The sequence below is a fragment of the Quercus robur genome, chromosome 3 (genome assembly GCF_932294415.1).
Source record: "Quercus robur chromosome 3, dhQueRobu3.1, whole genome shotgun sequence".
Lineage (NCBI taxonomy): Eukaryota > Viridiplantae > Streptophyta > Magnoliopsida > Fagales > Fagaceae > Quercus > Quercus robur.
Genome location: NC_065536.1, coordinates 59,396,853 through 59,468,941, shown reverse-complemented (window position 1 = coordinate 59,468,941; position 72,089 = coordinate 59,396,853). Strand labels below are relative to the sequence as shown.

At 34.7% G+C, this 72,089-nt stretch overlaps 4 protein-coding genes across 5 annotated transcripts; 1 reads left to right on the top strand and 3 right to left on the bottom strand.

Moving 5' to 3' along the window:
• The first annotated feature begins 15,673 nt into the window (after nt 1-15,673).
• LOC126718629 (protein COFACTOR ASSEMBLY OF COMPLEX C SUBUNIT B CCB4, chloroplastic) lies at nt 15,674-21,639 on the top strand. Of its 2 annotated transcripts, XM_050420933.1 has the most exons (9): nt 15,674-16,040; nt 17,595-17,694; nt 17,818-17,891; nt 18,370-18,554; nt 18,678-18,748; nt 18,845-18,928; nt 19,570-19,726; nt 21,328-21,361; nt 21,444-21,639. In XM_050420933.1, the coding sequence occupies exons 1-7, from the start codon at nt 15,721-15,723 to the stop codon at nt 19,651-19,653; spliced, it is 918 nt and encodes a 305-aa protein (XP_050276890.1). In that variant the 5' UTR covers nt 15,674-15,720; the 3' UTR covers nt 19,654-19,726; nt 21,328-21,361; nt 21,444-21,639. The 2 variants fall into 2 exon arrangements, with proteins under 2 accessions (XP_050276890.1, XP_050276889.1); XM_050420932.1 differs by having other exon boundaries at nt 21,328-21,639.
• A 70-nt stretch (nt 21,640-21,709) lies between these two features.
• LOC126718627 (glycosyltransferase family 92 protein RCOM_0530710) lies at nt 21,710-23,903 on the bottom strand. Its single transcript, XM_050420931.1, has one exon. It carries the CDS (start codon nt 23,735-23,737, stop codon nt 21,920-21,922), a length of 1,818 nt encoding a protein of 605 aa, XP_050276888.1. The 5' UTR covers nt 23,738-23,903; the 3' UTR covers nt 21,710-21,919.
• Nucleotides 23,904-50,352: 26,449 nt separating this feature from the next.
• Nucleotides 50,353-52,548, bottom strand: LOC126719866 (uncharacterized). The gene is made up of 4 exons (XM_050422375.1): nt 51,756-52,548; nt 51,497-51,667; nt 50,949-51,424; nt 50,353-50,868 (listed from the first exon to the last, which is right to left on the bottom strand). The coding sequence occupies exons 1-4, from the start codon at nt 52,546-52,548 to the stop codon at nt 50,353-50,355; spliced, it is 1,956 nt and encodes a 651-aa protein (XP_050278332.1).
• Nucleotides 52,549-54,674: 2,126 nt separating this feature from the next.
• On the bottom strand, nt 54,675-58,813 carry LOC126718626 (TORTIFOLIA1-like protein 4). Its single transcript, XM_050420930.1, has 5 exons — nt 57,798-58,813; nt 57,209-57,317; nt 56,324-56,910; nt 55,525-56,041; nt 54,675-55,204 (listed from the first exon to the last, which is right to left on the bottom strand). The coding sequence occupies exons 1-4, from the start codon at nt 58,617-58,619 to the stop codon at nt 55,532-55,534; spliced, it is 2,028 nt and encodes a 675-aa protein (XP_050276887.1). The 5' UTR covers nt 58,620-58,813; the 3' UTR covers nt 54,675-55,204; nt 55,525-55,531.
• Nucleotides 58,814-72,089: the final 13,276 nt, after the last annotated feature.

Here is a 72,089-nt window from a genome sequence, read left to right as displayed (position 1 = left end):
TTCATGATATACTTACCGTATAATAAAATCTAGGTTTAGAAGTTGTGATTATGCCGTGTAAACTATGTTTAATAGATCGGCAGTTGCATCAAATTGCAGCAATTTTTTTAAGATAAAAACAACAACTTAATTATCCTTATCAATTTTTTTTCTATTGATGGGACTGACGAACTTACTTCACTTGGACGATCTCATCAAATATACTCGTCCCCTAGGCAGGATATGGACAAGCACAGGGTGACCATTAATGAGAGCCTTCAATGCCGCGAATGGTTACCAATCAGTGGATAGACCGTTAGAGCCTCATCAAAGCCCGTATTCATGAGGTCTGAGATGTTACAAAAAGACATTAAAGCCACAATTAAGGCCCCAACGGCTAGGAACCACGAAATCGTATATATACACTAGTCAGAGATAAACTAGGTGCATAGACTCACCTAAAAGTATTCATAGATATTCTAATATTCAGCCCTTTCTTATTTTTTTTCTCTAAAAACACATGTATACTGACTTTGGCATCGGAGGCATGGTGGTAGGCACCACATCAATGACCGTCTTGAGGAAGTCATTGTTCCACATTTGTAGAGATAGTGACAAGGACCCAACTTCATCTGGATGAGCTTACAAATACTAACGATTTGCACTTCATCATCTACTATCTTATCAATTCTTATAATTGATACAAAAACTTAATTATTGATTAAAAATCTAACTTTTTTATAATTTGAAATTCTATATCTGATGCAACTCTTCCAAAAGTTTGATTGCCAAATATATTTTTTAACGATAATTTCAAAAAGTTTTGTCATCCATATCTTTTTACTTGGTATGGTTTCCTGGGTGAGGTTTGGTTCTAGTGCCCAGTTGCACTGGATGCATTGGACCTAAACCTCACCCTAAGTTGTTTAACTGTAACCCTATAACTAATGCATTGATGTGATGACCTTAGCTTTCACAACTATCATATTATTTATGTGGTGGATAATCCATTCATCTTATGGCAAACCTATTCAAATTCGTCACAATTCAATCCTACTTATTGGGTGGTTAAGTACTTAAAGGTGATGGGATAGCGAAAAATTAGTTCATCTCCAATTCGTCCATAAGGATCGTCCAAGGCCAAGAGAGCAAACAAGATCAGGAATCACCCAAGGAGAAGAAAAGATGTTCATGGACGAGAATATCGCTCATGAACGATGAAGTCTCCCATGGATAATAACGAGGTCATCCATGGACAATGATCAGATGTCCAGAGACGACCAAATTGTCCATACAATGGACGGACGAATGCGCAACACTTAGGAAACTTTCAAAACTTTGGAACGGTTACTAAACCTATAATTATCGCCATGAATTCCTCGAATAAGTTAACTTCCGTTAGCGGTTACAACTTCTGTAGCCGTTGAGGAAGTTATGTCCGGACTCATTGGCTTCCACGAATCTTAGAGAAGTTATTGGGTAAATAACCGTCCCCAGGGTCTCTATATAAAGGACCGGTCTGAACCAAACAAAGGTAAGAACATTCTGACACTTTACTCCCAAAAAGTTGGAACTCCATTCCTGTGAGAGACTAACTTAGCCATTGAAGGGTGTTTGGCCAGTCTACTCCGGTCCCCTTTTTGATTGCGTGTTCATTTTTGTAGGCCTTCCATAGCCACCAGTAGCCCACCGAAGCCAGAGCGTTCAACCTACTGATTATGTGCGATATCAAAAGGCTTAAAATGATTTTTTATTTTATGAAAAAACTTATAAAATAAATGTATAAATAATTATATATTTTAATAGATTCAATAAAGATAAAAGAAAAAATTATCAAGTGTAAATAATTATCTCACTAAAATAAGGGGTAAGATTTCTTCCTAAAACTAAATTAAATTGATAATTCCAAGTTGAATTTTAAATTGATAATTATTTAAAAAAAAACGTACTAAACAATTGATAAATCTAGAATTAATATAATCTTGATAATATTATAAATTAAAATTAAAGTTGATAATTCAAGAATACACGTGTAGAACATCTTCATAATTTGATGTAACATAAAAATCAAATTAGAAAATTGTTAAAATTAATCTATTAATTCTAACCATATTTAATCATTAATTCTAAGACCCTAACCCTAAGCATATAAATTAGATCAAAGCTAAGAAAATTAGTTTAAACAAAAGGCAACCAATACACAAAACCAAATCAATTTAATAAAAACAAAATACCAAAACAAAGAAGGAGCCTTTAGAAACTTAACAGTGTTTTCGAATGTTTTGAATTCATTAATTAAAATCACATGAAGACAAAAAACCAATAATAAAACTAAAGAAAATAAACAAAATGAAAATAATAACAATAAAAGAAGAAAGAATGCATACCTGTATTGTCATGGGATTTAGGCATTTACATATTGAAATAAACTTCACTCCAAAAAGGATATATAAGGTTATATATATTGATAGAGTTCCATTTGAAATATAATTCATTTAAATCTTATTGAAATTAAAGATATCTAATCAATGTGTTTGTTTTTATCCCATGAAAATTGGAATTAAAAAAAGGTCATATGAAAAAAAAAAAGAGTTGATTCAACATAATGTAACATATAAAAAATGGATAATTACAGTAAACCCACCTGAGGTACGACCCATTTTCACTTTGCCTACCCGTGGTTTAAAACTTTACACTTTACCCACCTGAACTTCAATCCGTTACCCACCTCTGTTAAAATTAGGGGTAAAAATGTATTTTATTTTCACAGTTATGTCTCTCTCCTCCGAAAACAAAAAATACCAAAAAAAACTCAAACAAACAAGATCAAAAGGGGGTTTTGTAGAGAAACAAAATGTGTATTAAAACAAGATCAAATGGACAGGACAACACATTTGGTTCATCATTTCTCTATCTCACTCCCATCTCTCTCTCAATCTCTGATTTCTCTCTCTATCTCACTCATCCCTTCTTCCCACAACCCATTTCAAATTCATAATTTTCGTTTTCCATTTGGCTTTCTTGGGAAACGAACATGGAGTAAGTGGGTTTGACCTGGATTGCGGAACCATGCTTGATTGTCAATGAGTTCGTTTGGAGCAGAGAGATCGATCCAATCAATTTTCACAACAGGAGCAGAGAGATCGCCAATGGGTTCGTTTGGAGCAGAGAGATCGTCAATACGTTTGTAGGTGTCATCTTCAACAAATATGGATTCCACGCTATTCCAATCAATTTTTTCAGGTTCCATGCCTTTGAAATTGAAGAACTTATCTACAAAATTGAATAACTTCAAAGAATATGTTGCTGTGTTGCTGTCTTGAACTCATTGCTGTCTTGCTGTCTTGAACTAATACAAAACCAAACCCTTGAACTCAACTCTTGAAACATGTGTTGCTGTCTTTGTCCTTGTTGGCCACTGCCCTATCTTTCTTGCCTTCCTTCTTTCTTGATTATTTTTCTAAGGAATTTCAGAAGAGGACCAATAGTTTGCATAGAGACACAAAATCTCATCATCCAAGCTCTTTCAAAAAAATTCAAACCCTAACTTTTTGATTTGTGTTATGTTATGTTTTGGTTGTAAAAGTTGTTTTCTAACGGAAAAGTCAAAGGTGGGTAACGAATTGAAGTTCAAGTGGGCAAAGTGTAAAGTTTTAAATCATGAGTAGGCAAAGTAAAAACAGACCATACTTCAAGTGGGTTTACTATAATTATCCCTATAAAAAATTAAAAATTATAAAAAAAATTATTAAAAAAAAAAAGAAGAGAAAGAGAATGTGGTTGATAGCTATAAGGAATTTATATATATATTAAATGTTATCAACGTAAAAATTATCAAATTAATGGAGATATATACTGTTTTCTGGAATAGATAAAGATCAAATTATTAGAGATATATACTGTTTCTTGGGATAGATTTATATTAATCACCTCTTGAAGAATTTGGATTGTGCTTATCTTAATAATCAAGTTTTGTAGCTTGATATTTTGATAAAATAATATTAATTTAATAATATTAAAATTTTGAAGATTTAGATGATAAAAATTATCTAAATTAAATTTTTGTATGTTAAATATTATCCCCTAATTTAAGAAATATATCCTAACAAATAAAAAAATAGTGTTAATTAGATGAAAAATATTATTTAGATCAAATTTTTGTATGTTAAATATTATCCCTTAATTTAAGAAATATATCCTAACAAATAAAAAAATAATAATGTTAATCTAATTTTATTTAATGATAAGAATGAATAGAGTCCTAGTAGTATACTATTCATTTTTAGTTCTTTAAAAATCTAAAAATTTAATAAAATTTTTGCAATTTGGTGAAGACATGTGGCGCAACCATGGTGTCTAAGTCTAACTTTTATTATAATATTATTTTTTATTTTGTGGTTAGCCTATTTTTTATGGTTTCCATTTTATAATGAGATGTATTTTTATGCAACTTTCTTCTTGCTTTCATGCAATATTTTGGTAATATGGGTGATATAGTCGTTGTATTTGCTACATTTTATTATGTAATGTGTGTGTATATATAAATATTTTTTTGGGTGATTTATTTTCAGTATGCAGGACCTTGAAAAAGGTATTGTTTCTTAATTCTCTGTTATAAGTATGTGGTTAAATAATTAAATTTACTATTTTTTAACATTTTAAACTTTTGGGACAATTAGTAATTTAACATATTCCCATAACATTTGAATGCTGATGAAGTTATTTTCAATTATCTATGCAAACTTATTGCCAAAGTCTTACTCTTAATAACATGCTTGCAGTTAAGAGTGGCTCAATTTTTGGCTATGATCTTCAAATTTCGATTATCTATGCAAACTTATTGCAACCCTTTTCTATTTTTATTTATTTATTTTTTTATCATTAATGTTCTTTCTATATAGATATAGAAGTGGTGTCCAATGATGCTTTAGGGCGGAATATGTTGTAGGAAAGCGCCTCCAAATAGCACTTCCACCTCAATATTGATTGTGAAAATATTATAACTCTAGAAAGATATCCAAGAAATAAATAATAGGAACGAAGCAAACCCAAACTCAAAAAATAAATAAACACACACAAGCAAAAGAAACACCAAGGATTTATGTGGTTCAGCTTTTGGCCTACATCCACGGGCAATGACAAAGAAATTCCACTAATCAAATATGGAGATATATAAGTTGGTGTATCAATATTCTCACACACACCCAATCCCCCATACACCCAATAGCTCTCTCACAAAAACAAGGAATAGAGAAGACCTTGCATCCTATGCTAAACTAGAGAACTCTCACAATAATATGCGGCAGCCAAAACTCTCTATTGCACTCTCTATTTCTCTCTATTTTATGCTCTTTTTCCCATCTCTACAATTGCCGCAACACCTCTCCTTCTATAGAATATCAAGTCGGCAAAGATGAGTCCTTGTAGCAATAGAATTGTATTCCATGCAACTTCCTTACATACACGTGCAAATACTAATCCAAGCAACTTTAAGTAGAATACTTTGAGCACGTGAGGTCCAACACATTAATTCCAAATTGAATTGGATATTTAAGCCAGTTGGGAATTCAACATGCTATGAAAACTACTCCTAAAACCATTAGGAAGTAGTGTTGTACTTGAAATAGGAAATCAAGGCTTGCATGCCGCTCCAAAGCATTCATGGATTAGGATAAGTCAAGCCACCGACTTCACAGAATACTTGGTTGACTAATCAAAGGCTTTGCTTAAAGGTTTGGATACATATTGTTGGCAGTTTGCTTCTTCTTTTTTGCGTTGGATGTGCCAGTCGGGTAAATTGACCTTGATCTTTATCTTTAATCATCATCATACAAAAACCACTCTGTCTTGGTGCCTAATTATTTAGATTTGCATGTCCAATTGCATTTTCATTTTATTTGGCTTTTTAATAAAGAACTAATAGAAATCATTGATAATAAAAACACAATGTTTAATCCATGAAATTATATACTGCCACAACATTTTTTTTAAACATATAGCTATGGTGTTGTAACTCCAGATAGAATCTAAAATTCTAATTAATGACAACCAGTTATAAATTATGTATTCTTCCTTCCTCTTTTTATGTCATTTCTAAGACTAAGTTTTAATTTGGTTTATATGATTCATTTTTTTTTTTCATGAATGTTTATGTGATTCATTTGTTAATGATGGGTGTAGGAGGAAAAAATTTGTCAAGCCCATTATGAAATGCCACATCGAAATTTAGTGACAAATTCCAAATTAATATGTCATTAAATTAATTAAATCAAATAATGACATGTGTCATCCAAATTGATATTACATTGGCATATTGAAATTTTCTATGTGTCATTTGGCCCACAAGATAAAGATAATTCCCTATTCAAAGTTTATGGATAATTATCTTTATTAAAATAAATAAATAAAATAAAGATAAATTTTCTATTCAAAATTGATGGATAATTATCTTTATTTAAATAAATAAATAAATAAAATAGAGATAATAATTTATCTTTATTGATTATTATCTTTATCAAAATATGATCTTTATCAAAATAGATAAATAGAGATAATTATCTATAAACAAAATTTGGGTCAATCAAGAGTCTACTACATATCTTCAAGCATATCAATTCAAAAGGGAGCTTATCCTCTGAAACTACTATAAATAAAGGACATTCCCTCTCATTTTCACCACGAAGTTTTTCAAGAAGTCCAAACTCTGGAAAAATTCTGTCCCAAGAATCTTTGAAGAACATTCAAAGAACTTGAAGAACAACAAATCTCTAACAAGCTCAAAGCCACCGCATTTATTGTAAAGACCGTTCGATCCATCTTTCTCCCAAAGTGAGATTTCGCGTTCGAGTCAAGATAGAAGATAGAATCAAAGGAGTATTCTTTTGTAAACGAATCAAAACAAAAATTGTACCTACTACTTGATTAATATAAATTTATATTTGTGAAACACTTTTTTTAGTTGTTTGATTTTTTGCAATTGAGAAATTTTGTGTTTACAATGGGTTATTTTACAAGATTCCTTTTTTCGATCATTGCTTTTTTTTTTTTAAATTAGTTTGCCTTCATTTTCTATTAATCTTGCATATAATGGAAGATTGCATACAATATCTACGTATCTTTATTCTATATAATTATATGCTATATAATAAAATTGAGTCCTAAATGTCGCAGTTGTGTTAGGTTGAAATTATGCCTAATTAAATGTCACATGTATATATACCGCTTTTAATAATTTTATTAACAATCTTTTAATCCACGACTTTCATTCAATCTATGTTAAAATTTAGTTTGTTTCTCAATAAAATTATATATTATTAGCCTCATCACACGCGCTTTGACGAGGTTTTTTTTTTTTTGGTTTATTGTCATTATTTTTCTTTTAAAAAAAATTGGATTTTTTTTTTTGGGATAAGTTTATTTTGAAAATATGAATTAGTAGAAAAGTGTCATTTTGAGTGGAGTTGGAAATATATTTTTAACGGGTTATTCTCAAGTTTTTTTCCTGTTAAAAGTAAGGTTTAGAGGTATTTCCGAACCAAAAGTCTAGTCCAAAGAGAGGAATCCTCTTATAAATAGTATTTCTGAACCATATAAAAGTCCGATTCAAAGAGAAGAATCCTCTTATAAATAGTATTTTTGAACCATATAAAAGTCCGATTCAAAGAGAAGAATCCTCTTATAAATAGTATAGATGTAAATTCAAAACCAAAATCATACTATACACGGACCTTCAAGTAAAATATATTTCTGGTAGAAGATGTAACATGATTCATACATGGTTCATTTTTAATACTAATTATTAAATCTTGATATTTATTTTAGTTATTTAATATTATAAATAATAAATAGTACTACTAATTAAATCTCGACATTTATTTAATATTATAAATGATAAATAAATACACAACTGATTAAGATTTTAAATTGGAACAGTTATGTGATCACTCTCTAACTTCTTGATGAAATGAGCCCAAAAAAAATTAAAACATAAAACACAAAGGGACCCCAAACAATATTTTGAGCAAACATATATTTTCCATCAAAGGGATTTATCAAGCTATTCATAGGTATAAGAATACTCCCTTAAGAATCGATTTGTAACTGAGTATTTTCTTCATAGTTTCTGAAAAATCATAACTGTAGTTATGTTCTAACTTTTCCCAAAATTAAAAATCTCTATATAAATCTCAAAAAGATCTTGATACATTTTTAGGTTTGTAATATTTAATTTAAGTAATATTTAATTTAAACCTTGAAATTGATCCAAATACTTTCATTCTAGGGATAATTACAACCAAAAAAAAAATATGGTTTGAGGTTTGGAAAATATACTATTCCATTTTCCTAGGTTTATAATTAACTAGTTTCCTCCTCAAATATACATGATTCCTTGCACTTATATTATTTTGTTAACTATTAGTCTGTTTGGATAGAACTTATTTTGCTGAAACTGAAAACTGAAAATACTGTAGCAAAATAATTTTTTAATGTGTAAATAGTATTGTGGGACCCATTTTTAATGAAAAAGTGACTGAAAAGTGGAATTTGTGAGTCCATGAACAGTGCATCCGTGCACGGTTGTCAGAAAACGCAAACAGAGCCAGTTATAATTCAAATCCAAACTCCCTCTATATAATAACAAATTGTTAGTCTCTTCAGTGGTTAGGTAATGGTAGCTACCATTACGTAACCACTGAGTTATTAAAATCCCAAATTACCCTTAAGCAGTTTAAAATAAATAAATAAAAATTTATTACGAAGAAACTACCTCTCAATTAAGTTGATTGTGGTGCTATTTTTACTCGCTTTCTAATTAGTTAAGTAATAAGATATTGTAGGGACTGCGTTCGAGCACTTCTACAGTTGGATGAGTGATCTCAAGCCCAGTTAGTCCAATACAATAAATTTGTAGAGAATGGGTTTAAGAACTAAGCCTTAGTCTGGATTATAACAACTATACACGGTTATACATGGATTGGATAACTAGGATACAGACTAAAGCGTGAAATGGTGTCCTTGGGCGCTTCATCCGAGGAACTTAATGATTATTCTTCTTTCTTCAGTGCTAGGTTGCAGAGGTTTCCAAAGTCATGCCAATTGCTACTGTCTTCTCCTTTCTTTTCTCCTTGGCCCTCCACCTGTTGATCATGCAGGTCATTACTCGAGTGCTCGTCCCATCAGCCACCTTCCCAAACCCTCTGTGAATTGCGGCAACTAAAACCGCACTGTTCAAGGATCGTCCTCGGCAACGTTTCTAGGCTATTTGGGCTTTCTTTGTCTTTCCTCGGTCATTTCTTCCTCCACGGCATGGGTCTTGGGCTCATTATAAAGTGGGCTGGGTTGTCAAATTCTTTGGCCCCACATGTGTAGTAGTTGTACACATGTGTCTTGGGCTCAAGCTTATAAGGCACATGTGGGAGGCGTCTCTCCCCGATGTGGGATTGAGCAAAACCGTGAAGGCCACGAACAAATCGAGCCTAAAGCGGACAATACCTGCTAATTGGGGGCTGAGACTATGAAACCCTCCCACAGATATAAATATATATATATATATATATATATATATTTTTTTTTTTTTTTTTTAAATATGAGTGATTATGATGATGATGATAATAATTTAAGTGCCTTTGGATCATTATCTTCACAATTGACATATAAAATTAGGTGCCTTTATATTGAAATTAAATTTTATACTTAATATAAAGAAAACACAACAAATAATAATAATAAAAAATTTCATGTGTTAGAAACAAGATATGGACATAATCAATTGGAAAGAAAATAATAACTGATTCAAATAACCCACTGGCAACTTTTTTTTAAAATTGTTTAACAAATAATCATTGGTTATTTGTGAGATTGAAGAAAATAAAGAGAGGGTGAGCGGAATAATGTGAGGAAGGTGAACCTGAGATAAGACTTGAACTTTTCTTTTTTCTAATGAATCCCTATGTGGGTATTTAAGTCTTTTTATTTTTAAGCTACAATTTATTGTAATTTCTTCTACGTGATAATTTTGACAAGGTTAAAACTATCTATAAAAAAAAAAAAAAAAATAGAATGAGCAAAGTATATTTCAAAAAATTGTGGGAAGGTTTTTATAATTCTCCATAAAATCTATCATTTTCCTAATTTGATTCTATCATTTTTTTTTTATTAGGGTATTTCTCACTTTAAGAGTATTCACACCAACTAATGTAAAATAACATAAAATCCAAAAATTATCAACATTAAATTATAACTTGATTACACAAAATAAGATTTTGCTATGGTGTTTGTGCAAACATACAAGTCACTTGCAACTTATGGAAAATGATTTTTTATTGTTTCTTTGCATTCCCCGAAGGTGAAAAAAATGAGTAGATGGCGGTTATTTTGTGTGAAAAAAGATAAATAATTTAAAAAATCAAGAAATTTTAATATTTCAATAAACTAGTGTATAAGATAGATAATCAAATGTATGTGTTTTGAAAATGATTAGCTAAGATTTTTTTCAAAAAAAGTGAATTCTTCTTCTAAAATAGACAATAATTTTTGCATTAACTAATGTGAATGCTCAATAGTCACCAAAAATTATAATAAAAATATAAATAATTATATATGTAAAGTGATTTGTGTAATCTTCATCACAAGGGGCATACTTTCGCCAACTATATTTAGCAGACATGCACAAAATTACATTTAATCTTTCTTCTTTTTCATTTTTTGAGAAGGATTATAGTGAATCTGGTATATATACTTTCGCCAATATCATATAAAGGGTTGAAAGTTAGATGTTTTTCTTCAGCTAGATATAACAAATTAACAAGAAATTGACTTGCAGTTTGAGTATAGTGACATTCCAGGTATCGAAAGAAATATGTACAGCATAAGACATATTATATTTCTTTGAATCAAACACCACCTACATCTTCAGATTTGGCTCACGAACTATTTGACAGATAAAACTTTAATCTTATTTTTTTCCTTAATTCAATGATGATCTAAATGATGGTAAATGTAGAAATGACCATCTCACTAGATCAGGGAGGGAACCACCATTGGACTAGTGGTCAATGCCGCCCTAATTTTTTTTTTTTTTAATATTATTATTATTATTATTATTATTATTATTATTATATATATATGTGTGTGTACTAATTTTAGCAATTTTGTTATATAAAATTACATTTTCTTTTCATTTAACAATATCATTGATTCTTTTAAGAGTAATGCAATAATCATAAACTTTTTTATAACATTTTTACAAACAATTTCGATAACAAATTCTTATTAGTTCACATATGAGCACACCACTCATATCATTTTTTTACTTACCAATAACCACTTATCACATTAGTAATTTATTTTTTTTTTTTTAAAAACTTATAACTCTAGCATTTTCCTCATTTTAGTGACCATAAAAAATTTTATAAATCAAAAAAAAAAAAAAAAAAAAAACTCAGTAACAAAAATTATCAGTAAAACTAAAAACAAAATTAAGTTCAATTAACTAATTTTATAAAAAATAAATAACCCTTTCCTTTAAAAAATTCTAAACAAAAATAATTTTATTCTTGTCCACAAAAATAAATAAATAAAAATAACAACTAAATAACAAAATTAGATATTGAAACCACAGTACACAACTAAGAGCATCTCCAGCAGACCAGCCAAATTTTTGTATTGTTTAGAGAATGAACAGTGACTTTTACCTTTATCTACCCACTTTTTCAAATACACTTTCCAACAGACTCTCTATCTCACTCTCTATCTCATTTAAATATTATTTCTTCATTCATTATTTATTATTTATTATTTTTTTAACAACTACACATCTTCTAACATTTTTTTATTCAACACCCAATTATTATAATATAAAAAAAAAATATTTGAAGAATGAACAGTAGCTCATCAGACCTAATGAGCTATTATTCATTAGCAAAAAAATAATTTGATGTATAAAGAGACTGATGAAGCTCCTTTTTTTTACTCTCGCTCTCTATTATAGAGAATATCTTACACCATTAGAGATGCTCTAACAACAGTTAATTGTCCCTTAACTTAAAGTTCTAACAAAGTTCTGAATCTGTCCTCGTTACAAACAAACACTGTCCCACAAAATATGTGGTGCTAGTATGAATGAAATAAGTGTCATTGTCAAGCAGAGACACGATGCAAGATCCACTACGGAGTTAGAATAAGTTGATGATATTATCCAATTAAGAATCGTTGGCCCTTTCAATCAATATTTGGTCTATGCAGCAATCTTGTGAAAGTTAAGATTTTTGATGGGACGTCTACTTGGGATTGGCGAATAAGATCGTTAAAGATATGATAGATTAATTGCAGTGATTATCATCAAAAATATTACGTGCATCGTCGGCAATTCCTTAATTCGCTTGGATAAATATCTTCTACGGGTTACACCACTAATATGCATTATCCTGTTTCTCATTGTCTCATATTCAAAGGAGATGTATATAATTATCTAATGAGATATTTTCTCCCTTTGCTTGAGTCTTCTTTCTTTTCTTTTTTTTTTTTTTTTTTTTTTTTTTTTTTTTTTTTTTTTTTTTAAAATAAAGAAAGTTGATCTTTCTATGCACATTTTCAAAAAGAAAGAAAATATCAAATATTCTATTATACTTTTTTTTTTCTTTTTATCAGAGAGTTGTAAACTTTATTCAAGGAGAAAAAGAAAGTACACAAGTAGATAGCAATTATCGATGCTAAAAGCATGTTTTATTAACGAATGTGCTGCTGGATTGTTTCCTTGATGCTCCACATGTGAAATTCCAAATTTTAAGCTCCATACTATAATCGAGTGCTCCTTGGATGATTGTCGTAATAGAGGTAGGAGGAGGTAGTTTCCCAGATAGAGAATTAACCTCTACTGGCTAAGAGTTCCCCTCAAGAATAAGATCCTTGCCTACATCCACTGCAAACAAAATACCTTATTCAAAGGCATTGGCTTCAAATTCCATTGCACCCAAAGGCACTGAGACTTTCTTACTCAAAGTAGCAACCACATGCCCTTGAATATCTCGAATAATAATGCCAAAACCTGCTTCTTTTTGTTGAGACTTGAGATAACACTGCTTCATCTATGTTAGCTTTGTAAAACTGGCCCCGTGGAGGATACCACTTCACCACAGCCTTCTGAATCAGTGTTCGAGTCGCGATGTTAACTGCTTTGAATTCTGCGATATATTGGGGATTTGGGATGCCCACACTGCACCACCTTTGCCACTGATTCTTTAAGTTAACCCAAGCTACTGTGATCCTTTTTTCCGAAGTTTCTTTACAACAGTGCCTGTCCTCAACCAAATTCCATACCACATCCAGAAAATCTACATATGGAACCCCACCCTGGGATTGGAAAACATCTGTTAGAGCCCATGTATCTTTTGCATGAGAACAATCCCAGAAGATATGATCCCTTTTTTTTTTCTTTTTTTTTTCTTTTTTTTAAATGAGGGAGAAAGCTCACTTGTTTAACTAGTGATCAACAACATATGTACCAATATAAATATTAAATTTGGAGCAAAATTTGTTACTTTCATATAAATAAATAAATTACTAATAATTTCTTCCACATAAAAGTTTTCATTTCACCATTGAGGTTGTAACTGATAGTTCAATAGTAATAACATTCTTGTGAGAGGGAGAGAGAGACCAATAACGGCGCCACATGGTGTTCAAGGGGTTCATTTCATCATTGAGGTTGTAACTGATAGTTCAATGGTAATAGCATTCTTGTGAGAGGGAGAGAGAGACTAGTGGCGGCGCCACATGTTGTTCAGGGGGTTCTGACTCGTGATTTTTTTTTTTTTTTTTACATATAACATTTTAAAATATTTTTGTTTTGAATACCTTAAAATAAAATTTTGAACCCCTAAAATAAGTCCAAAGAATAAATCAATTCAATACTAAAATTTATCTTGGCCTTCTTAAACAAAAAGAAAAAACCCAACATCAAACCAATTTGATCTAAAATCTAAGGAAAAAAATAGCAAGTCCAACAACAAAAATTAGTAATTTGTAGATCTTAAATCTCAGAAAATACAATTAAATAAACTGTAAAGTGTAAACACTAAAAAAAAATTAAGTGTGAGGCAGTGCAAGTGGGGCGTGAGACAGTGGAGAATGAAGACATTTTATTTTTTTAATGATTGTATCATTGCATTGAATTCTTAATAGAGTAATGTAAAAAACACAACAAAATTCTTCTTAATGAATTACAAAGACCTGTAAGTTGTCACAATTGAGTTGAATTGTTAAATAAAAGAATTGAAAAGAGTAAAAACAAAAATTAAAAAATAATGAATTAGAGTATTCTAAGTAATAATAATTGAAATTCACTTAACAACAATAATTAATAACTTTATTATAGTAATAGAGAATAGATAATTTACAAGATTTAATCTAAGCAATAATAATTAATATTTTCAATATACTAAGAAAATATATGCCCAATGAACTTATAATTTATCATTATTTCTCTTGCTAATACTACAAATAAATTTTTGATAAAAAAAAAATCACATATACCGCAAGATTTATCTCCAACCTAAGATTTATTATCTAAAAGAACTTGCGTTGACTTAAAAAAATCTTATTTTGGATCATAGGTTATAAAAGATCTCATCAATATTATCATAATGATCAAGATGAAAGAAAATTATTTACAAAGAGGTTATTGTCAACCTCTTCAACACGAATTTGAATGACCCTCCTAAAAAATATTCTTGGAGCCGCCACTGAGAGAGACCCATTTTATTCCATCACACGGGAAAAATAGGAATGGTGTTTTGGTATAGTAAAATTGGCTCATTACAAAATAGATTCATTTAAAATTTATAATAGGGTAAGTAAAGTATTATAAAAATTTAAAAAAAAAAATCACTAATTATATTCCATCTTTTATTTTTCTTTTTTGTAATTCTCCTTGTCTGTTATGCCAAGCATTGAGGCACAACTTCTTGGGATCGAACCTAAACTCTCTCTTAGTGGGAAAGTTGAGAATATTGCTTGAAGCCTTGAACTAGGAGGCTTGTAAGTCTATTCGACCTTTGACATTGTAAGATGTTTTGACATGGGAAAAGTAGTAAAGGATGTTTTGGCATAATAAAGTTGGATCATTACCAAATTAGGGATGGCAATGGGATGAAGTGGAGCTGGATTATGGATGTTCCATCTCACAGGATTGTTGCTCAATTTCACTTGCATGTCAATTCAAGCTATCCCATCCCTACTCCATAGGCCCATCTCCTTCCACATTTGTTACAATAATCTAAAATTATACTTTAAAAAATTACAATTAAATTAATCTCATCAAATAAAACTAATTTTTACTAAAAAACTCAATAATATAAACCAAAAGTATTTAAAAAGACAAGAAAAAAAAAGAGTCTTAATATCCAAATATTTTAATACTTAATAATATAAGTTAGTGAGAATAAGGTATTCGGAAATATAAATTGAATAAAGTATATTTTTGTAAATATATGCAAGACGAGGCAGCCTAAATCCATACTTATCTTGTCTTGGGTGCAAAACAATTTAGGATAAAGTTTCTCCCCAACTTAATTTAAAGAGAAATTCTTCAAAATAAATAAATTAAAATTTGTAGGATTAAATTAAATTTTAAGTAAAATTAGAAAATATAATATGTCATTTAGCCTATTTTTTCCCTTTGCAAAAATGAAAAAGAAACTAACAAAAACGGCAAACGCGCACGCACATTAATATTTCGTTTCGATGGAAGCGGGAAGTCTCCTCCATAGTCACATTCCATGGAACCCACCCAAACGCCCAATACGTCGCCGTATTGGCTCCTCTTTCCCGCGCTTCTTCTTCATTTCTAGGGCTTCCTCTTCTTCTTCTTCTTCTTCTTCTTCTTCAAATTCAGAGCGAGGTTACAGAGGACCAAAGCCAAAGAGGGATTGGGTCGCCGATTGGGTCTCCAACAACGACGACGTCGTTCGGAGCTTGCCGATTTACGTCGGTGGACTCTCGCTCTTGGCTGTTCTGTTAAACCGCACCGTTTCGGGTATTGCTCCTGTTGCTGATGCTAGCAGGTAATTGCTCTCAGTCTCAGATATCAAATTTTTGAAAAAAATTTCAGCATTCATTGAATTTGTGCTTGGCTTGTTGTTTTGAACATTTTCTTAGGCATTGTTTAGGTCGAGTAGTTATTTGCTTGATTCTCTAGCTGAATTTTCTTTTAATTGAATCACTTGATGGAATTGCTGTGTTAATGTGGTTGTGCATGTGCAATGGAATGTCGATTTAATTTAATATAGGTTTATTTTTGTGATAATAGCCTGGATTGTTTGGATTGGATTAACTCATATGAGTGTGTATTAAGCGAACATGTGTCGAATTGTAACTTGACTGGTTCTTTCGCGTATAAGCACCCAAAATCGCAGATGTGACTGGTGCTTTTCTTGGGTCGTGACAATTTGGCTATATGAATTGATTTTATTGAGAAATTTTGGTTAGTGCTATTCGGAACCTAAAAACCTCGCCAAAATCAATTTATTTGCACTTGTGTTGTGTTGGCATTCTTTTATTTATTTATTTTTTTTATTAGATGGAGATTGCAAGTGGTGGATAGTGTATATTTGGATCTTCATTGGGGTATCGAACAAACCAGAATGTGTGCTTATCGTAGCATAAAGCTTGTGCTTGCCGCTCCTTTTGCTTCATGAAGAGATGTATTTGTGTGATTTCTTTGAATAATGAATTGCCTATGTTAATATTTACAAACTAGCTTTTATGATTCTAAGGTTCAATACAATGTTTGGTGGTTGTACTTTCCATAAAAACATCCTAGAGCTGTTGGATATCTTTGTTCCGTTTGCAAGTAATGCCTTCTTGATGAGTTTGTGCGTGTGCACGTGACTCTGTGTCACAGTCATAGTGTTCAGTTTCATAGCATGTTTAGTGTGTACTTTTCAGACACTTGCTTGCATTAACTGGGATTCAAGTATGTTCCAATTCAAGATAGAGAACTTGTAAAAAGTGAAAATTTTACACTAGCTCTCTCAACCTACCCCAATGCTCCTTCTAGGCTTGGGATCAACTGTGTACAAAAATTTAAGACAATGCTTGCCACTTCATTTGCTTCATGAAGAGATGTGTTTGTGTTCACTGATCAAAAAGAGTGACCCATGTTAATAGTTACAAGCAAGCATGATTATCCTCAAAGTCAATACAATCTTTGGTGGTTTTGCTTTTCATAAAAACGCCTTATAGCTGCAGGAACACTTGGGATTTCTCTGTTCAGTTTGTGGGTAATGCCTTCTAGCTAAGTCTGTGTGTGCACGTGCATGTGACTCTGTGTAGTGGGCATAAAGTTGGGTTACATAGCATGCTTGTGGCTAACAAAGATTCAAAGCCCTGACACATTCAGAATTGAAATCAAGCTGGGACATATTGCTTCTTATTTTTTGAAGAAGACTATACATCAAATAAAGTATGCTTATTTTACTTTTATAGAAGATAGAACTTCCTCAAAGTTGTCTTGCTCTGATTTGCTGGCTTACATTTTTCTCAAGCACGTTTAGACTAAAATCTAATCATTTTCTTTATTATTATGTCCTCATATTCACGTGAGATCTATTCTGCAGTTCACAGTCAAGATCTGATCTTTTGACGCTTGGTTTGGCAGTCACTAACATCCTAACTGGTCTGGTATGGCTGTCAATCCGACCAAAATCTATATCTGTGGTGAGGGCTTCACACCTGCTTTTCAACCCTAATTTCTCTCTCATTTAGCTGATTGGCTCACTAGATCTAATTTTCAATCGATTATATCAGAGTTTGCTTTTAATAGTTTTGTTCTGATTTCAGGTAAGTCCTCAAGGGGTTGAATGTCAGAGAATATGTTCTAATCTCCCTGATTCTGTGGTTTCTGAGTTACTGTGGTAATACACATTATTTCACATTTTCTACAATGTTCAACGACGATATTTATTCTCTAATAATCTGCTTTATCATTTTTTTTTTTACTCTATTGGTTTGTGCTCACTTGTAAAATTCATAACCATTTTTTTGTTACAGAATAACAGCTACTTCTCTTTTATATCATCTTATCAACTGAGAGAAGACAACAGATATCATACAGCCAATTTTATTCTCTACAGTGCTAATTTTCAAAAGATAGGGACTTAAAATGCGAATTGGATGTCTCACTTGTGATATTTTAATTAAAAGCCACTAGCCCCAAATCCCTGTTTCTTTCAAATAATGGCATGGTTTCCTAATGAATAAAGAGATATTAAATAGTGAGCCAATCTACAGGATAATGATGTCTTGCTGTTATCAAAGAAAATTTCTCATGATTTGCAGGTAGAGAAACTATTCAGCCTGTTTAACATGTGCTTTTCATTGCTTATTCCACAGGGTATGGGAGTCTATGTCAAATGTGACATGCTGCAGGTCTCTAATTGTTGTTTATGATGGCCGTTGTATCCTTCAAATTGGTTGTGCAGCCAAATCTTCATTTGGTGATGGTGAAGCTGTGGCTGTGGATGCCAATAAACTAATGCAAGGATCACTCTGTCAGGGTGTTATAAAATCTGGAACTCGTAAGTTATTAACTTCATATTATTCATTGGAGGTTTCAAGTATATAGAACGTGACATAATTATTGCAAGATGTCCACCAAAACATATGATCTTAAAACCACCCATTTGCACCTAATTTTGCAGAGAGCTACTTGGCCAACCTATCTCTTTATCCTGGGAAGTCTGAGCTGCCATTTCTGCCTTCAAATACACAGGTATCCCGCATGTACTCAGGTTGATTGTGCTGTGCAACCACAAGCTTTAGAAAGGTTCATTTCAAAGTTTCACTATTACAAGTCTCACTTTGCTAGGCAGTAATTCTGCAACCGCTTGGAGAGAAAGGAATTGCAATAATTGGTGGTGACACAATCAGGGGTTTCACGAGTTCTGACCAGGTGTTTCTCTGTTAGCTTGCAAATTCTAACCTCCGTGTATCTGTTTGTCTTAAGATACTTGGCATGACAAATCGCAAGTGTTATTATCATTCCATTCCTTCAGACTTTTGACTAAAAATATTCTCAAAAAAGAATTGAGGTAGCCCTGACATTCCTCTTACCATAAAGCCTTGATGTTCATATTCGTATTATGAGTTATCACTTGGCTGAAATCAAGTGATCTTGGGGTCTTTATCAAACTTTTTTTTCTAGAACTTGCATATTTTGGTCACTTTTACATGCTTGTCTGCACAGTGACACATCATTGTGATCTATATAGGCTCTATCCCTATTTCAAGAGTGGCAAGTCCATTCATACTCGTAATTTTTTTAATCTTAAATCATTTTCAGTCCTTTTGATAGAGGAGACATGAATCAACAAGCTAATGGAACCTGCTTTTTGTCTTTCATAAATGTGATTACGCATGTTGCTAATCTTTTCTGAAAAAGAACTTTGGAATCAGATAACTTCATTACGCCAGTTGATCAAACTTGTTAACACACTGGAATCAATTTTGTGAACAGGATTTTATTTATTATTATTATTATTATTATTATTATGTCTTTGGTAGTGATTGGAGTAAATATTTATATGATGACAGGCATGGATTACGTTAATTGGAGAGAAGCTGGATGCTACGCTTGCAAAGAACTTGAATAGCCTCCCATTGGGCATCCAAGATTGACTTTGAAAGAACTACCGAGTTAAAGCTTATCAATATCATGTGCGTATAACATTTGTGTGGCCTTTTAAGCAAGGTAATTTTTCATTCTTGTTTTGCTGCATTTAAGCAAATTTTGTAGTTGATGTTTCAATTGATTACTTTAAGAAAGGGGGTGCAAAGTTTGATACAGTGCATCTTGTCCTGTACTTTCATGAGATAGTTTTTCCTGTGATTATGAATTTCTGCTTGGGCAAACACAAAAAATTAGAAGATAAAAACCAAAATGAAGAAGATTAAACCCAGTACTACCCAGTACTTTTTCTTCTACGAAAAGACCTCTTTGATATCAAAATTTTAAATTCCATTATAAATTAGTCTATGCAATACATTTGAAAACTTGAGGTCTAACATTTGAAAATTCCATTATAATCTGAAAGTTTGCCACTTTTATTTTTTTTAGAGAATCAAAAGTTAGCCACTTAAATATATTTGACTCCCTCCTTTCCCTTGCTCCTGCCTCTATGTCTAGATGTACCTATAGCAACCTAGCTAGCATGGAACATCAGTGGCAAAACAAAGACTTAATCTAATGTCAAATACCCAAGCTGTTGGTCAAATCATTAGAACTCTTCTGAATATGTGAAATTCTCCACACACAAAAAAACCCATAGTTGTTGAAATTTTTAAGAATGCTTTCTATTCTTGGCTTATTGACCTGGTTATCTTCACTGCTAGTGTAGCAGATATAAATAGATTCTTACCAAAGTAGGGAAAAAAAGACTCTTTAGTGTCTTCCAAATTAAGTTAATTGTGGCCTCATTTCAATTGTTTGCCATCACAAGCTGTACTTGTACTCCACCTATCCAGTAGTTAAAAGCATAAAAATTCTTGTTCAGATTATTACCATATACTTCCCTTTGAAATCACTTCAATGTATGCTGGATCACGTCCTCTCTCTCTCTCTCTCTCACACACAAAAGTTTGAGGTGTGTTATGCTTTATTTGTCTTTTTTAGATTTTGCAAGCATCAGTCTTACTTTAAAAAAGGAGTAACTTGCTTTGAAATTTTTTTGAGGTGAGGTGCTATACTTTATTTTCCTGTTGTAGATTTTGCAAGCAGTATTCTCACTTTAAAGAGGGGAATAACTTGCGTAGTTAATCTATTCTTTCTAAACTTTTGCATTTCCTTTCTAACAAATGTACTTAGACAATTTAAAAAAGGAACTCAAACATGTTGTTAGGTGTTGAATTATTGAATACCTAACCCCCGCCCTCTTACCCCCCCCTTGGTGCACTGAACTTTCTTATGTTTCCCTTGTATGCATGCATGTTTTGTCTGCCAATGTTATATATGAATATGGTCAACCCCAAGTGGTTGGCCTAGTGATTTCCAACTCTCACGACATCCATAAATACTTGGGTTCAAGTTTCCTAGCCAATACCTTTGGGCTACCCCCAAAGGATTCTTCCCTGTGAATAAGTACCTAGTGTGTGTGGGACCAGGGAACTACTCACATCCAGGAAATTAGTCTAGTGCTTTAAGAGTCCTAGACACCCACGTGACACATCAGCAAAATATATATATATATATATATATGAATATGGTTAAACTGACTGCATGCATGTTTTGTTTTGCCATGTTATGGATGTAAATGGTTAAACTGACTTGAATTTATGCCTATCTTCCACTTCCAGCGAACCTAAATGCAACAACTTGCAAACTAGAGTGGTAAGAGGCACATCAGATTCATTCAAGAGTGTGTTCAAATTTCGTACCTCACCTGCTCACCATAGCTTGTATTTTTGTAAAGGTTATGATCGTGCTCTTCAATGTCTTGAGCTGCAAAACTAGTCCATTCATTTTTCCATTTCCTAGGTACCTGCTTTAGAAACCTATTGCATATTGTATTATCTAATGTACAGAACATGTGGCACATTAAACACACTGCATTTATTTCTTAAGTTCTTCATCAGTGGAATGACAAGTTGTCCTACTTTTTTTTTAAATCTAAAACTCTAGCCTTAACATGGAACAAAGAAAAGGAGAAATAAATTTTTATAAATCATTCCACAAGTATAGAAGCAAAAATTGATAAACTTTCATTTTATGTCGTCACAAATTTACAACTGTATGTGATCCCTATAATGATTCATGACATGTATAAAAAACAAAAACAATAGAAAAAATTAAGCTATGAAAAGGCCAAAAAGTAAAAACAATGAAAAGAATCAGTAGCTGCTCATATCTGTTGTATATGCCCTAAGCTGCATACCCGACTTGTATTTGTCACAGCAGAGTCCTCTGCCAAGGCAGTGACCCGGTTACAGGGTCAGCCAAATATGCCAGAACAAAGTCCCTCAGGCCAGTATCCCAAACCTCGCAGAAGCGTAGCCGCCAGTTTGGAGGTTCAATGGCCTCAGTCCCTAACCCAGGTGCTCTATCTTTTGACCCTTTATTCTGGTCCTTCTGCCAGTCAACAACATAGGTGGCAACCCTTCTGTAAAACTTGGCTTTAAAGGTATCCCACACCTGGTATTTGTAGTGGTTTATAACAGCCCTCCTTTCAATCACATTCAGGTGCCTAAACCCTTCCCTAAGCAGAAAGTGATGCACCACATTAAGAAGAGAACTGTCGAGCAAATCCGGACGCACAATAGATTTGTGCCGCTCAGCACTCTGCAGCCGGCAAGTGTACCCAACAGTTACCCCCTGCTCTGGAGGTGAACTCAACCCGGATGGCCCAAAACTATGACACTCCGTTCTGATCTCTGCAATTGTCTTCGAAGATGAAAAATTCGCGACCATAGACTTGAGATAATTATGACCCGGAAGACCCTTTCCTTTCAAATGCCGAAAGCCATACGGGAAGTAAAAGAATTCATCAACATCAAAGAATCCAACCCAATTGCATTCATCCCTTGCTTTCAAAGCACAATGCGAAAAACCCGCCTCTTGTGCCTTAATCCACGGCCAACTCTGCCTACTAACATTGTAAAACTCGAGCTCCTTAATCACATCCTCAATCCCATCATCACTATTGTTATCATAGATAAACCACCTCTCAACACCGAGCCAAGCATGGTACTTAATCCACTCCCTTAGCGCCTGAGCTTGGTTCCACACCATTGTGCACACACAAAGCTCATACTTCCTCTTATCTCTCCTCACCTCCTCAGCCTTTGGACCATAAATCTTAGCCACAGAACCAATAGGCTGCTCATGAACTTTAGCTCTACTACTATAACGACTAACGGTAACCCTAATTCCCTGAGCTCTCTCAGGCATGTTCTTTATACTACGCGGCAACAAACACCTAACCACCTCTTGAGCCGCCGTGACGGCATCGGTCGTCAGCACAAACCCTTCATTCTCACCGCCCCAATTGCCAAACCCGAAATGGCAGCTGAAACGGGTCGGGTCGGATCTTCTATGCGGTCTGAGATTCAGCCCCTTAACGAACAAAACCGCCGTGTCCCCATCCAAAACCGCCTCATAAACCACCTTCTCCCACGAATGCACCGTCTGACTACTCTGATTGCTTTTCACCCTCAAGGACCAATCAGACTCCGCCACGTCACCAACTCGCCTCCTCAAATCCACAACGCCCGAATAATTCGCCTCGGGAACCGGACACCTCACGATCGAGCGAAACGCGCCGTATTGCTCAGCAGACAGAGCCGGCCGAGCTTTAACCACTTCATCATCAGAGCCGTTGAATTTGCTGTAGTAAACGCAGTCCAAGTCTTGAGCTTGGAGGACTTGATTGGAAACTATTAGCAGCACATGGTCGGGGAACAAAACGCGGTCGTTTACTAGGATTGGCAAGAACCGGTTGTTGTTGCTGTTGAAAGAATCAAGAATTGAAGAAGAAGAAGAAGTAGTTGAAGAGAGCAAAGTGGAGGCTTTGAGAACAGGATGAAACGACGCCGGACCGAGCAGGAAACGATCGGAGGACAAGAATAGCAAGAAGACCAAAAAGGACAAGCAAAGAACGAAAGATCTAAGCGAGAAGTAGTGCGCTTGTGAATAAAAGTAGTAGTACGGCCTTCCCACTCTCTTTCTTTTCCTTCTTTGCTCCGAAGAAGAAGAAGAAGAAGAATCCATTGAAAGCAAAAGAGATGAGATCTGATAATGTGGTGCCAACACAGTGTTTTGTGTTTGTTTGGTTTGATAAATGTGTCGCAGAGAGAGCACGCGTTTAATGGGTTTTTGGATTTTCACTTTTTTAAGGGCCGCCAGGGATTTTATTAGTTTTAAAGAGCTTATTTATGAAGTTGGAATGAGGTGGCGGTGTATATAACTTTGACGTTGTTCTTGCTCTCATTAATTTTCTTTTTGTTTTTTGCCTTTATTTTGGACTATAAGGGAATATAATAAAGTGGGCTGTCATTATGACGCTTGTCATGAGTCATGACCTTTTTTTTAATACTACTACTAACTAGCCTATGTTTTTAATTGGCTTACAATGAAAGTTAACATTTGGGATTGGGGGTGTATTGAATATTGATTTCTTTTGTGGCAATGATCGATGACACTAATTTAATTGCGTTTCTTTGTATTTAATGGTTCATTATTTCTTTCTCTCTTTTTTGTTCTTTTGCTTTATTGGCTTTTATGGGTTAAAGTGGTGATTTAACTCTTTTTGTAGATTTATTAAAGTGGGGCTTGTTAGGGCCGGCAGTCAATATCTTTGCAAGTCAATTGCTCATATACTTGGTGGAAATGTTCCTTGCTTGTCTTTGTTTATTTGGGTCAATTAAAGGATGCTCTTGCTTCATTTGTTAACGATATCATTTTAGAAAAGTTTTGATACTATTACAAAAAAAACTACAAAAAAATCAAAGGTCAATAGGTCATGTTAACAAGTGCCTTTAGATAATTGTTAATAAATCATATTAGGAAAATTTTGTCACAATTTTCATGCGAAATATAAAAAGCTGTTAATAAAATTAATTGCTTTCTTATTTTTCCATAAAATGTTTATAAAAATAGTTCTTAAACTAATGCCCTTAAGGAAATTTTTGACATTTCTCAAAAATCAATTACTTTTTTCTTTTTTCATAAAAAGTTTTTGAAAGTATTTCATAAACCAATGCCTTTAGGATATCTATTAACTTTCTTTTTTTAGTGTGCCATTTTACTTCCTAGAAATGTTAGTTTCATGTCTTTATTTTTTAGGCTAAATTGTAACTTACACTCTTAAAGTTTGGGAGTGTTTAGATTTTATACCTAGAAGTTTTAGAATTTGGATTTTACTCCTTAAAGTTTGAAGATGTTTGGATTTTACATCCTGAAGTTCTATTCAGTTTGTATCTGTAGCCTCTTTGTTCATATTTTCCATTAAGTGTCATATAAACTTACCACAAATATTTATTTTATCCAATAAAATGAAGTTTGGCAGGGGTGTTGATTGTAGTTTACTTTATTTTTTCTTTTTCTTTTTTGGTGTGCCATTTTTTTGCTGTGGTAATTAAGTGGTAAAGTACATGGTTTGGCAAGGTAAGGTGCCTTTAGCTCTCTACTGCCAGTAATATTTTTTTGTTAGACAAAATTAGGTATATTGTTTGGAGTATTATGAACTAACCAAAACGAACTGAACTGCAACTTATTTAGGCCAAAGTATGATTTCTACTTCAAATTAAATTTTAAAACTTTAATTACAGTAATACAAATCTTATTTTTCTTAAATTGTTGCAATTTGGACCCTTAGTGAACTTCCTTCAACTAAAATAACAAAAATCCTTTTAAGCCGCTTAAAATCTATATGACCACCAAAAGTTCGTTCATGTGAATCTCATATAATTGATAGGGAAAAAATTTATGAAATCTTCAATCTTTCGCATGTTCAATGTCCACAATATTTCTTAAAAATTGCATATTCGACAAACACTACAACTTATACAATTCACATATTTTTGTACGCTCAAAATTTTGCACGTCTTAAAAATCCTAACAAATAAACAAAGTTGAGTGAAGTTACATAATGACATGATAATCAATATGATTGTTGATTAGGGTAAAGATAGCAGTCTGCCTAATACAATCTCTTTTCTACACAAATCATGGGCATGTATTGCTGTCTAATTGAGCAGGTTTGATTTCGGTGCATATTATAGCTGGCAAAGGCATAGGAATTGGAATACAGGATAGGGCAAGCAGTATTTTTCAAACGAATACCGTGTAAAGCACTCATTAAGCTGTCTCTGTTTCTTTTTAAGGTGTCTGTTTTTATTTATTTATTTTTAATTAACACTCTTTTTAAGGTGTCTAGTTTACTGTCAACATGTTCTCTTCATGATAAAAAAAGACCACCAATTTTTTATCATTAGTTGCATCTTTCAATCATTCATCCATATGGTTTTCCTTTTCCTTTGAGAAAAAACACGAACGTTACGTGCTTCATATTTGGTCAATGTAGCCATTTAATACTCTTTTTTCTTTTCTCTTTTTTTTTTTTTTTTTGCAGTTATGGGCCCAATGATTTTAAAATAGAAAAAAGTAGATGAATACTTTAAGCCCTCGTTTGGGAGGAGAGAATGGAATAGCCATGGAATTGAAATGAACGAAAAGAATAATTTTAGAATATTTTTCTCTTCCGTTTTTTGAAAATTTTAATGAAGAGAATGAAAAATTCATTCTCTAATTTGAGAGTTTAAATGAGAGTGAATGGAATGGGTAGAAGAGAATACTCATTCGATCTTCTCATTTCCCTTAAAATCTCAAATTTTCATTTCTTCGAAATTAGAAGAAATAGAAAGGAATGGAATTAGATTTAATGAATTTTTTACTAGAACTCCTAAAATACCCCTATATATTCAACTTTTTTATTTTAAAATAGAGGTCTAATAGTAATATTGTCATAAAATGATTTCATTCCATTCCATCTATGTTACTCCCAAACAAGATTACTTACATTCTATTTATTTTCATTAATTTATTTTAAAACATCAAATTAAGATTACTTAATTTCATTCTATTTCATTCATTTCTCTTACTTAAATACATTTCATTAATTTTCATTCCTTTATAATCATTCTATTTCATTCCTTTATAAACTCTAAAACAAAAGGGCATTGGTTTATAAAATATTTTGAGAAACTTTGATAGGAAAAGAAAAGAATAATTAATTTTTTTGACGGTTTTTATATTTCTTATAAAAGTTGTAAGGACTCAATTTGTAACGACCCCCAAATTGGTTTATTGGGTTCGAACGTTAAAGGTCCAAACAATAAAATTTGTAGAGAGTGGGGTAAAAGGCTAGGCCTTGGTGAACGGACAGTAATTAGTCATGGTGTTTACGATGATTGCACAAAAATGTACTGTGCTTACCCAAGAAGACTTTCTCCTCGGCACGGCCTGAGTGGCTCCAGTCCTTGGACCTCGTCCGAGGAGCTTAATATTCTTATTATTCTTTTTACGTTAGGGTTCAATGGCCCTGGAGACGATCTGCCTCCCTCTTTTATACTAGCTTTTCCACTCTCTCAAACGTCCACGTGTAGGTTCCGCTTTTTAGGGATGATACTTGTCTTGTCAGCCCATACCCAAAGTGGTTGGGGATGGTTGTAAAAGCTGAAGAGCATGGCCCTGTCAGGCGTAGAGTACTTAATTGCAGTATTGGCAGCCTTTTCCTTGAACCGCTCCTACACTGTACTCGCCTTTTCTTCTAGGAGCGCTCTGGGGGTTGTTTTTGATGGCGTGCCATTCTTTCCTTCTAAGTTTTGGGATGCCGAGGACAAGATCGTCCTCGACTACACCTCTAGGCCATTTGGACTTTCGTTGCACGTCCTCGACAACGTATCTCCTCGGTTCGGGCCTTAGGCCCTAATATAAAGTGGGCCGGGATCACAAATTCTCTGGCCCCACAATAGCCCTTCAAAATCCTGCTATCCGGCCCCTCAGACGGAAAGGAAGGTTTTGGTGACATCGGGCCTATGTCACGGCTTGCCAAGTCTTATCCTTCATCAATGTCGAAGCCTCTTCGTTTGCCTAAGACACACTCCCGGTTATGAGACATTCTTTTAGTTTTACCCACGCAGCGTTCCTGCCGTTTCGGTGCACATAGCGCGTCTTTAATAAGGTCTCTTTACGAGACGACGCAAATCCAACGGCTGAAGTTAGCTTTGGGAATTGAGCGAGACTTATATCGTTTGTAGTTTTTCTTGGAGATTTGTACATATTAAATGCCGCCAGGCTTGCCCCCCATATAAGAAGCACGGTGAGGGGTCATTTCCTTTATTTGCAGACCATTTAAGCTTTTCAAATCTCTACCCCTCCAGTTGTACCCATAATCCCCATTACTAGTGTAATTGAGCCTTAGGGGGTGATATGGTCAAGGCCAGGATGGGGGTGAAGGGGCCACACCCTCTCCAGAAGCCTTGGGTTTCTTCGAGACTCAAGATGGCCTGTTCAGGGCAAGGGAGACAAAAACTCAAGACACTTCTTCCCCTTAATAAGGCAAGAAAGGAGCCTCTTCTTCCTTCAGCCAAAATTCGAAGCAGGTGGAGGTCGCATCAGATTTTTGGTGCGACAGCACTGAGATTTCTCATCGCCGATACCATCCACTCTCGCTCGATTGCTGCTAATATGATACTTGCTCGATTGCAGTCAGAGCTGGTACGGGGATTTGGCATCCCCGCTTCTTCCTCTCTTCCATCACTGATGCCACCTAGGTGCTTCTGCTTCTTCTTCTCTTCCATCACTGGTGCCATCCGGACGTGCTTAGTCGATGCTAGAGCAAAATTGAAGGATTTATCGTTCCCATGTATTTTTATTTTTATTATATATATATATATATATATTTTTTTTTTTTTTTGTTCTTCTTTTTGCTTCTGTAGTTAGCTTCTGGTATAGGCTTGGTTAAGCCCCTTATTGTACGCTGTACTACTTCTTTATCTAATAAAAGATGACTTTATCCCATTTTGCGTGTTCTTTCTTTTCTGTAATAATTATTTTGCGAATGGATGTGCTGGTGCCCTTTTCTTTCGAACAGTACTTAGGGTCGATGCCGTTGTTAACAAAGAATTATCACTTTGAACTTATTAAAACTGACGGGCACAACAATGCCAACTTCAAGTGGGTTAACCATATGAGACTAATTGGAATGATAACTGAATGTTCTGCATCGCATATGAGGTGATCACCCGAGGACGTGTAACCTAAAATGAACTGTCCGAGGGGGTCATCGGGCACTGGGGTACTTTGCCATGTTTCAGACGATATTCATAGTCTTAAGTTGTTTTGGGCATCCAGTCTGAAGACCGAGGTATGACTGTACCGGATCTAAACACTCGGTTGTGTTAGTTTCCTTAGAGCTGGGGGTCCGAGGACCGCACAAGATTTCCATTTTGTCTAAGACTTAAGCCATTTTCTAGTAGCTAGTTTCCCCATAGGTTTGAGTCCGAGGACCATGCAAGACCTTGGTCCTGTCTAACACTTAGATTTTTTAGTGACTAGTTTCCCCATAGGTTTGAGTCCAAGGACCATGCAAGATCTTGGTTCTGTCTAGCACTTTCTTTTTGTAGTAGTTGGTTTCCCCATAGGTTTGAGTCCGAGGATCATGCAAGACCTTGATTCTGTCCAAAACTTTCTTTTTGTAGTAGTTGGTTTCCCCATAGGTTTGAGTCCGAGGATCATGCAAGATCTTGGTTCTGTCCAAAACTTTTTTTTTTTTTGAAGTAGTTGGTTTTCCCCATAGGTTTAAGTCCGAGGACCATGCAAGACCTTGGTTCTGTCCAAAACTTATATTTTTTTGAAGTAGTTGGTTTCCCTATAGGTTTGAGTCCGAAGACCATGCAAGACCTTGGTTCTGTCCAAAACTTATATTTTTTTTGAAGTAGTTGGTTTCTCTATAGGTTTGAGTCCGAGGACCATGCAAGACCTTGGTTCTGTCCAAAACTTATTTTTTTTTTTAAGTAGTTGGTTTCCCCATAGGTTTGAGTCTGAGGACCATGCAAAACCTTGGTTCTGTCCAACACTTATATTTTATAAAAGTAGTTGGTTTCCTCATAGGTTTGAGTCCGAGGACCATGCAAGACCTTGGTTCTGTCCAACACTTATAGGAATTCGGTGAATCGGGCTACTGGACCCGCGAGGATTAGCCCCTTGACAAAGGTGTGGGGCATAAACTTGATGTTAGAAGCCCCTAGAACTGCCCGTGCCACTGGCGCTTCGAAGTGTAGCCTTGAGTGGAAGCTGTGTTAGGGCAACAATCGCGTGTTGCTGGAAATGATGGAGTGACTTTCGCATAGCTTGCACCACTACCAAAATTATTTCTTTCAAGGGGCCCTTGTTGACAGGGGTTTGATCCTTCCATGACTAACCGCCGCCTGTGCCAACCCACAAGCCCTTCCCACAGACGGCGCCAATTGTAAGGACTCAATTTGTAACGACCCCCAAATTGGTTTATTGGGTTCGAACGTTAAAGGCCCAAACAATAAAATTTGTAGAGAGTGGGCTGAAAGGCTAGGCCTTGGTGAACGGACAGTAGTTAGTCACGGTGTTTACGATGATTGCACAGAGATGTACTGTGCTTACCCAAGAAGACTTTCTCCTCGGCACAGCCTGAGTGGCTCCAGTCCTTGGACCTCGTCCGAAGAGCTTAATGTTCTTATTATTCTTTTTACGTTAGGGTTCAATGGCCCTGGAGACGATCTACCTCCCCCTTTTATACTAGCTTTTCCCCTCTCTCAAACGTCCACGTGTAGGTTCCACTTTTTAGAGCTGATACTTGTCTTGTCAGTCCATACCCAAAGTAGTTGGGGGAGGTTGTAAAAGCTGAAGAGCATGGCCCTGTCAGGCGCAGAGTACTTAATTGCAGTATTGGCAGCCTTTTCCTTGAACTGCTCCTACACTGTACTCGCCCTTTCTTCTGGGAGCGCCCTGGGGGCTGCCTTTGATGGCGTGCCATTCTTTCCTTCTAAGTTTTGGGATGCCGAGGACAAGATCGTCCTCGGCTACACCTCTAGGCCATTTGGACTTTCGTTGCATGTCCTCGGCAACGTATCTCCTCGGCTCGGGCCTTGGGCCCTAATGTAAAGTGGGCCGGGATCACAAATTCTCTGGCCCCACAAAAGTAATGTCAAAACTTTCCTAAAATGGTTTATTAATAATTGCCTTAAGACCGTTAATAAATTCCTTTAAACCACCGCATACTCTTGGTGCGGTGGTCACTCTACGAATATAAATGCTTGTGAGGTATAGGGGGCAAGGGTCAGAGTTCAAGTCTCTAAGAGAGAGTTTCACACATATATACGCTTAGATTATATTATAATAGAAATTTTATATGGTATAAGAAAGAAAAATAAATAAATTCCTTTAAAATATTAGCAACGGTAACCCATCTGCCATCTTGATAATCTAAACAAAAAGTATCACATGCTTAAAAAAGTTTGCTTTAAAAAAAAAATTTAATTACACTTTACATCCCAGTGATTTGGGTTGAGTCAGACAAAGTATACATTAACCAAGAATAAATACAATTATATCTTAAGTGGGTAAAGCTAATTAAGGTAGATAAACTGATAAGTGATAGAGTGCTAATTTTTCAATGAAAAGAATAACAAATTAATATGGTATGTGTTATCAAAATTATTACAGAGATTCCAAATACATCACAAGTTCAACAGTGTTAATGAAGTTTACATTATAAGTTCAACAGCATTAATGAAGTTTCGACGAAATGATCAAACGTAAAATGAAAGATGATCCTACATACTTTTTCTTTTTGGGGGGAACCTGCTGTTGACATTTACGTTGAAATGGTCTCAAAGGAGCGAATGTGCGAGCCAATTCATAGGCAAAAGTGCAAAACGAGTTATTATTGCTTGAAAGTTAAGTTTTTTTTTTTTTTTTAATAATAGAAACTAGTTATTTTATTTCAATAAGTAAAACCTGGGAAAACAGAAGTAGCGTACCAAGCTGTAGGGGAAGGAGTTATAATCATCACAAGAAAAACAACTATTACAAACAAAAACTAAAACTAAATTAAAAAAACAAAAACAAAAAAAAAAAAAAACACTAAAAACAAAAAACAAAACAAAGCCTACAAACTTTGTAAAACTTCATTTAGAAGCGGTGACTTGGTAACCAAAAAAAAAACTAGAAGAGGTGGTGGATTGTAGATTAACGAAATTGAGACAAAAAGTTAAGATTTTAATAGACTAACTAACATTTATTGACATAGGGATTTTTTAAATTTCACCGCCGCATACTCTTAACGTAATGGGCACTCTACAAGTATAAATTCTCGTGAGATGGGAAGGGAAATGTTAGGGTTTAAGTTTCTAAAAATGAGTTTCACAACCATATTAGGTTAGAATAAAATTTTTATTTTCTATTAAAATTTATTTAGCCAATAAATTGTAGACAAGAGCATAGAAATTTCTTTCTTTCTTGCTTTTTCTGTTTTTTTGGGCAATAGAGCATTGAAAATTTCTTTATGCTATTGTTATTGATAGTGATACCATTGTTTGTAGTTTATAACAGAAATGTCGGGTCCTTATTTATTTTATTTTTGCACGCGGCACAAAAAATTTTTAGATAGGCAACATACATCATACATGTCAGGAAGAAAGAGACACATACAAATTTTCAAGTCATTGAAGTAGGAGAGGCGTGGATCCCATTGGGAATGGGACTCGGTCAATCAGATGCACCTGCATAGGATAGGTCGACCTTTATAAGTAAAGAAAAATGCTTGGCTACTTAATAGATTATTATAAATAAGGACATTTTAGAAATTTATGGATAGATTTTAGTGGACTTTATGTTCTTGAATTCTGAAAAATATTATGATGATCACTTTTTTGGTATGTTTTTTTTGGGTATATTGTGCAATAGCAATACCACTCCTTAATCATTGAAAATGAAAAGTATGAAATTTTTAAAATAGAAAGATAGGTTCAGTTAATAGGTGCGTTTAGGCCATTTGTTAATAGACTAATTTAGGTAAGTTTTTAATATTTTTGTCAAAAAATTAATTCTTTTTTCCTTTCTCATAAAGAGCTTCTATAAACATTTTTAAAACCATACCCTTAAGATATTTATTAACTTTTTCCATTATAGAAAATGACATTTTATAAATTTATGGATAAATTTGAGTGACTTTTAAGTTCTCAAATTCCTAAAGATATTATGATGGACTAGTTTTTGGTATATTATTTGTGTATACCATCCAATAGTCATTTTTAATCATTGAAAAAAGAAAAGTATTAATTATTTGAAATAGAAAGAGAATTGTCCAAACGAATACCATGTAAAGCACTCATTAAGCTGTCTTTGTTTTTTTTTTTTTTTTAATTAACGTTTTTTTAACAAATGGAGTATCCAAACCTCTTCGAGTATCTAATTATTTCATCAGGTGTATGCAGTCTCCCCATTTAACATGCACCAAGTTGTTATATGGAAGAATCCCATGAGAGTGGTCTCAAGATGTTGACAAGATATTTCGAATCTAGAATCTCATAGATATCATGAGGCTTTAAGAAGTAAGAACTACTAAGCCAACTCCTTGATTGATTAACATTCTGTTTAAGGTGTCAACATGTTCTCTCCATGATAAAATAAAAAAATAAAAATAAATAAAAAAAAGACCACCATTTTTATATCATTTGTTTCATCTTTCAATCATGCATCGATATGGTTTTTCCATTGAGACTGACCGAATGTTACGTGCGTTATAGTTGGTCAGTGTAGCCATTTACTACCTTTTTAATTTTCAGTTATGGACCCATTTAATCATTTTTTTGTTTTCTGTTATCGGGTTTTAAAATATTGGCAACGGACCAACGGTACGCATCTGCCATTGTGATAATCTAAACAAAAGTATCGCATGCCCAAAAAATTTTGCAATAAAAAATGTAATTACACTTTCCATCCCAGTGATTTGAGTTGAATCAGACAAAGTATACATTAACCAAGAATAAATATAATTATATCTTAATTGGGTAAGCTAGGTAGATACATAGACTGATAAAGTGCTAATTTTCCAATGAAATTAAAAAATAACAAATTGATATGGTATGTGTTATCAAAATCATTACAGAGATTCCAAATACATCACAAGTTCAACAGTGTTAATGAAGTTTACATCACAAGTTCAGCAGTGTTAATGAAGCTTACATTACAAGTTCAACGAAACGAAGCTTACATTGCAAGTTCAACTGCATTAATGAAGTTTCGACGAAATGATCAATGTAAAATGAAAGGTGTTTCTGCATATAGACTTTTTCTTTTTTGGGGGAACCTGCTGTTGACATTTACGTTGAAAATAGTCTCAAAGGAGCAAGTGTGCGAGCCTATTCTTAGTCAAAACTGCAAAACGAGTACTAATCATTGCTTGAAAGTTAAGATTTTAAAAAAATAATAATAATAGAAAGTAGTTATATTTTATTTCAATTAGTAAAACCTGCACTTTTAAAAAAAAAACCCTATGGCCAGCGCTTTATCTTATTAGGGTCCACCCGTCGCGAACAGTGATTAATCTCTGCGGGAAAGGTTTGAGAATACAATTTAGAAAACCAAAAAAAAAAAATTAGTAAACCTGCAAAAACAAAAGGTAGCATACCAAGCTGCAGGTGAAGCCGTGAAGTAGTTATAATCATCACAAGAAAAACACCTCGGGCAAACAAAAACTAAAAACAAAAATACAAAATAGAACAAAGCCTGCAAACTTTGTAAAACTTCAACTAGAAGCGGTGACTTGGAAACAAAAAAAAAAATAACTAGAAGAGGTGGTGGATTGTAGATTAACGAAATTGACACAGAGAGTTAAGATTTTAATAGACTAACTAACATCTGTTTACACAAATTTTTTTAAAATTTCACCATCGCACAACCTTGATGTGATGGTCACTCCATAAATACAAAATTCTAGTGAGATGGGAGGCTAGGGCAGGGTTCAAGTCCAGTTCTATCTTGTATTGAAAAACAATTTTTTAATTTCTTTCAATGAATTTATTTAGCCAATAAATTTTAGATAAAGAAGTGCATTGATTTTTTTTTTTTTTTTTTTTTTTTTTTTGGCAATAGAGCATTGAAAATTTCTTTATGCTATTGTTATTGATAGTGATACCATTGTTTATAGTTTATAACAGAAATGTACGGGTCCTTATTTATTTTATTTTTTTGCACACTACACAATAAATTTTTAGATACGCAACATAAATGTCATGAAGAAAAATGGGACTCAGTCTCATAAATTTTTAGACACATAAAAAATTTCAAGTCATTAACTAGGAGAGGCGTGAATCCCATTGGGAATGGGACTCAGTCTCTCAGATACACCTGCATAGCATAGGTCGACATTTATAAGTAAAGAAAAATGCTTGGCTACTTAATAGATTATTATAGATAAGGACATTTTAGAAATTTATGGATAGATTTTGAGTGGATTTTATATTTTTTTAAATTCTTAAAAGGGAAATAATAACCAATGCTCTGAGGGCATTGATTTAAGAATTATTTTTTAAAATATTTTATGAAAAAATGATAAAGTAATTAATTTTGTTGACAATTTTTTTATGTTTCTCGTAAAAGTAATGTAAAAACTTTCCAAATATTATTTATTAATAATTTCTCTAAAAGCATGCTTTAACATGACACTTCTTTAAAATATTAGTATGATAAACACTTTTTTTTGGTATCTTCTTTGGGTATAGCGTGCAACAACAATACCACTCCTTAATCATTGAAAACGAATAGTATGAAAATTTTGAAATAGAAAAATAAATCCGATTAATGGATGTCCTTAGGTCATTTGTTAATAGACTAACTTAGAAAAGTTTTTATATTACTATTATAAGAAAGAATGAAATATAAAAAGTTGTCAAAAAAATTAATTATTTTTTCTTTTCTTATAAACAACTATAAACGTTTTTAAAACCATGTTCTTAAGACATTTGTAAACTTTTCTCATTATTGAAAATGACATTTTAGAAATTTATGGATAAATGTTTCTCCAAAAAAAAAAAAAATTATGGATAAATTTGAGTGACTTTTAGGTTCTCAAATTCCGTAAGATATTATATGATGGTCAAGTTTTTGGTATATTCTTTGTGTATACCATGCAATAGTCCTTTTTAATCATTGAAAAAAGAAAAAAAGTTTTAATTATTTGAAATAGAAAGAGTATTGTCATAGCACATTGCCACCTGTGTTTATATATATTAAATAATGCAATCCATTAAACAGCAAAGTAATATTAAAAAGAAATAATAATTTTGGGCTTTTGAAATTATGATAAGCCTGTCCATATAGTTCGGTCCCGAATGGGACCGTTCTTAGCTTTGAGCTCAAAAACTGCCAAGCTTTGCGCTGCTTCGAACCTTCTGATCTAATTGTTTAATGGGTAGCCTTTTTGGTAAGCCATCTCAGTCATTACACATCACTGATCGATGTGTTGGTATTTTTATTCCAAACATTGGTATATTTCATGACCTCACAACATTATTTTTTATTTATTAAACCTTTTTAATTGACTAATGAAATTGACATTTTTTTGACACATTCATTGGCTTAAGTTGACAGATTTGGATTGAGTGATTACATTGACAACAATTTCAGAGTGCTTTCGAATTTTTTTATTCTTTTATTTTTATAATTTATATAGTTTATTTGCATAGTACTTATTAATGTGTTTTGTTAATAGGTGCTCTTTGAGCACTTGTTAAAAAATTATTTTAGCAAAGTTTTGATATTATTTTATGAAAAATAGAAAAAGTTATCAAAATATTAATTATTTTTTCTCATAAAAATTTTCCTAAGATGATTTACTAACAAATACCCTTAGAAATATATATATATATATATATATATTTAAACAAATACCCTTAGAGTATCCAGTAACATTTTCCTTTATTAATAAATATCATTTTTTATAATTTTTATATTAAATGTGTGACAAACAGTTAAAAGTTAGTTTATTTTCACGCAAAAATAAAATAAAATAAAATAAACTTTAAAAAAATTAAAAGTTTAATTATTTGCAACCAAAAAAAAAGAAAGAAAAAGAGACAAAAAGCAAAAGGTATGCAAAAACCACCAATCACACACTTAAAGTTAAAGGTTTAAATTGCAACTTTTGACGTTCAAGGAACTACAATATGAGTAACACAAAAATTTGTGAGATCAAGACGTATGAGTCACAAATTCAATTGTTTTTAGGAGTTTGTGTAAACTATGCAGAATAATTTGTGTGCAATAAATTTAACCCAAGTTATAAACAACTATCAACAACACAAAAACTTGAGTGATCAAGAAATATAAGTCACGATTTCATTTGTTTTTAGGAGTGTGTATAAAACTGTGCAAAATAGTTTCTGTGCAACAAACTTAACCCAAGTTACAAACTAATATAAGCAACACAAAAACTTGAGGGATCAAGAAATATACAGAAGTTAGATTTAGTTGTTTTCAAGAAGTGTGTGTAAAACTACGCAAAACAATTTGGGTGTAACAAATTTAACCCAAGTTACATTCTAATTAGTTAGTACTTAGTACTCCATGAATGCATGTATTTGATCTACTTGTCATGTTAATAATAGGCCAGGGATATGTCCAAGTTTAGAAATTAAAGGCCATGGGTTATTCAAGTGGAGCCAAGCCGAACATGACATTACACTCTTATCCATTGCTAGGCCCAGCTCAGATTTGTCCGTAAGAAATACACGGAACTACGCTTTCAAGTGTTTGGTCGGAAGTTAATTTATTAGTTATGATTTGTTGGGACGTCCGTCCATGATTTAGGCATGGCTGGGAGACAACGAACTAAAATAACTAATAATTTGGTAAGCAGACTTTTCTTTTAGTTTCATGAATAGACCTTTTTTTTTCTGAATAAAATATGGAGCCTCCAGAATGGACTCATAAGATTTTTTTTTTTTTTTCTTTTTTGAGTTAGATACTTTAGAACTCAACTTGATTTGATCTACCAAATTTCTATGTTCTAATTATTTTCGCATAATTGTTAGAGTATTTGCATTCAGCTTTTGCAAAAAAAATTAAAAATAAATAAAAAATTGTCAGTTTTAGTATAAGAATTTTTTTTTTCTATTTTATATACTCACTTTTCAAAACACTTTACATCAAATTATCTATTTTACTTTACATTTAAATAAAATATAAAATTTTCTTATTTTTTTAATTATTTCTCTTTCTTCACACACAACAACCATTATCCACTATTTTCTTTCATCCTTGAGATGCGTAAAGAAAAAATAAACAATTAAATGCAAAATGAATAGTGTCAGTGTAAATTTACACATTTGTAAATTTGTACAATTATACATGAACTTATATAGGTAATTTGTAGAGAAAATTGTGTAAATTCTACCCATTTTCTATTATACACGGACTGATTTGAACGCTTTAAAAGTTGTTGCAACTAGTAGGGAAATCCTCATGTCACTATATATTTATTATTGTCATATATATTCATAAACAAATATTAAGTATCCGTTTGGATAGCACATCTAGCGTCTAGCGTCTGCCAGTGGGTCATGTGCACTGTTCACGGAACCGACAAACCTCTTTTTTTAGCAAAACTTTCATTAAAATGGGTTACACGGCACTATTTACACATTTAAAAATTATTTTGCTATAATGTTTTCAGTTTTCAATTTTTAACAATAAGCGATATCCAAACAGACCATAAATAGTGTTGAATTGTCTTCCATATTGTATTCCAAACCAATAAAAGCAAATTTCTTCATATGAAAATTACCATTTTTCATGTAACCTTTTTATTTATTTATTTATAGAGTTTCAATCAGTTTTTTATGTAGGTAAAAATTGAATCTCAAATCTCTTATTCAACTATCAGAGACTTTACTAGTTGAGTTAATTGTAACCCACCTTTTTCATATAACCTTTTTTTTTCCCCTCTAAAGAAAGATTTTGTTTTTCTTTGTGCAAAGTAACGAGTATATAATAATAACTAGTCGCGGACACACGCATTGCGCGTGATAATATTTTTAGAATAGTTTCATTAATATATATATATATATATTTCAATTTGGAATAATTTAATAAATATTAATGTAATTCATAATCATATTTTCATTTATTATAGCAACAATCACAAATGTAATACATATAATTTTTGTCGTACCAAAATCAAAACAATACAATTTTTTTCAAGAATTAAAAAAAGTAAGTTAGTGAAAATATTAATATTTTAATAAAAGTTATTTATAATATTTTGTGTATCGTCAAAAAGTATATAAAATTTGGAAATTATTTTTTTAGTTTTAAACAAACTTTCTCAAACCCAATTTTTTCTACCATACAATCAAAAACATCGAGAAACTTAACTAAAAAAATTAATAAAACTCATCAAAACTACAATTTAAAATAAAAAAGAAAGGGAAAAATAAAAGATTGTAACCATTTTTCCTTTAAAAAAAAAAAAAAAACAAAAAAACAAAAGAGTACAATTCCAAAGGGGAAAAAAGTAGAGCAATTTTTTTGGAAAAAAAAAAGTATTGTGTTTGTAGGGACCGAAATTGGATTGGACCCAAAATAGGATTAGGTTCTAGCCCAAGCGGCCTAAACAATAAATTTGTAGAGCATGGATGAAATAACTAGATCTATTCCAGAAGAAAAACGATTAAATTTGATAATTTAAGACTGTTAGACACAAGTAGGATGAGAAAATCTGTCCTCGAAATAACTCGAGGAGTTTATATTATATTGTCTGGTTGAATAATAAAATTACACAAGAGTTCGCAGTCTTGTTCTCCAATTACTTGATTTTTCCCGGTCTTCCCTTTTAGTACATCTTCTCATGTTATATACTACGATCTTGGTATTATCCCTACCACACACGTGTAGGTTAGATTTGGGAAACTCATTCCTGTCACATCCAACAACTCCCAGAACCATCAACCCGTAGTTGTAAGGCTGCTTGATCACTGTTCAGGCATCACTTCCACATTAATGCGGCCAGAGAATTAGTTGAGGGGCATTTAATGCGGAGGTAGCAGCTTTTGAAAATATTTGTTTGCCCTTTTCTTTTCTTACCCCTTGTCCAATGTCCAATCCTTAGTTGTGATGTAACTTTGAAGAAGATCCATGATGATATGGCACTCTTACTGACCTCGGACACTTGTTACCGGGATGGCTTTTCTCCTCGGACATTCGTTGGACTTATCTTTTATTATCTCTACTCTTCTCTTTATTCCGTTCCCTTAGTAATTTCATTTGAACATCCTCGGATGGTCCAATGTCCTCGAATTGGGCCATATGCCCAACTAGTAAAGCCTTAACAGTACCTTCTCATTAAATGACCCCCACAGTGTTAATAATGTCATAATCTAATCTAACTTCTAATCTAATATTTGAAAGATAAATAGATAAATAAATAATTTTAAACACAAAATTGAATTTGTTTTCTAAAAAATCTCAAAAAATACACTAATAAGATAAGGAAGATGAAGAATAACAAAGAATATTTGTAAACATTTAATAAAAATTACTCAAGCATCTAAGAACATCATATAAAAAATACGTAACAATTTACTAATAATTTGTTAAACAAAATATTTTTAAATAGTGAAAGGAAATTACACAAAGACCATTGTCTTTAACTAAACTAACTGTTCTTCATCAACTTGTTCAAACTATCCTGTAATTTTCCAAATAAGCTAAAACCTGACAACAACACAAAATATAACATATTATAATGTGATTTTTTTTCCAAATTAGATCAACGATAAACATCATTCATTAAAAGTATTTTAGTGTTGTAAATAAAATGATAAAAAAAATATTTGCATCAAAGAACACATGAATTAGCCAATAATAGGATAATGAGGGTACATACTTGTAGTTGGAGATCCTCCTATGGGCAGCTATCAGATTGTATCTTTTCTACTATCAATGATTAAGTAAGACCTGTGAATACATTTTTTATAGACAATTTTTTAAAAAAATATTTTTTATTTTTCATTGATTTCATTTTTCAATTATAAACAATTAAAAGTAGAATTCTAAAAAAACACAAATATTCATCAATCTAAGGTAGAAATGCAAGAAAAATAATAATAATAAATCCAACAAAAAATGAAAAAAAATTTGTGAGAGAGAGAGAGAACTTTTTTTGTATAGGAAAATATGCATAGAATGGAAGAGAGTGACAAATTTATAGTAAGAGGATGAGAATCAGAAGAAAAAAAAATAAAGGAAGATAAAAGGGAAAAAATAATATTAAATTTAAAACTGTCCAAGAATAATATATGTAGACAACTATTTTGTTTTGATTTTCCATTAATTTATTATTTAGTTATAACATCAAAATTAAAATAGATGAATATGTAAAGTTAAAACCGCATAAAATGAATTTGTAAAGTCAATATATTTATATAGTGAGTATTGTAAAAAAATTAATTTTAAAAAATAAATATGAAAAAGACTAATGATGTGGCGGATGAGGTGACTTAATAGGAGCATAACAATAATCAATGTTACGCTTCAGTTTTTAGATATATATATATAATATAAATTCCATATATTGATCTCTCTTCTTCTTTTTTGAGGTATTTTTGGTTTTTCAATTCCATTTTTTGTACCTATTTCCTTTATTAATGTCACAAGTGTGGCCATTCGGTCTCTTCTGCAAGAAGAGTATAACTTAGTAAGTGTTAGCGTAGGTGCTAATTAGTTGGGCCTTTGGGCTAAGTAATTATACCTCTTTGATCTTGGGCCATCCCATTCAAGCAGACCTCTTTTGGAAGGCCTAAAATAAGGGATACCAATGGTAACTGGATTCTTTGCTTTGTCTTACATATTGGTACACTACAATCTATTTGTGGGAATACCCATCTATTTCAACAAGTGGACTTTAGGCTATGCATGATTACATGGCCTGTCTTTAATTTGGAATTTACCGACTCACATATATCAACTATTTTTTCATAATACTGAAACTAGAAACCGATTCTTGTTATAGGTTCCAGTTAGCTTAACTGATAAAATCTCTTGTTGATATTTTAAAACCATAGGTTAAAAACTCTCTCCAAAAAAAAAAAAGTCTGGCTGTTCATTAGCTTTCAAATTCTCATACTTTATTTCCCCTTAATTTAGCTAATCTAATCCTTGATTATAGGTACTTGATCTAGAGCCCATGAGAGGTCATCATTATTGATTAGGCATATATGTCGACAAGAAAATTTGTGTGCTGACAGGCTTGCTGCAAAGGGAAGTATTCAACTGAAGCGGGAAATACATTTTTGATACAATCTTCACTTTTTTGTTCGACTGTTTCTATTGGGACATGTTGGGCCATTTCTACCGATACCACAAAATGTCCTCTTATTTGGTCTTCTGTAATCTAGTAATGTCTTCTACCTTGGTTTGTATTATAACTGTCAGTCCTAGCCTTGTCTGTATTATAATGTCCTCTCATCTCCGAGAATCTGAGCTCATACACTTTAGCTTTATTTGATGAAAAAACAAAAAAAAAACAAAAAAACCTCGTGTTGTGGGTATCAGTCCAGCCTCCTCTGGTTCTCACCTTTTATTAAAAATAAAGTGGGAAAAAAAAAAAACGATGCCTCAGTGAGTTGGATTGTACAGAAACGAAATCAAAAAGATGCCTCGAAATTAGGCAAGCCAAATTGTTAAGGCTAAGTGAGTTGGATTGTTTGAGTTGAAAGCACAAACCCTAACCTATGAGGTACCGAAGCAACAACCCATTATTGTATAACTACAATACGCGCTTACTTTGAGTTATTCGAAATTTTTAGGTTGAGATTGTGTCTAATGCATTAGTTACACTGGACACGTTAAAATGCAAACTCATGTCCTTATTCTAATGTTTCCTAGTCACAAGTCCGAAATTTTAGGTACTGTTGCTTATGGGAAGTTTGGCTAGCCACAAGCTAAGCTTGGGTCATGGTCAGGTTGTGTTGAGTTGCTCACGACTTTTTTTCTGCTACAATAAATTAACTCGTAGACGCTCAAAGACACAAGCCAGATTGAACCTGTAGTAGTGTCTTACCAGTTACCACCATCAAGGATGGAATCCAAGTTGAGTTTACAGTCTATTAGCAAGCTAAGGTCAACTTACCAATCGAAAGAAGTTAAGGTCAACTTGTGCACACGATGACCGGAAAAGTATATACCTCTAATCATACAAGTTACAACACAACACCTAACATATCAAGTCAAAAGGACAAAATCATGCACCACCTAAGGTTTTTAGATCATGATGAACTCGGTAGGTGGGAATCCTTACATGTGAACTCCTGTCACTTTCAATAAACTCTTTTTGTTTTTTTGGTTGTGTACTTTTAATTCTTAATTAAAGAAAGAAATATTTAACTTTCGATAGATATAGATAGGTTAGGTTAGGCTTCTGTAAGTGGATGAAGAAATACAAATCATGTCTCATTTTTTTTTCTTTCTGTTTCACCAAATGATGGCATGACTTATGTCTAATTTTTTATCCTTTTTATGCTTAGGGTATTTTATTAAAAAAAAAAAATGTGACAAGTTGTAATTAGTAGAGTATAAAATAAAATACAAATAGTAAGAACACATGATTTGTATTCGTTGAGGAAGTATTATTAGTAACCATGGCATGTGACATCTCCTTTTATATGGGAGTGAGTTAGTGAACCCCAAACTTATAGAATCTAATTTTATATGAGAGGATGTTGCATGTGATATGTTACACAAAATAATAAATCTAATTGCAGAGGCATTAGTCCTCACCCACCTCAATTTTCATTCAACCTAAGACTTTGAAAACCAAGCACAAAGCAAGCTCCAAAATCCCAACCTTAAGAAAATAAATATATAACTTTGCCTTTAGGGTAAAACTTAGGTACATATACAGTTCCTTAAACGAAGTACAATAAGTTCTTCAATTTAATTCAAACACATATCTAAATTATTCTTCAAAATGATAACAATTTATGTGCTTAATTGATCAATGTAATCATATGTTTAGATTTGATGGTGTCACAAATAATCCCAAGTCCATAACTCGTCCATATGTCTCGTCCAACGACAGAAGCAACAATAGGCGAAGAGAATTGCAAGCGTACCAGCGACCCTCGTCCGTATATGGACGAGCTTAATACCTCAAGATCTACTCGTCATTTATGAACTACAAGCCTTCCAAGATGATCTCGTCCGTCTTTCACTAAAAGTGGACGAGATCATCCTGGAGGTCTCGTCCATCCTTACTATGGATGGACTAAAAGTGGACGAGCTCCACATGAAGATCTCGTCCATCCTCACTATGGATGGACGAGTTCATCGGCCCGTCCGACCTAGGTAACTTCCACAGCGGTTACTCCCAATTCTCCGGACTCCTCGACACTGGGAACGGTTACCAAACAGATAACCGTTCCACACACACACTATATAAGGCTTCTTCGATGAAGGAAAAAGGTATTCAGACATTTTCTTACTTTTAAGAGAATACTCCTTCGTTACAGAGAATTCAAAGTAACTAACTTGATCATCGGAGGATTTTTGGCCGGTCATCACCGGTCCCCTCTGATTCTGTCTTTGGTATTATAGGAGATAGCCCGAAGATCAACGTTCAAGTCTTATCAACCCACTGATAATCAAGGAATCATCAGTTGGCGCCGTCTGTGGGAAAGATTGTTTTACAGTTTGTTTCTCCGTGACAAAGGGTTGATGGTTCGGACTAGATCAAGGGCTACTAGCCCAGGCCATCAGGGAAGCAGCAACCCGCTTCGCGATCGCCAGTCTGCGCCGGTCATGCAGTCATCTGCCCAACATGCACAATCTATGGAAGACGCTATGGCGGAGTTGACTCGCCAAAACCAAGAATTACGAATGGAGATTAATATGAGGAGGCAAACACAAGAAGAACGTGAAGGAAGACAAACAGATGGTCATGGTGGAAGAGAGAATACCGAAGTCGGAAGTCAGTTTAGAGGCACCACTTCGCGAATGGTACCATACTTGAAGGAAGAAATGGACCAAATGAAGAGAGTTATGGAGGAGATGAAGGAGAATATGAAAAGAGCAAATCCGATAGAAGACTTGGTTCACAGGACTGATTCTCCCTTTACGGTCTCCATCAACGGTCACCCACTACCATCAAAGTTCAAGTTGCCTTCTCTGGATTCATATGATGGAACACGTGACCCGTTTGATCACATAGCCACTTTCAAGACCACCATGCATCTTCAAGGAGTGCCTGATGAGATAATGTGTAGGGCCTTCCCAACCACCCTTAAGGGTTCGGCGCGAGTTTGGTTTAGTAAAATACCTCCAAATTCGGTGAGTTCTTTTGAAGAGTTGAGCAAGTTATTTGTTAACAATTTCATTGGAGGACAAAGGCACAAGCGTTCCTCGTCCAGTTTGTTGACGATAGAGCAGGGAGAGAACGAGAGCCTTCGGTCATTTATCACCCGTTTTAACAAGGAAGCTCTCAGTGTGGACGAAGCAGATGATAAGCTTCTACTGGCAGCCTTCCACAACGGGGTGAATTCAGATCTGTTTATACATAAGCTCTACGAGAAAGAGCCCCAATCCATGGCCGAACTCGTCCATTCGGCTCAAAATTTTATGAATGCAGAAGATGCAATCATTGCTAAGAAGAGGAAGAGGTCCGAGAGAATGGACGCAAATCCCAGTCGTCAGCACGAGCAGGGTACTCGTCCAAAAAAGGGACGGATAGAGGAAAGGAGAGATCGAGAAAGTAAGAAGCCAGGTCCTCCAGTACGGAACCAGCAGTATACCCCTTTAAACGCCCCACTGGAGCAAGTCCTTATGCAAATCAAGGATGATCCTTCCCTGAAGTGGCCGGAGAAAATGAAGGGTGATCCCAACAAGCGCAACAGGAACAAGTACTGTCGTTTCCATAGGGATCATGGTCATGACACGGACGAGTGTTTTGACTTGAAGCAACAAATTGAAAATCTCATAAGGCAAGGGAAGCTGAGGGGTTTCCTTGGACGAGACCAGAGGGACGAGAAACAAAAGGGAAAGATGGAAGATTCATCGCGACCACCACTCGGGGAGATAAGAGTCATCATTGGGGGAAGTACAACTGGCCAGTCGTCCAAGTCCAAGAAAGCTTACTTGAAGGTAGTACAAAGCGTCCAGCTTTCTGGACGATCACCAGTAGCAAGATCCACGGACGAGCGGGCAATTACTTTCACGGACGAGGACGCTGACAGAATTCATCACCCTCATGATGATGCCCTCGTCATCTCCTTACTAATTGCAAACTACACAACCAGAAGAGTGCTTGTGGACAATGGAAGCTCAGCAGACATTTTATATTATCCAGCTTTTCAGCAGATGAGATTAGGACGAGACCAGCTCCGTCCAGTGAACTCCCCCCTAGTAGGCTTTGGTGGGATGAAGGTGCAGCCAGTGGGTACCATTTCCTTATCCGTGATAGTGGGGGTATATCCACGACAGATTACCAAGGATGTGAACTTCCTTGTGGTAGACTGTCCATCCTCTTACAATGCCATCATTGGGAGGCCAACTTTGAATAGTTGGAAAGCTGTTACCTCTACTTACCACTTATCAGTCAAGTTTCCGACAGAACACGGGGTAGGACAGGTACAAGGTGACCAACTGGCAGCAAGAGAGTGTTACTTGGCCATGCTGGCCATGGATGAACAAGTTCAAGCAATGAACATTGAAGAAAAGAGGGTTGTAGCAGAACCTACTGAAGCATTGGAAGATATTCCCTTGGATGAAAATAACCCTGAGAGGTGTACCAGGGTTGGAGTAGATTTAGAAGAGAAGATTAAGACGGACCTCGTCCAATTTTTGAAGAACAACATCGACGTATTTGCGTGGAGTCACGATGATATGCCGGGTATAGACCCTAGTGTCATTACTCACCGTTTGAATGTATGTCCTTCCTCCAAGCCTGTTCGGCAAAAGAAGAGGGTGTTTGTCCCAGAAAGAGATAGTGCAATCAAGGACGAGGTCCAAAAGCTGATGGTAGCAAAGTTCATTCGGGAAGTGTACTACCCGGATTGGTTGGCCAATGTAGTAATGGTCAAAAAAGCGAATGGAAAGTGGAGAATGTGCGTTGACTTCACTGATCTAAATAAGGCTTGCCCCAAGGACAGCTATCCGTTACCGCGCATTGACCAGTTAGTAGACTCAACTGCAGGCCACAAATTGCTTAGTTTCATGGATGCCTTTTCAGGATACAATCAGATAAGAATGGACGAGGCTGATCAAGAGAAGACATCTTTTGTCACCAGTCAAGGCTTATTCTGCTATAAGGTGATGCCGTTTGGCTTAAAGAATGCAGGGGCGACATATCAGAGGTTGGTCAACCACATGTTCCGTCCGCAGATTGGGCGGAATGTGGAAGTCTATGTAGATGACATGCTGGTGAAAAGTCAGGACGAAGGAAGACATCTAGACGACCTGCAGGAGACATTTGAGACATTGAGGCGGTATCACATGAAGCTGAATCCTAGCAAATGTGCTTTTGGAGTATCATCAGGGAAATTCCTTGGCTTTATGGTATCCCACAGGGGAATTGAAGCAAATCCAGATAAAATTCAAGCAATACTGGACATGAAGCCACCGCAAAATACCAAGGAAATCCAATCCCTCACTGGACGAGTCGCTGCGCTTAACAGGTTTGTCTCTAAAGCTACTGATAAATGTTTGCCATTTTTTAAGGTTCTCAAAAAAGCATTCGAATGGACCGACGAGTGTCAGAGAGCTTTCGAAGATTTGAAGGTATACCTTACCAGGGCACCGCTGCTAAGTCCATCAGTGGAAGGAGAGGAACTATATTTGTACCTAGCGGTAACCCCATATGCTGTGAGCTCAGCATTGATAAGAGAGGAAGATAAAGTCCAAAGACCTGTGTATTATACAAGCAAGGCATTGAAAGGAGCGGAAGGACGATATCCACAAATGGAGAAGTTGGCCTTCGCACTAATCACAGCTTCAAGGAAGCTGAGGCATTATTTCCAAGCACATGTCATTAATGTTATGACAGATCATCCTCTCAAAAAAGCAATGAATAGACTGGAAGCTGCAGGGCGATTAATCCAGTGGGCTGTGGAGCTAAGTGAGTTCGATATCAGATATCAACCAAGGCATGCCATAAAAGCTCAAGCCCTAGCAGATTTTATCGCAGAGTTTACCCCAAGTCATAATGAGGCAGAGGACAGCAAGAGATGGATCGTTCACGTGGATGGTTCGTCTACACGGCATGCAGGAGGAATTGGTGTGGTCCTGCAGTCCCCAGAGGGAGACAAACTGAAACATAAAGTACGTCTACAGTACCAAGCGACAAACAATGAAGTCGAATATGAAGCCCTCCTCAAAGGGCTAGAATTGGCGAAGTCCGTGGAAGCCAAGTCCATATGTGTCATGGAAGATTCCCAACTGATCATGGGGCAAGTGAATGGGATGTATGAAGCGAAGGAAGGACGAATGAAGAAATACCTTGGTAGGGTGATGCGCCTTGTGAAAAGGTTCGAAAAAGCTGACTTCGTTCAAATCCCCAGGGAGGAGAACGTGGAAACTGATACTATAGCAAAAGAGGCCTCAGCAGATGAATCATTAGAGAAGTCAGATGAAGTTCAGTATATGCCGAGTATAGATGCCCAGGAAGTACAGCAGGTGGATAACAGAGAAAATTGGATGACTCCGATTATATCATATTTGAAAGATGGACGACTACCAGAAGAAAAGGTTGAGGCCAGAAAGGTGAGGATGAGATCAGCTAGATACGTCCTTATGAATGAAGTGCTATACAAGAGAGGCTTCTCTCAACCTTACCTTAGGTGCCTAGCTCCGGACGAAGCGAACTACGTGCTGAGAGAAGTTCACGAAGGGGCATGTGGCAATCACTCAGGAGCCAGATCACTTGTCCACAAGGTCATTCGTGCAGGATATTATTGGCCGAACATGCAAGCTGATGCAAAAGCATACGTTAAAGTCTACGACCAGTGCCAGCAATTTAGCAATGTCCCCAGGCAACCATCGGAATACCTCACCCCAATGGTAGCACCGTGGCCTTTCGCACAATGGGGATTGGACATTTTGGGTCCCTTCCCTTTGGGAGTAAGGCAGATGAAGTTTTTAGTTGTGGGCATCGATTACTTCACCAAATGGGTGGAGGCAGAACCGTTGGCAAATATCACACAACAGAATGTTAAGAACTTCGTGTGGAAGAACATTGTCTGCAGATTTGGAGTGCCGAAGGTATTGGTGTCTGACAACGGACGACAATTTGACAATGCACTCTTCAAGGACTTTTGCTTACACTTTGGAATTCAGAACCATTACTCCTCGCCTGCACACCCCCAAGCCAACGGCCAGGCTGAAGTAGCAAACCGATCCTTGTTGAAAATCATCAAGACTCGGCTTGAGGGGGCAAAGGGAATATGGCCAGATGAATTACCAGGAGTTTTATGGGCATACAGGACCACTGTGAGGACCCCTACAGGGGAGACCCCTTTCAAATTAGCCTATGGAAGCGATGCAGTCATACCTGCAGAAGTGCATATGGCTAATCACAGGGTGATGACGTATCAAGACAAGGATAATGAGGACCAGCTTCGTCTGAACCTCGATCTAATAGACGAGGTAAGGGCAAACGCAGAATACAGGGCAGCAAAGTATAAGAACCTCATGGCTAGGCAGTATGATGCGATGGTGAAGCCTAGGCGTTTCAATATAGGAGATCTCGTCCTGAGAAAGGTCTCTTTGTCAACCAAGAACCCAGCACATGGGAAGTTGGGCCCAAACTGGGAAGGACCCTATAGAGTAATCAACTGTAAAAGGCAAGGATCCTACTACCTGGAGGCCCTGGACGGGAGAAAATTGGAACATCCTTGGAATGTGGAGCACCTGAAGAGGTACTACCAGTAAGAGTGAACCTATGGACGAGACTTGGGTCTTATCTGTCTACTAGCGTACTATTATGAGTGATGCTGTTTGATACTACTATGTTTGGTATTGTTTGTGTGTGAAGTTTGAAACTATGATTTACTTTTTATAGTTGTGTTGTGGTTATGGACGAAGTCATGAAGTATGTATTTATTAAATAAAAAGGCATCAGTGTGCATGTGCCTTGTCTGTAAACAATATTTATGTTATGTACAAAATGTTGTGTGAATTCTCCATGATATTGTCGTCCAATTCAATCCTCAAGAGGGTTGAAAGATCTAAGACGAACAAAATCTCTGGACGCGGAGATGTAACGTCTAAATTTTCTTGAATAAAAGAAACCACATCCATACTCGTCCAACTCATGGACGAGGTAAAGCCAACTGAAACAATCCAAATTCTGGACGAGACAAAAAGTTGGCAAAATAAGTAGATGGTATGTAAAATTAGTTTGCAAGTCTTAAGACGAATCAAGCTAATTAAAAATACTACCTGCTAAGACGAGTTAGACTACATGAAAAATATGTATTCTCGACATGGATGAGCTAGGAGTAAAATAGCTTAGCAGCATCCGTCCATGCAAAGAAAATGAAATCACTCGTCCATACAAAGAAAATGAAATCATTTATCCATGCAAAGAAAATAAAACTTCATTCAAAGGGTGGACATCCTACGTCCAAAAACCCTTGATTAGTTTGAAAAGCAAAAATAGTATACTTAAAAACCCGTCCTAAAACCATGGACGAGTATAATGTATTCTTGTTACATAAAAAAGGTCCAAAAACAAAGGACCAAACACAAAAGTTACAAAAAGAAAGAAAAAGCAAAGCTACAAAGGTTAAAGTCTCGTCCTAAGAAGGGGGAGCATTCATAGCAGGCTCGTCCTGAGGAGGCTGAGTACTGGCGTCGTCTTCCACGTTGACGTCATCAGAGCCAGTCTGGAGGAGAGAGCTTGTGGCAGCAGTAAGGTTAAGCTTGATTGTGCTGAAGTCAACTTCAGGAAAGTTTTCAACAGCGTCCATTCTGAAATCTTCAAAACCAGCTGCATAATTGCGATCCAAAGTGTCTGTATACTCTTTGGACGACTTGAACTCAGCCACAGCGTCCTCTCTTGCCTTGGAAAGACGAGCATTCAACTCATTGTTCATCTGTTGTAAGTGATCAATGCGCGTTTCCTTCTCCAATGCATCCGTCCTTAGCTCCTCAATCAACTTGTTACGCTCTTTGACCTCGTCCTTAGCTTTTTCAGCAAACCCAGCCCATTTCTTACAATCAGCGTTCACCTCCTGAATCCTTGTCTCCAACAAGACTCTCGTCTTGTCCAGCTCCGTTGCCTGTCTAGACGCTGCTATAAACTTCGACATGGCCTGTGAATAGACACAACAACATAGAATGATTAGATGAGGAAAATTTAATAACTGAACAAGGACGAGGGATACTGGCATACCTTGAAGAGGTCATGGACGCCTGAATGTTCAAATTCCTTCAAGCCCATGTTGTAGCACATGTTTATATCCTCGTCCTTGACGGCTGTCTGGAAACGTTCCCAAGCCAGATCTTCGCTCTCAATAATGTTCGTAGAAGGCTGGGACGAGCTAGGCATAGTAAACTTGGCTGAAGGAGTTCTGGGCGGAGTCTTGGACGGAGTGGATTCAACTGGAGTGGACGAGTCCACGTCGACTATCTGGACGGCAGGCTGAGTCTGAGGAGGTTTTGACTTAACCACCTTGGACGAGCCCTGCTTAACCCTTTTGTCTCTACGACTGGGGAGCCCTTCCAGGTCAATACTCTTTGGCAAGAATTTTCTTTTGTCCCCAGCCGTTGGACGCATCTGACCCTCAGGACGATCCTGGGCTACACCCTCAGGACGCTTCCCTTCTCCAGCAATTTCCTTCCCTTTGTTCTCTTTCATGGTTGACATTCCTAAGACGAGATGAACAAGTTAAGAAATGTATACAAAAAGAAAAGGGAAAGGAAGTTTAGCTAAAAACTTACTTTTTCGCACAGTAACCTCGTGAGCTATAGCTTCGTCTGAAGGCTCGGGACCTAAACCCCACTTGGCTAGACGTCTAAGCGTGACAAGAGAATGGAAGCTCCTATCTGCGTGTAGACGAGCCCTGTGGACGCGGTCACGGTGAAATTTGCTCAAGGACGGACGTTTGGCAGCTACAACACAATGAACAAATAAAGGTTAGAAATTGTAAATATACCAAATAGGAGTAAGAATAAAAATAGACAAGGGGAAGGGACGTACCTTCTGGACGAAGGTTCCCTAAGTCCCCAGTGTAAGGGGGAAAGGGATCCCTGCCAACGTCCACAGGGTTCCCTGCCCAGAAGCCTGAAAGAAAAATGAACTCCGTCTTCCACTTCCTATCAGACGAAGCTAGGGACTTGATCAACCTACAATCATTCCCTCTAGCAGTAAACTGATAAAAACCTTCAGACTGACTTATGGCAGAAGGTTTATAACAATAAAGGAACTCGTCCACTGTAAGAGGACGGTCCCCACCAAAAACTTCCCTCCACAAAATTTGCATGGAGATAATTAACCTCCATGCATTGGGATTGAATTGACAAACACCTAAACCTAACTTGACTAGTAACTCCCTAGCAAAGGCATTTAAAGGAAACCTAAGGCCACCTAAGAAATAAGATTCATAGACGCCTATTCCAAAACGGGGCTCACAACACCACTCTCCACGGACGGGTAGCCTAGGGTTAAACTCGTCTGGGATTTGATACCAGGACCTAAGGTTACCTAACCTTTGTTCGTCCGTCTTAGAATGGACGCCTACAGCGCAACTAAAGACGGTCTCTACCTCGTCCGTAGGATTAGACGGAGAACCAGCTTGAGAGCCAGAAGCTCTCCTAAGCTGTTCTTGGACGACTTCAATAGGGAGCCCAGGGGCCCCAGAAGAGTAGTTCTCGTCCGTGCTTCCTCCACTCTCATCACTAGCACCACTAGAGCTAGACCTATCACTAGTATCATCACAATACTCGTCTATAACCTTATTAAGGCTATCTGTAGACGAGGAAGCGACAGACATCCCTAACAAGAAACTTAAACCTAAAGACGAGAAAAAGAAGAGTACCTGGCTCTAGACGGAAGAAGACTCTAGACGCAGAGAACTCCTAGACGAGGCTCTAGACGATGGATGTCAAGGAAGAAAATTTCTGGAATGAAGAGGGTCAAGGGAGGCATTCCACTATTTATAGGATGCTGACCTGGGTAATCGAAACGACCCAACCAATACAGAAGCAACACGTGGCATCTACCTCGGAAAAATAAATCGACGGAATCAGTTTCTAATAAGAAAAAGACACGTGGTACAGTAATTATTAACCAATTGTGTCCAAGAACATTCAACCTTTTGGACGACTCACATGGACGAGGGGGCAGCTGATGGTGTCACAAATAATCCCAAGTCCATAACTCGTCCATATGTCTCGTCCAACGACAGAAGCAACAATAGGCGAAGAGAATTGCAAGCGTACCAGCGACCCTCGTCCGTATATGGACGAGCTTAATACCTCAAGATCTACTCGTCATTTATGAACTACAAGCCTTCCAAGATGATCTCGTCCGTCTTTCACTAAAAGTGGACGAGATCATCCTGGAGGTCTCGTCCATCCTTACTATGGATGGACTAAAAGTGGACGAGCTCCACATGAAGATCTCGTCCATCCTCACTATGGATGGACGAGTTCATCAGCCCGTCCGACCTAGGTAACTTCCACAGCGGTTACTCCCAATTCTCCGGACTCCTCGACACTGGGAACGGTTACCAAACAGATAACCGTTCCACACACACACTATATAAGGCTTCTTCGATGAAGGAAAAAGGTATTCAGACATTTTCTTACTTTTAAGAGAATACTCCTTCGTTACAGAGAATTCAAAGTAACTAACTTGATCATCGGAGGATTTTTGGCCGGTCATCACCGGTCCCCTCTGATTCTGTCTTTGGTATTACAGGAGATAGCCCGAAGATCAACGTTCAAGTCTTATCAACCCACTGATAATCAAGGAATCATCAAGATTTAATTGAAAAACATGATATGTTGTACATAAGGAACTGTTTTTAAGTCTTGACCTCAATATCATTCTCCATTTATGGTTTTTTTCCCCCAAATAGGAATAAACTTAATATTCTACCCCTTTTCATTAAGGGAACGGGTGTTACTCCTATTTTTGGGAAGAATGCTTAAGAGAACATGGAATGAAGTGTATTTTTCTTCCTAGTCATTCCATCATATCTACTAAAACTTCCAAACAATGGAATGGATGAAATGTGCCTTTAAGTTCAATATCAATCCATTCCTTTTCCTCTCCCAAGAGAGAGGTAACTATTCCAATATTGTTGGTACTTGGTTTCAACCCATTGTGTTCACATGTAAAAAAGTTAGTTGATTTTACAAAAGCTTTCAAGAAAATTTCTCCAACTTCAAGCAAATATATATAACACAGTACTGACCTGTGTTTTACCTGTTAGTGAGCAATTGAGCCCATCAACCCTTAGCAGATACACCATTCTTGGGTACTTCTAGCCATAGCTAGCGAGTTGGTGATATGAATAGCAATTTATCAGTTTGATGGTATCAGGACATGAAAATACTTATGGTTGCCTTACCATTTACTAAGTCATTTTTGCTTTATCAACAAATCAACATGGGTCTTCATTGTCTTTGAAAATTTGCCTGCATACTGAGGGGCTGTTTGTATTTGTTGTTTCTATAACTCATAACTCTGTTTTCATCACCCATAACTCAAAAATGATAGGATCCACAGCTGAAAAGTGTGTTTGGTTTTTGTTTCTAGATTTTATTTTCATCACTCAATTCTTTGATTGTTGAGTGATAAGTTATGAAAACTGAAAACACATTTTAGGTTTTTTGATTTCTAAAACTCAATATTCAATGGCATTTTCGTAATAAACCCACAACTTTTCAAATGTTCAGCCGCAATGTTAGACTTTTTTGGTTTTTTATTATTATTATTATTTTAAACGAAGCACAGCCGCATATCTTGATGTTTTTTTTTTTTTTTTTTTTTTAAACAAAGTAACGACAGAACTGAGTGATGAGTGCCAAACGGGTAGGATTAAGGAAATTGGGATATTTTAAGTGATGAGCGACGAAAATTGAGTGAGGAGTGAGGAGTGATGAAAAAAAAAACAAAAAACCAAACAGCCCCTGAATATTGGAGTGCTAGTCCAAAGTTTTATATTGTCACATCTGTATTACATTTACAAATAAAGGATGGAGAGAACAAGATTGCATAAATAGCATATTTCTAGCGTTTCTGTGAACTAGATAGGCATTAAATCCCAATAAATGGAAGCTTATTTATCATATAGAACCAAGTAGGAACAAACCGAGGAAAGACATGTGAGACTCTTATATACAAATTAAGCTTTTTCACCAGGGATGGTATTGGTACAGGTATGAAATAAAAATCACAAATGCAAAGGAGACTGGCACTTGTATGGCATTTAAAACTGGATGCTGCCTCTGATAGAAGCTTTACAAAAAATAAATAGCCCTACTCTCCTGCTTTGAATCGGATATGTTGCATTCATACACCTCTATTGCAGACTTGATCAACAGCCAGATCCGTTCTCTGTCATTTTTAAATTTATGACCAATAGTGCTTCTCTCAGCTGATATCTGGCATTCTAACTCTATTCCAACCAAGCAGATTATCTGTAAATAGCAGTCAATAAAATTGGTTTTAAAAACCAGATTCTTTAGGGGTAACATGCAATTCACAAGACAAATAATTCCGAGACATGATGGAAGTGGTATAAGATCTTAATATAAATATTTTTTGGCTGACTACTACATATGATTACTAATAAGTACACATGCATCATAAATGGAATTATTAAGCTGTAGTAATATATTCAAACTGAGTGACTATTCCTAAAAAGGAGTTGTACTATTACAAGATGCAACAATATAAATAGTTACGATGCCAAACCACTTGGTAGAGAATAAGTATTATAATATAAATGTAAGACTACCTGTTGCTCAGATTCTCTGTGCTGTGAAACTGGCAGGTGAAGCCCCATTGAACCTACTGGCATTGCAAACTTGTACCCTCTCAACATCTTGGACTGTGTTCTTTGGCATATTGTTTGAGTAACGCCTTAAAATCCTCCTTGAGTCGTCACGTTCATCTGCCAATGGGTTTGCAACAGTTTCAAACCTATTTTGGTGTTGAAATCTTTGGCTCACCCGTTCATACGATTCAGTGCTACCATCTTTATTAGGTATGGTACGCATGGCACTGGGTGATGGTATGCTTCCAGAAGATGGGAACCTTGAAGAAGAATACCGGCCTTCTGCCCTCCTCCAGAATTTGGAACTCAAGAATTCTGCACCAGGCAGCTTGCAACATGTGTTTTCTGCAGAATCACTGTTTGGGATCCTTCCACTTGAAAGTGCCAAATCATGCGAAATTTCATCCAGTGCCATCTCTAGGCCATGTACACGCGACTCTAGGGAATTGATTCCAATCTGAGAGCTCCCAATGAATCTCTGGATTCAAGTAAAGCAGGAAAATATGAGTACAAAATTCTTCAAACATTTATCAGGCACAATATTATTGACAAAGCCTTCACGAAGTTGGCAAAACAGTATGAAAGGAGATGGCGTTCCAGGAGCTAAGTTCAGTTGACATGCTGCAACTCTTACTAATAACAAAGTCAAATAACTGCAGTAAAACCTGCAGGCCTAAATGTGCCCTTAAAATGAAATTGACATTCAATTGAGTGAATTACTATGAAGGGAGACAAGTGATACCAAGCTTTGGCAACATACCTGGAGAAGTTCTAACAGATTGGATTGCTGGTTTTCAATTTGAAGAAGTTGTTCACGGATCAAAGACACTTCCTCAGCCTCTTTGCTATTCTCATCAACCTCTTCAACTGTGTTGCTGACTACATCACCCAAGTCAGCGTCCTGATCATCTTGAAATGGGACCACACGAGACCCTGATCTTAAACCACCAAATTTATGCACTTTTTCATCTCGGATCTTACCAAACAGGACACGCTTTGTTTCCGGCTTGGAATTCCCACTGTTCTCATTCTCTCCTGATTCCAACCTCTCAAAGTCACTCCTTTTGATATCATCTTCACAAGCCACCTTCAATGAGAGAGAGTTTGGTACTGCAACTTCAATTTTCCAACCTGAGGGTTTCTTGTGGTCCACCTTACGGATCATGGCTGCGCTTGAATTCCTGTCATTACTCTTCGGCGGACTCTCTCTCTTGGGAGGGGTCACTATTGAATCATTCGAAGGAGGGGACCTGTTTGTGGGGACTGTTTTCTTCGGTTTAGGGGTCTTATATCCATCATCATTGGAACTATTGGATATGGAAGGGAAGCATCGACCACTACCATTATCTGGACCCATGTAGAAACACCCAAAACATAACCACATGGCATTAGATAAGGTTCATCAGTGTAGAAAGAAAAGGCACAAAACCGTACAAATGACTGTAACCTTGAAAGCAAAACACTATAATTGGACATATAAATGAAAAAACCTTTATGGTTCTTTGTGCAAATTTCCAATTGTGTTGCATTCACTCCAAAAAATTCTAACAGTGGCCTCAAATTTATTTACACATCATGAAGTACTAAAAGATTGAAAAACCAAGCAAGACAAAAACAATTAAAATTGAAGTTCTAAAATGCTAACCTGGTGAAGAAGATTTAGACTGAGATGAAACAGGGACCTCCTCAGATATACCAAGAACATCCTTCCACAACTCTAAGGTTAGATTCATCGTCTCCCGGACAACCTTGACCTGTTACACCAAATTTAATCAGACAACAACAACAACAACAACAACCAAGCCTCAGTTGTAAAATTTTGGGGTCGGCCATAGATCATCAAAGTCTAACTCGAGTCGACCCCATCTATTCATTTCCGTCATACTATTTTATTTGAAGTCATACTCTCCGCTACCGTATTACTTCCTAATTGGTTCAAAACTTAACCAGATTACAATTTTATTTTATTTTTTATTTAAAAAAAATTAAATTAAATCCACTTTTGGCTTTGATTTCCATATCTTCAAAAGATCAAATATTAACCAATCACTTACTATAAACTTGAGGTCCCATGATATGACTAAAGTTCCAAAATTTTCTGTTCCCACCTTTTTTTTTTTCTCACCAAACCAAATATTCTTTTCCTACCTTTTTTATTTTTTTCTTAGTAACCAAAAACAATCCAAATTATTTCACTAAAAGAATATACATACATAAATACATTACAAACGTACCTTATCAAATCTCCGACTCTCCAAAGAACTCAAACACAATGCCTTGTGCTCCGCCGCCAAATCCTTCTCCGCCACGGCCACTTTTCCCAACGCCTCCGCCGCCGCCTTCCTCACCGCCCAATCCTCACTACTCAAAAACTCAACCACGCAAGGCACCAACCAATCCAACACTCCTCGACTCGAAGCTCCGCCGACTCCGACCACGCTTCCGATGAGAACAAGCAGCGCCGCCTTGGCCTTAAACCCTTCGCTCTTCGCCAGTTTCCCCAGCCTCGGCAGGCTCTTCCGAATCACCTCTATCTCCGGCTCCGGCGAGGCCTCGATCGCGGCGGCGAGGCACAGAGCGGACCCGATCTGAGCATTGAGGTCTTGCTCGAGCGAGACGGAGTCGATCAAAGGCTTGAAGAAAGCGGCGAACGGAGGCTTCGTGATTTTCAACGACATGGCGGCGACCGCGTCGACGCAGGCGGATCGGACGGCGGAGTCGGGGTCGCGGAGGCGGCGGAGGACGGTGGAGATCATCTTGGAGAGGAAAGGAGAGAGAGAGTCGCCATGAGAGTGAGAGAGAAGAGCGAGCAAGCTCACGCATTGTTTGCGAACCGGCGACTTGGACGACGCGTCGGTGTTGTGGAGGCAAGAAAGGAAGGGCGAAAACGACTCGCAGTTTAGGGACTTGGCTATGGACTCGAGCTCTGAAGTTGCGACGGCGAGTGTGTCGCGGTCTGAGAGCTTGTTCAGGCACGTGATGACTCGGTGCTTGAGTTCGTGAGTTGACCCGCCGGGTTGCGGTGGACTCGGTGAGGACCGTTTCGTAAGAGACATTTTGTAAGTTTAGTTAAATAAATTTGAAAAAACAGAGTGAGTGTGCTTTTTTTGGCGGTTGGTGGTGGTGGCGCCACCGAGTGAAGTGGTGGTTTTGGCGGTTTTCGGTGAAGAGTGTTGCGTTTGAGTTTGTGGTGTGAAAATGTGAATGAAGGAGTTGAGAATTGAGGAGGGGGTTTTTAAATGTTGAGTGGGAAAAGGGAGTAGTGCTGGTTTGGTACTACTGGCACTGTTTTGGATTTTTTTTTATTTTTTTTTTTTAATCCAAGCGCCAACTGCCAACTAGTTAATGAGCGAGTAAAAAGAGGGAAAAAAAATATATATATGTTGGACAGTTTGAGAAAAAAGAATATATGATTTTTTTTTATTGAAAAAAAATATAATTTAAGAATATAGGAAATAAGTATTTAAATTAAGAATTACAAATTAGACTGCATAATGGAGGTTCACCACATGTTCATAGGGATAATTATTAATTAGTACAAAATAATTAGAATATTGTGAGTGAATTGCATTACTAGGCTTCATTAATTTGTTTCGCTACAAAATGTTTTCAGAATGTAAAATCTATTTTTAAGTGTATGGTGTGACATGTAAAATTCTCCAAGCACAAATTATCAAAATTAATGACTGACAGACACCAAAGTCGCTGGTCCAGTTGTCAGAGTCGATAGTTCAATAACCTGATTATCGGCATCAATCATGAGGCGTGCGACCTAGACACAAAATGGGGGGTAGAGCCAAAAAGACTTACAAGTTGCAGATGATTTTACATCAACGAAAAATATTTTTAAGTTTAACCAAATTTTACAATGAAACAAAAATATTAAAATTATTTTATAATTTATAGCGAAACAAACATAACTAAAGACTCATTTAGTAATGTTGTTCTAATAACGTTGTTTAAATATTATGAAAATATGTATAAGTAAAAAAATGTTGTGAAAATATAGCACAACCAAAGAGACTCTAATTTAGACCATATACTCGTATGCCCAAGTGTTTGTCAAAGATAGGATTATAGATTCAAGACCTACTAAATTCACGTGTAAAATTTAGCAATGAAAAGTTGATACTAATTGTCTCTCTTTTTGTCCTTTTATATGGTGACTTTTTTCTTTTATCAAATACTTTATCTTAGGGGCATTTTATCAGTAAATCAGTGAACGAAGAACGCAGATATACAATGGAGAATCAACATGAAAGAGCTTTATAACTATAGCTGGCGCCTTACTTCAATGAATCTTGGTTTAGATTTTGGATATGATTGATAGGAGAGCAGCTTTCTTTTTAAAGAGTCAATAGGTATTAAAACAAACACTTGGTAGTTGAATTATTTAGTTCTATATTCAGCTAGCGTAATCTGAATCTTTTTTATGATCCACAGCACAGAAGACTTGGACGCTATATGAGTTATGACCAGTAGATGAGAATAAAAAGTGAAACAATTATTAGATGGACAATGAGCAAAAGCCAATCAGTTTGTGAATAGCATGATCTCAAGCTGGACGTTTGATTCAGCTAGCTTCTTATTTGTTAACTGCTTATCAACAAAACCTTGTAACATGCTACGCATTAAGAAGAGAATGCAGCACATGACTACATGAGCAGCCACATGACACAAAGAATCTCTTTGTTAATGTGTTTTTCTTTCCTTTTTTTTATATAGATTTTTGGGTTCGATTTTCATATAGTCGTAGACTCATATTACATATCCATTGGTACAAAATGAAAAAAATAATCATTAATCCTTAGAAGCTGGTAGTAAAGAAGAAATACCTCAATGTGGGGCATGTGAGCTTGTGAGGGGGATAAGGGAGGCAACACTGTTAAAAGTGCTATAATAAGTACAGGCAATCACGTGACACTATATGGATATTCAATGAATTGAGTCTAAAAAGTTTCCTCTAGTGAAAGCAAATTATTTGGATTTGCTTAATTTAGGGGAGAATGTAGAACATGCTAGCTCTCTGGATTCAAATTTATTTACTGATGTAATATTTTGATATTCTTCTTTTTCTCCCTATATGATCTCCAAGGACATTGTGCGATGGTAAGTGTCTTTCATCCAAAACTACAGTTTGAGAGTTCGAGAATTAACTGTCTAACAATTTTTATATTTTATTTTTTAAATGCGTGATAAGGTAAATATATATGGAAACTTTCTACATTTGGTACTACTTTTTTTTTCCCATCAAAGAGCAAATCATTTGCATCCAAGCTGTTTACTAATTTGGTAGAAGAATTAGTTATAGTGCCCAACTTGTTCAAAGATGTAATCCAAATGCTAATTTAGACTGAATTTTAGTTTATGTAATAGTTTCATGAAGCTACCATTTCATAGTACATGGGATTCACACACCAATGAATTTCACATGTTATGAGATGATGATTTTATATCGCCACTTCATAACATACCTCCTCTCCTTAGACATGACATAAAAATGTGGGGCTTATCATTGTCATATGACTCATATCCATCTACCTATAATAAACCTACACTGATTGTAGGAGCACTGTTATAGCATCTGAACTTTTCAGCTGAAAGATTTGGCTAAAAGACCAATTTGGTGTAAAAGAATAAAGATGCCCCCGTGAATTAAGTTAAAATGCAATAATGATATGAAGCATGAAGAGGGTGACCAAAATAGAAACGGGGAGAAGTGTGTTGTAGTGGCATGATACCCCTAAATCTAAGGGGGAAGATGGTGACACTAATTAAGTTAGAGTCCATGTGACCTCTTTGATTTTTTATGACAAACAGTTTGGCAGTTTTTGGCCTTGTGCTGTTGTAGTGTTGTTATCAAATTAGTGCACCACTGTTTTATTTTTGTTTTTTTTCAGATATGATATAATTGTAATCTATTGTATCTAGTTCATGATAATTACTCTTATTATCAGACTAAGATACTAATCGATTTTTTGTGTTAGCAGATTCGAACATGATTATTTTTACTAGTAGAGTTAACTGAAACCCGTTACGGTACCACTATTTAGATTCAAAGAAGCAGCCAGTTATTATTTTTATTAACATGATTATTTTTTAAACTTTTATTTTTGTAGAAATTAAGGAGAGAAACAATTTATTAGTATTACAAATGTTAGGTGGACATTCTCATTCCATGTACTAAATTGATTAACATGTCTTACCCATTAGTGTTTTAATCTCTCCGCTAATTTTTATAAGGCCGTTCTCGTTCATCTCCAATATACACTCCGTGAAGAAAATCATTGAATAAATCTTTTGGCAAAAGCAAGAAATAATTATAGCAATCTATTGTGTTAAACCCTCCTACTGTATTAAAGATAATTATGGGTGTTATTAGCAACCCCCAAACTTTATTGTACTTGGTGTGTGTTTGGGTTATGATTAAAAATTAAAATTATTTCACTATTTGGTTTATTTTTGCAACTATTTATGGGTTCCATTGTACTTTTTGGCACTACTCATGAGCCTCACAATACTAATTTAACTAACTTTTACCTTTATCTACAATACTTTCAGCAATAATTTTTCAGTTTCAACAAAATAAGCGGTATCTAAACACATCCTTAATTTTTAATTTAATTAAATTCCCATTTAAAAAAAAAAAAAAAAAACCCTTACGAATACCCAATCCAATCATATAATTAACAGTAGTGCAAGATTTATATATATATATATATATATATTTTTTTTTTTTTTTTTTTTTTTTTTTGAGCATTGTATTGGTAGCCATTTTTATATTTACTTTAGCATAGAATAATAATTTCTAAAAGAAGATGCACTCAATTAACTTTTGCAAATGTAGGTGCAGCTTTTTGCCCCATCTCATTGCCTAGAAGGCAGAGGATATTTTAACCTCAATAAATAAATAAAAGGCAGATGGTAAGTGTAAAACTTAAATCATTGACTGGGATAACTAGGTTAACGAAGATGCCCCTAAATTTGTAGTCTTTGGATGCCCTAACTTTCTAATTGTAGTGCAAGCTAACCTTTTTATTTTTTTATTATATCGTAGCTAGATACTGGATCAAGTTACTTACATAGTTACATAGTAACATGATTGAAATTCTGCATGAAAAAGACACAAAAGAGAATTAACTTTCTGATTAATCATGTCATAGTTTTCGCATCATTTCTCACTTACAAATTTCCTAAAAATCATATTTAAAGAGCACAAACAGACAAATGAAATTTAGAGATGAAACTACACTTACTTCAAAAATAGATAAAATTTCTAATAGTTAAATAAAAAACTAGAGTTTAATGCCCATTTATACCAAAAACCAATCAATTAATGTCTTGATCAGATGATAAGTACAATAAGCAAATATTATAAGTTGAAACTCTATAAAAAGAAAAAAGTTAGTAAAAAATTAGAGATGAAACATAATATACCGTTTGGTTTGTTCCTAAATCTGCAGCCAAAAACCAATTACAGTAAAAAATGAAAGACCTTGTGGCTATATAGTACTTCCATAATGCGTTGTTGTTAGCCGAAATGTTAAACGTGGGCTTTGAGTACAATGGTTTTTAATGAATAAAACCAATTTTCATATTGTGGAAAAGGAATCAGTTAGGACAAACGTCTTTTCATCAACAATAAGATAACTGGTACTCTTTCCGACCTGATCAGTGATCATAAAAAATATGGTACGTGGTAGCTAGTCAGTTTAATTGCATCATGAATCCCTACTAAAGGCTACTCTTAATTTCCAACCCATCCATATAGAAAATGATATCATACTCTCTATTTTCTAACTACCAAAGTGTTAGAAGGGCCATAAAAAAAAAAAAAAAAAGTGTTTGAAGAAGAACCTTTAAGGACCTCGATCTCTTTTGGTGAATTTCTCTTCCTTTGATCTTTCTTTTTATAAGCCCAGAAAAAAATAAAAATTATTTTAAATCACATGGCAAATATTCAAATTGTGCAAGACTAAGTTTTATATCATCAATCAAGTATTAATTAATAAATTATAAAATAATTTAAAATAACAAATGAAACACCTTTTAAATTTCTTAAATTTTTATAATTGGGTTTTCATCGGAATATTTTCAATTTCATTTCATAATTCTTGATTTTTTTTTTTTTTTTGGTTGAGCTATAATCGGAGTAATATTTTTGAAAAATAAATGATTATAGAGTCGGACTTAAAATAAACTATATTGATAATATTATTTACCAAATTTTATAGTAAATGATGGACACTTAGTGCAGGTAAAGTGTAGCCCTATACAACTAAAAAAGATAATCCCTATTTTTTAGCCAAAAAAAAAAAAATGGAGCTCTCAAGTGAATTTACCATTCCCAACCAACTAAACTTTATTTGTAAATAGCGTGAGACAATCCGCACAATTAATAGGGTGTTTCAATACTTGAACTCTCTACCTCAGACTTACAAGATGAGGAGTTGGAGAGTTTTTTACCACTAAAACAGTTTCACAAGGGATGAAGATAATCCCTTAGTACAACCACAATTTTAAAATTTAATTTTTATTATATAATATGATTTTAGTTACATTAGTTCTATTATTCTTTTCTTATTAAATCATAAATGAATAGTTTTATGAGTTTCAGTTAGTTTAATTGATAAAATATTTTGTCATTAAATAACAAATTTGAAGTCAAATCTTGCCAACACTAAAATATAATTAATGTTTTAATCTGAAAATTTAAATTAAAAAAAAAAAAACAATTATCATACAATAGAGATTAGCGTAAAGATAAAAGTTCTACGGCATAAAAATATTTACTTGGGGGTCGTGGGATCTAACTAAAGCAAAAAAGTATACAAATGGTGGTATTAAAATGCTTCTTTTTTCATACTCACGTGACAATGCAGACAAAGACGTGATGGGCCATTTAGCATATAATGCGGTTTAATAAGATCAGAAAAAGCAAAAGAAGATGCACGCTTTGTTCTAACTTCTACTTATACCTTTCTACGCACTTCTTTCATCATCTTTTCTTTATTGTTTACTCAAGAAAAGAATGAACACTCACACAAACACATACACATACACATACACACATATATATACACGTTCCAGGTAAGTTATCATTTTTTCTTTTTTTCTTTAAAAATTTCTTAAAATAGTTTACCATATATGCATCAGTAAAAACCCTTATATTTATTTAAAAACAAAATCATCAAAGTATTACAGGAGTCCTTAGTGCAGAGAACATAACTGAAGAGGAAAAGGCAATCGGAAAAACCAGTCTAAAACTATTTGAGTTCACAGCCAATTGTTGCTGAGGATGTGAACAGTTTCATTGGCTTTCCTATTCACCCCCAGGTCCCAGTAGAAGGAGCAGCTACAGAACAATTTGCTAAGATTTTTCATGTTCTTGATCAGGACTCAGGAGGTCTATGTCCCACTGGACTTAAATGTTCAGTGCATCAAAACAAGTTTTTGGAGTCTGTTTCTATAATTATCTTGGAACACCCCATAAACTTTGCTACTTGAAGGCTCCCATGTCTCCATCTGATGGCCAAGGCTTCTGCCACAGTACTTTGACTACATATTTTTTCTATGCAGTTTTGTATTATTGATTTTACTTTGTAGTTTGTAGGTCTTGTGACTTTATTCTCTAGGGAATCTGTTTTTCATTTTTTTTAATAGACTATATATATATATATATATATCATTTGGATGAGCTTAGGCTTTAGATTGTATATCTTTGTATTTCTTGTGACTTTATTCTCCCATGAGCATGTTGGATTCCACCACCTTGACTTTGAAATTGTAATTTATGGCAAGTACTATAAAGTATAAAGATTTAAATCAACCCATTGCTATCTTGCTTTGCTTTGCTTTGATGGCAAGATCATATATAATATATTAAAGTCCAAGTATAATCATAATTCAAATTGAATCCAAAATAACTTTTAATTATAGTTGTATTTTACGCTAAATGTCCGTTTTAATTTTCTTAGTTTTTTACTAAGTCACTCTTTAATACTCAATGTGAGAACCAAGATAACCACCTCACTAATCACCTAGATAATATGATCACCTATACTACCATAAGCATATGTTAAGCCTAGTACAATTATTATAGAGTGATCACATAGGCTCAAATTCTATAGTTTCTATTTTAAAGAACTAAAATCAAATCCAGTAAGAACTAGGGAGTATTGATTGATTGATTGAATTGCAGCTCAATTCTTTGTCAGCCTATTTTTTTTTTTTTACTTTCCATTCAAAAATCATGGGCAAGACAAATGATTGACTTGCAATAATTAATGATGAATATAACAGGCTCTCTATATGTGGAGTAAAATGTGTGTATACAATGGGGGCCTTATGGTCCATCTCCATGTTGTTTGACTGAGGAGCAGACCCCATCTGATAAACTTGTTCTTGGATTGCTAGGCCTTCACATGGGGAAGCCAAAAATGTAGACCAAAACCATAGAACCATTGTCAATATCATTGTACTGCTTTCCCATGCGTATTTCCCTTCCCGGGTGACACTCTCACATGCAGTTTTTATTTTGGGAGGAACAATTTCAATGCAGCTAAGCTGTCATATTTATTCAATATATATGGACTTGGTTTAAGTCAAGTGCATCTAGTGCACTGAATCCAGTCAGATGGTGATACGTGTCTAAAAGTAGACATATATCATTATCTCAATAGGTCTAGTACTATTGAACACTAAATCTAAGCCTGACCCTTTATTTTTTGGGTTTTAGGGGAAGATGATAAACTATTAAGAGTAATGTTACGGCCACAAACTATTTTACAACATTTTTACAATATGTTAACGTGGTCAACCTCTTATTGGTTTACATTTAAGCCTACTATTAATATTATTTTTTCATTTACCAATAATTACTCACCACATCAATAATTTGTAAAAAATTTTGTAAAATAGTTTGTATCTCTAGTATTATTCAACTATTAATCAATGAGTTATAGATATACACAGGAAAACATTCCTTAATTACTTCGTCTTCTTTGACATGTTGCCATGTGACACTTGGCATATATGGTCCAATTAATGGAATTGAATCATGTGGCATTGTCTTATTCGTCCCATACATGCATGCCTAATTGAGTGATGGGTGTCACATTGATGTTCAATGGTCTTGGATCTTACATATATACTCAATCCTTGATGAACATTATCTATGAAAACAACTATGGAATAAAGTGAAAGATACATGATCCGTGAAATATGATACACATGATTAGTTTACATCTTCAAAGAACAATGATATATGATATGGATAATGTTCATGACACATGGGACATATTAAACTAAAATCAATGTTCATTTTGGATAGTTAGAAATATATATATATGGAAGATGTGTATTTCATCTGGGTTAATGGAATTCATCTGGAGATGTGTATTTCAGCACTCAATTCCTTGAGAATCACTTCTATGTCGTCAAAAGTAACATTTTTGTGCATGTACAAGTACAACATGATATTCTTATAATAATTTTTTTTTTGGAGGGGAATCTTATAGTAATAAGTTAATTGATCCATTCTCCTTGTTTCATTATGTATTATTATGAAATAACTGACCCCAAAAAAAAAAAAAATATATATATATATATATATATATCTTATATTTAGTAACATACTAGTAGTAGGCCCTTGATGCGCAAATTAATAAAAGAAAATTCATATAAAAGAAATGTATATTTAACAAATTTTATCTAAACTTAATGAGACACTTAAAATTTTAATTAAGTTTTTATTTGTTGTAGAGAGAATGACATTTTATTTTAATAGATATGATAGTATTTTAAATATATAGAGTCCGCTCCATGTTGATTGCTTATTATCATCAGGTTAAGGTATTAATTAGTTTTTGGTGTACGTAGGTTCAAACTCCAAATTTTTTATGCGACAACAATATAGATTTTAGTATTTTATCGATTAAAATAATAAAAAATAAAAAATTTGCAGCCGAATTAAAATAAATGCTTGTGTGTGGAAGAGTTTATTATAGTTTATTGGGATTAAAAAAATGTGTGAAGCAAAAATACAGTTGTACACTTGCACTTAAAATTTTAAAATTAATAAAAATTTCTGGCAAAACACAATTACAAAGTTTTTTTTTTTTTTTTTTTCTTTTTGCTAACAAAGGATTACATATAATTTTATAAATATGGAATATACTATAGGGTATACACTGTTCATAGATTGCAATTTTGCATGAACTGGGGCTACTAGCTATGTGGTGGACCTGTACTTACTACATTGTTAATTAATTAAGAGTCGTATAGCACTACACCTGCGGGTGGGCCAATCATTCATTGTGGTGGCTCTGTCTGGACGCTGCTATATAGCTTGTATTTTAGGGTTAGTTAGCCCAATATCATCATCAGCTAGCCTTCATAATTCCACATGGATTCTGCAGAAAAACAACAATCATGGACCTCTCTGTTTCTGGCTTCATCTCAACGTAGCCTATGTAGCAAGAGATTTTTTTTTTTTTTTAATTTTTATTGTGATTGCTATAAATGAATTAAGCATTTGTCTCTATCAATATAGACTATAAAGTTGCAGATCTAAAAGAAGGTGACAATTATGCTATGTCAGTGCCTTTATGAAAATACACAACAGACGAAATAATACAAAGGACCTACAAATAGCTACATTTAAGCTAACAAATAAACAAATATCCTAAGATGTTAATAATTACTACTATTTTTTTAAGTTGTCAGAGAAATATGTATTCTATTAAAAGATACGTACTGATTGAAATAGATATATGTATTTTTGGTTGTCAACAATGAATATTATGGACTACAAAGCTTTACTTACTTTCCCACCAATGCGTATTCAATGATTGAGCTCAATTTTATTTTAGTTTTCTGCGCTGGACTGGAGAGAATAATGACAGAATTTTGTTGTTTCTGTTTGAATTTTGAAAGGTGTACTGAACTGTTTTCTTTGAATTCAATCCATTGATGTTTTATGACTTTTATGTGCCTTCACTATTGAGGTCTCTGTAATGACCAATGCTTCTCGGCCTCTTCATAGTTAAATCACATTTGAGTGCACGTTTTGTTTCACTTTGCCTATTGTTGGTGTCTCGCTTTCAACTTCTCAGAATGTTAAGGAAAGTTCATCCCCTTATATGAAAAGATCCAGAATCACTGTCATAGTAAATCAAATGCCTCAATCACCTTCATCGAGATTTTTAGGGCTTTGTCTATGCAAAAGGTCAAATACAAATCGTATTTACAATATTCTATTAATGTGATTGCAAGAATGCATTGTATTTGTTTGTAGATCTCAAGTACATAAACCAATGCCAAGACACATTGGTCTGATGGCACCTCTCAAGTACCTAGGGGTCGAGGTGGAGAGAAGGGGTTCGGGTAGTAGCTTAGGAGATTTTTAACCATTCGAAAATAATCACCACTGGTTGGAGTTGAGCCAGATGTTACAACACGGGGGCCTCAATTCGAGCCACAAGAGCAACAGGTAAAAAGTTCAACCCAAAAAAAAAAAAAAAAAAAGGTATATTATAAACCAATCTCTATAATAGAACATATATACAAAAAATACTTTAAAAAAAGGAGAGGGGAAATAGGCCTTAAGGGTCTGTTTAGTTAGGAGGAAGGAAAAGCGAGAAGATGGAAAAGTGGGGAGATAGAAAAGATTTTAATTTCTCTAATTTGTGTTTGGTTGGAGGGTGGAAAAGTGGAAGGATAGAAAGTAGAGTTTGTATAAATTTACTCTCATACCCTTATTATATAACTTATTTTATATAAACATTTTATAAAGGAAAAATAAAAAGAAAAAACTAATTCTATGTAAATGTGAGTAGCAAAGAACCCAGGAAGAAAAAGGTTCAATGAAACCAAAGACAGCCCAAAAAAAAAAGATTTTAAACAAAAAGAAGCAAGGTTCAGCGTCAGACAAAGAACCCATAAAAGGGAAAAAAAAAGGGAAAGAAAAAAGTGTTAACGTTGAATTTACTTTAATTAGGAGAGCAGCAGAAATGTCATTTTTATTAAATCACTTCTCCTTTCCATTTTCTCTCCAATTTGGGGGAGCTGAAAAATGGTGGGTCATGGGAGAAAATAGGTGGGTTCCACCATTTTCTCTCCTCCAAAATCACTCCAATCAAACACCCTTTCTATCTAAAATCTCTCCTATTTTCTCTCCTCTATTTTTCATCCTCTCTATTTTCACTCCAACCAAAGATCAAACTACAAACATAAAACACCGTAAAAGATACTATTCTCACTTGGCTATAATAGGAACTTTGTTTTTGTTCTTTCTTTTTTTTTCCCCTGAACTAAGTTATACTAAGCATAGCCTAGCACTGTAGCACATAAGATCTTGGCAACACGCGCGTATCACATTTCGTAAAGACAGACAAATTAGATGATGCTCCTTCTAAGGAGAATCTTTGGCGTGCATATAATTCTCAAAGATAACTGTCTTCTGTAAAGACAGACAAATTAGATGGCCTAACTTTTCTCGGTCTTTTGGCTAAGGTGTGAGGTGGAGAGGCCTTGGAGTCCTATAATTCAGTAGAACTTTGAGCTTATATTCCTCATACGGGACCCATGTAATAGTAATCACTAATCACTCATCATATGCATCAGTACCTAAATGATGCTCAATGTCACCGCAACTCTCCTATTTGACCATCTCATGGACCCATCCACCGTAATGCTATCCACCTCTAGTTCAGTGTAATTTTGATCTTAGAAAGAACTCAATGAAGCTTCTTCTTCTTCTTCTTTTTTTCTTTTTCTTTTTAAATTAAGCAAGCAATAAAAACCACTAACAAGTTTTTCCCATAGAAGAGAGCCGGATATGTCACTACTACATGCACTACGAGGCCTTTCAAAGGCGTAAGTTATAAACATAAAAATTGAAGGGGGTTTTTAGTTTTTTTTTTTTTTTTTTTTTCAATTTTTTTTGTTTCCTCTATTCCACTGATGCCATTTCACGATAATTTTCCAAAGAGGCTTCAGTTGTGCTAACTTATATGCGTTCAGGTTGCAATCCATTAAATAGCTATAATAGAATTTGGTTTGCATACTATACATTGGATTTATCAAGATTATGATACGTGTTCACTTTTGACTACATGTCTTTTTTATTTTTGATAAACACACCGATGAATTCAAAAAAACTAAGCAACAACAAAAGATCCAAGACAAAACCTATTAGAGTACAATTTGAATAAGTCTGAATTAAAAACATCAACAACCCCTATAGGAGGGGCATCCGCACACTTACTAGCTTCTCTGAAGCAATGACCAATCTTCTTATGAGGAATTTGGGAAGCAAGGATCCTGCAATCATCAATGAGAAAGGAGATAAACCAATTAGAGCTATTATCATTTGCAATCAAATCCACAATAGCTTTAGCATCTACTTCAATTTCTACAGCTTCAAGATTCATGCTAATACAAAGGTTTAGTCCATCCCTAAGGGCCCAATTCAGCAAGCAGACCAGTAGTGGTGCCAATGTTCCTAGAGAATCTCCGAATCCAGTGAATCAATACAGGATTGTGAAGCAAAATAAGCATATGGCTTAGAAGATAATACCAACACTTGGTTTGCATCTAGTACTCCTATGTATTGAACCTGTCAAGATTATCTTACATGTCAACTACTAAGAGCATTTACATTGATGGAGCCATAAATTTAGTAATATAGTTCCACAAAAAGTTACTTTATCTATTTTACCTTCTCACTTTATAATACACTTAACATCAATTGATCTATATTTTTAGTTATTTGATTAAAATAATATAAAAAAAAAATCATTAAAAAGCAGTGTGAACACAACCAAAAGATATTTTTTATTAAAAACAATGTGAACACAACAATTTAATAATATTTAATTTTTACATATGAGCTACATAAGCTGCCATACACAACCAAAAGTAGCTATGCACTATACATTATGCACAGTAGCTACAGGGCCAACAAATATGGCTTTGGCTCTACCAATGTAGCCACATTTTGGTATTTGGTGATAAGAGCATTAGCATAATGCTAATACTAATGCCATATCTAAGGTCTTTTTGGCATTTCATAACTAAAAAACATTTGCATCAAAAAATGTTATACCACACTATTGCAAAATTTTTTGCAATAGTACTACAGTACAATTCTAAACTTAAAATTGTACTGTAGCACTATGTTAAAAAAAAAAAAAAAATATATATATATATATATATATATTTTATTCCACCCCTTAGTTGAAAAAAAATGATGATGTGAAAGAAATAATAAAGAAAGATTTAAAAAATAATATTTTAATAAAAAAGTAAAATAATAGAGTTTTTGGATGTAGGGTTTATTGTAAAATGGTATGGTATAATTGATAAAGTAACTTTTTAAGATGGTAAAATAGGATAGAGTAGCATTCTTCAATACCGATGCTTTAAAAATAGCAATATAGCTTTTTACTACGACCAATGCTAGTGCTCTAAAAGAAGACAGTACGAGATTGTGAAACAAAATAGCATTTATGGCTTAGAAGCTT

What these genes read in the sequence shown, in the direction of transcription:
- LOC126718626 (XM_050420930.1), bottom strand. Translation starts at nt 58,619, where the DNA reads ATGTCTCTTACGAAACGGTCCTCACCGAGTCCACCGCAACCCGGCGGG. An exon ending in AGAGTCGGAGATTTGATAAG is followed by an intron (nt 57,318 to 57,797) that starts GTACGTTTGTAA and finishes TTGGTGTAACAG; the next exon opens with GTCAAGGTTGTCCGGGAGAC. An exon ending in GTCTAAATCTTCTTCACCAG is followed by an intron (nt 56,911 to 57,208) that starts GTTAGCATTTTA and finishes ACATGGGTCCAG; the next exon opens with ATAATGGTAGTGGTCGATGC.
- LOC126718627 (XM_050420931.1), bottom strand. Translation starts at nt 23,737, where the DNA reads ATGGATTCTTCTTCTTCTTCTTCTTCGGAGCAAAGAAGGAAAAGAAAG.
- LOC126719866 (XM_050422375.1), bottom strand. Translation starts at nt 52,548, where the DNA reads ATGTCTGTCGCTTCCTCGTCTACAGATAGCCTTAATAAGGTTATAGAC. An exon ending in AGGGAACCTTCGTCCAGAAG is followed by an intron (nt 51,668 to 51,755) that starts GTACGTCCCTTC and finishes ATTGTGTTGTAG; the next exon opens with CTGCCAAACGTCCGTCCTTG. An exon ending in GCGTCCATGACCTCTTCAAG is followed by an intron (nt 50,869 to 50,948) that starts GTATGCCAGTAT and finishes GTCTATTCACAG; the next exon opens with GCCATGTCGAAGTTTATAGC.
- LOC126718629 (XM_050420933.1), top strand. Translation starts at nt 15,721, where the DNA reads ATGGAAGCGGGAAGTCTCCTCCATAGTCACATTCCATGGAACCCACCC. An exon ending in CCTGTTGCTGATGCTAGCAG is followed by an intron (nt 16,041 to 17,594) that starts GTAATTGCTCTC and finishes TCTATTCTGCAG; the next exon opens with TTCACAGTCAAGATCTGATC. An exon ending in GACCAAAATCTATATCTGTG is followed by an intron (nt 17,695 to 17,817) that starts GTGAGGGCTTCA and finishes TTCTGATTTCAG; the next exon opens with GTAAGTCCTCAAGGGGTTGA.